Source organism: Lactuca sativa, chromosome 6 (genome assembly GCF_002870075.4).
Source record: "Lactuca sativa cultivar Salinas chromosome 6, Lsat_Salinas_v11, whole genome shotgun sequence".
Classification (NCBI taxonomy): Eukaryota; Viridiplantae; Streptophyta; class Magnoliopsida; order Asterales; family Asteraceae; genus Lactuca; species Lactuca sativa.
In genome coordinates, this window is record NC_056628.2 from 52,054,977 (window position 1) to 52,127,065 (window position 72,089).

The following is a 72,089-nucleotide window of genomic DNA, read 5'->3' on the forward strand; positions in this document are numbered from 1 at the left end:
GTTGCATAAAATAAATTGGTAAAAGTAGACATGTGAATTATGCATCTGTTATCTCAAATCTTACATTTATTTTTATTTCTGTTATTGTTTTTTCCAGGTTTTAGGTGTTGGTGTCAAGCTTGTTGGCAATACAGTGTGGAGTACTCTCTTTCATCAATTCTTAATAGTGATGTCACGTGAGAAATCATTTTTCTTTTTGTTAAACAAGTCTTTATTATCATGTATTAGGTCATACCATGGGTAAAAACAGCCTTGCCCCTGGTTCCGGGGTTGTCACAAAATACTTGACTTTTAACTTTGTTTGTGGTTTCATTTAGTAATAATCCTTCTGAGGGGGTGTTTGTTGGGCTGCTTCTTTCAATGTCATTAACAACAGTGGTAAGTAAAATCTTACTACTATGAACCTCTTTTGCTTAAACCTACCTTATTGACCTGTAGCTGATTAAACATTAAATTAATTATGCAGGTTTTGAAGTTTTTGATGGAAAAGAATAGTGTTAATGCTCTTCATAGAAAAGTATGTTGGTATTTTAGGAAATTTGGCTAATAATTTAGTTAATTATATAAAAAATGTTGAAATCTTACATTTTTCTACTATTGGAATGATTATTTGTAGTATTACATTTGTCTACTATTCGAATGATTATTTGTATAACATTAACTTTTGTGCAATGCATTGTATTATTTGTATATGGTATTTTATTTTCCATTATGTGACATAAAATGCAAATTTAATATGAAAATAAGTAAATCCATAAATAATTTTTTTTTTAAATTTAAAACTACGATACGCAAAAATGTGTGTCATCTTCATTTATGACATGGCCTTTCTTGACAGGGGCTTTCTTGATACGCATTGCGTGTCATTAACACGCGCGTCGTAAGGTTACGACACGCGAATGCGTGTCGTCTTCCTTTATGACAGGGCCTTCCTTGATACGCATTGCGTGTCGTAACCGCGCGTCGTAAATGCGCGTCGTCTATAGACGACGCGCAAAAGCGCGTCGTCTCTCTTTATGACAGGGCCTTCCTTGACACGCATTTGCGCGTCGTCTGAGCGTTTTACGACGCGCAATGAGCATCGTAAAAGGCCTTTTTTCTTGTAGTGAATTGCTTTTCAATTAACTAAATTATTTTATAAGCGGAAACAATTTGATAACAAAATAAGAAAAACGGATGCTTATTTTTAAAATAATTAAAAAAATAGAAATATTAGTGGATCAACACATGATAGAAACTTAAGTGTAGAAGACAATCAAAATTTCACAACGAATTTTTATTTTTACTAAAACCAACACACTATTGTTTTAAACAATCAACAACATATTCTCAGATTTCAACATTAGATCATTACCGAACCGACTATTCTCCAAATAAAAACTAATCACCGCCATTAGAACTAATCGTCACTACAAATTAATTTTTGAAAAAGTTATTGATACTCATCGCTTAGCGTGGGTAAACGGCTAGTGTGTGTGTGTGTGTATATATATATATATATATATATATATATATATATATATATAGATCTTTACATAAAGATCTTCTTCTAAACTGAGTATCTCATGTATATTCTCTTAAATCTTCTTAAGTACTTTTAGAATATCTTTATAGTCATCCAATGACTTAACCATGTGTCAGAACCCGATATTTCAAGTCAATGTAATGACCTAAAAGTCAAGAATTTGTAATCTACTTTTGATATAAAAAAATAGCGTCAAAAATAAAATGTTCAAAAGTCGCAATTGGGTTGCATAATGTAATAGATGTCGTAACAATATTTTCAGAAATGTAAAGAACACAAAAATCCAAATTATAACGAAGAAGTTATGACCAATCGAAAATCCACAGCAAAACCGGTAAAACACTATTAAGTGTAAAACGTGAAATTTCAATAAAATACTTTTTAGCCTGAGGTATCTAAACAAATGTCGTAGATATCATTAAACCCTGAACGTACATAAAAAGAACATCCAAATCTGACTTCTTATGAGGAAGTTATGATTTTTCTAAGTTTCGAAGTAACGGTAGACAATTAAAAACTCAAAATAGAGATCGAGCGATATTTAGCCGACACAACCTAAACGAGAATTGAAGATCTCGACAATAGTAGTACAAAGGTAAAAAGACAGATGAAAACAGACATCAGATGAAGAATTTATGAATTTTTAACGGTCTTTTCCTTTCCCGGCCTATTAAAAATATATAATTAAAAATAAAATCAAAGTTTGCCAATGAAGTCTAAATGAAAGTTGTAGAGTATGTTCTCACCTACGTGTGGATATAAAGAACATAAAAACGGAGCTCGTATGCGAAAGTTACGCATTTTAGAAGATTGGAGCACACAAACCGAGGGGAGTACACTATAGCGTACGAGGGTAGGCCCAGCGTACTCAATGCACGGCCTCAGATCGACCACGTCCCCTGCTACCCTCTAGCCTGTCCCATCTGAAGTCCGGAGTCCGAAGATGGCGTCATGCATGACGTACACCTAACGTACGAGGGCCAGTTCCACCCTATATAAAGGGTGCGAGGCTTCCGACTTCTTTTGCTAATTCACGACATTTCTCCCATATTTTCTCACTCTCGAGCCTCCCGAAACTATCCCGATGCCCCAGTTATGTATCCAAGCTACAAAGAAGGTCCGAAGGTCCGAAACTCCCGAGAAAATTTCCACTTTCCGTTCGAAGTGCTGCCCGAGAAAAGTCTCGTTTTCTTCAATTCATCCCACTTACCAGGTGAGTTCATACCCTTATATTTTCACGTTTTTACTATATTTTAGGGGGGAAAATACAAGTGAAACGCAAGAAGAACTTATGTTAAAATGCAAATTGTTACATACAGTTTCTAATGCTTTATTTACATTTTGTGTATAAATGTTAAATAAGTAAAATAACGTTATTACAAATGTTATACTTTACATGCAAAGTTGGTAATACACTAAGGTTTGTGATTCAAATGAAACACACTTTTGAAAAACTATAATAGGTATAGTTTACGAGATATTCATGATATTTTACACTCTATGAACAATATAGAAAGGAAATACTCACATTTACAAGAAAAATGGACTTTTCATGCGTAAACCTATTTGATACAAACCTTTGTGAGACATTTGACTTCACATACTTTCAAGTACGCATTTTAAGTCCTGTATTATAAACCATAATCTCTTGTAGGGAGATCATGATACTTGTGTATAGATCTATATGGGATTGACAAACACGCACCTAAACTGTTAGCTACAGTTAGACCGATAGGTTTGGGGTGACAAACGTCATACCATTCCAACGCCTGAAGAACGTTGTTATAGGCAGTCTGGGTCAATAGTACGGTTATAAAACTCACATGAAGTAATAAAACATTTGATTTACGTGGCTATCAAACGCCTTAGTGGTTATATATACATATATATATATATATATATATATATATATATATATATATATATATATATATATATATATATATATATATACTTACACTATTTTAGGTATTGAAAATACTTATGCATTCTGGTTTTTGGAACTTTTAAAACTACTATTCATTTATGGAAAATATTGGATTTTCTAGAAACAAACTCAGTTACTTTATATAAAAAGGCATATAGTTCTTATACAAAAACGCTTATGAACTCACTAACTTAATTGTTGACACTTTTTCAAAATTACTTGTATTTCTCAGGGATTGAGTAATACAAGTAAACAACAGCTTTTAGGAAGGGACGCTAAGGCGTCAATTTCAAACTTATTATATCATCATAATGTAATTTCTTTTGAAACATGTATTACAATCAACAATGTAACTTTTTAAATTATATTTATGATGGTTGTGTTTGCTTTCTTTACTATTTACTCAATTGTTATGATACTACATGAAGTCATCCGCCCTCAAATGATTCCACCTTTCTGGTTTGGGGGTGTGACACCATGTATCCAATTTGTATCTTATGATATGTTCGCGGCATAATCATATACCTAGTTTGTGCATAATATGGCATAAATGATGGATTCATTTGTCAAGCAAAGTGAATGTAAATCATTTTATCTAACTCAAACCTATGTGCTAGGTCCTTTTGATGGTAGCTCAGACTTAGTGCCGTGTGGCAATGCTAAGATTCCTCTAAAGGAATCTTGTATCTTGATCTATTTCAAGACATTTTCAATATATACATAATTTTTTTTAAAAAAAAATTTAACATTCATATTTATCTATCTTTATAGATTTTACATTCTAAGAATGTTTCTTTTCATTCCTAAGTCTTTCATCTTAGAAACACATTCCGAGTCAAGGCGAAAAATCCTGGCATGGTTAGAATGTATTTTGTCTTAATTAAGTATCTCTCATTCATATAAGATTAGAAATATCACCATACTCTCACTAGTTCTTAGTAAACATAGATGTCATCTTCATTTTGATATAAAAGTCACCTTGCTTTCATATATTTAAATGATGATTCCAACCTTAATATGCTTACTTTATATCCACAAGTGGATCTTAAGCTTTATACATTTTGTTAGGATAACTAGGATTAAGAAACCTCTAGGCTAAGCCATATAGATATATTTAAGTAGATGTCTATTAAGAGAGGTAGTTTTTTCTAAATCTATTTTCTATATATCATTATATGAATATGTAGTTATAGTAAATAATATCATTGGTGATCTAATCATAGATAAATGTGTAAAGGATTGATCATAGTTAATGTCATGAGTATGATAAAGATCATAGTCAATGTCATGGGTATGAAAAGAATCCTTTTATAACAAGTCTTGCTAAATGTGTACAGATGTCCACGTAATGTGTTCTTTCTAAAATAATTACTTACTCTTTCTATCCTTGCTATAAGAGGAATATTAATCAAGCTCATACTTGATTATTTGACATTAATTACATCTTAGTATTCATGACTCTTCGTCGTTAATCATATTTGAGATCTGATATAGAATTTTGGTAGTTGATGGATTTTCCAGAAACCGTTAAGAAGAACTCATCAATGAGAGAATCCACAACTAAAGTCAAATGATTTTTACCATTAATGCAAATAGTTTGTGTTTATGAATAGTTGGTATTCTTGTTCAACAATTCCTTTTTGAAACTAGTGTCAGTTGTTACTACATCAACTATGGTTGGTGAGTTTCTTCAAGTTCCATGTGCTTCCCACTTGCTTTTTCATTAGAAGCTTGCTTTCTGCTAACTCAACTTTTAGAGGAATAAAAAAACTTATTCTTGGTGGATTTGTATATAATAATCTAAACAACCTTATAGAATATTCTACAAATATGCAATTAGTAGATTTGGGATCTAGAAGTTTTAGTCTAACATATGCTTCAAATCCATAAAACATTAAGTAAGATAAGCATGGAGCCTTTCAATACTAAATCATGCAAAGTGTTTCATCTACTTATTAGTTGGTGTCTGTATGCAAATTATAATTGATAATGATTAAGGTATAATCCCAAAAACATAAAGGATGATAATTTCTACCGATTAGAAAGTAAAATTTATCCATTAAGGTTTAATACATCCTTTATTATCACTAAGGCTTTAGATGGTTCTACTGGTTTGTATCTTAAATTTATATTTGAAATCTTCAAAAAAAGGTTCCACAATTATGTTTTAACATGTAAATTATAATTACAACGACCATAGTTGTTTATAATGTTCATTTGGTATCTTGTGCTAAATCTTAGACATTTATTAGAAAGGAAGTCATACATCACAATGTATAGTTCTTAAATGTAACATTCAGATCCTTGAGGTATGAAAATGTGAAGTATAATGTGAATTTTGGGAGAGTCACGTCGTGAGGGAAGCAACGTCACATTGTGATATGGTCGCGTCAATTGGGATGGATCATTTGAGTGTCACGACATGAAACCTAATCAAATACAAAACCCTAATATCAGACTTGGACCTTATTTAAAAGAAGTGAGGGGCTAGGTTTTCTTGCACCCTCATCCACCATCAGCTCCAAACGCCCTTTTGGCCAAACCATGCCCTCTTGAGGTTATTTAGTGCACTTTTGCAGGTTTGTGGTGCTTTTGAAGGAAGGAGAAGAAGAATTGGTGTTTAATTCCTCCAAGCAACCCCTCATCATCCTTGTATATAGCTTCTAGACTTCTTGTAAGTCGTCAAACTCTCATCTTTGTGTTGTATGACTCTTAGATCTAGGTTTTATGCCATATTATACACCATTTGTGAAGATAGTATGAGTAGAAGAGATAATGTTTTCAACTTTATGATTTTTCTGAGTCTTAAGAGCGTTATATCACATAGATCTAGGATGTGGTTGTGATTAGTCATATTACATCTTTTAACCTTGATTTGGGAAAAGACATGCATGGGGTATGTATGTACATAAAGCTTGAATTTTTAGGGATCCTTAGGGTCCCTAAAATCCTTTTGGAAGTTTTGGATTGAAGACTTTAAGAATTAAGTGTTTAATGGTTAATTTCATGCGTTAAGTTGCCATTAAGGACCTAGGAATTGTGATCTTGGCTTAGAGGGATGTCTTAATGGATAAAGTTGAAAACTTTATCCATTAAGACCTTGGGAAGAATTAGATCCAAGATTTGGAGCTTGTGGAATCGAGGGAAAATGGCTTAATCCATTAAGTTGTTAAACCGATTTTCATGAGATAACGTTTTATCTGTCACGACGTGGGGATTGGGGAGGGGCACGCGACTATGTTGTTTGTATTATTCCATGACACGACTAATAGGAAGTCACAACGTGGTGGCTCTCCAAAGTTGACTTGGACAGTTGACTTTCACCACTGACTTTTGGTCAAAGTGTTAGCTCTAGGGTATAGACTAAGGTTGGACCTTGTTTGATTGATAGTTTTGTTGTAGCATCGGTTGTGTGGCAGTTAGCTCTGATTTATTTGACTTCGTGAGACAGGTGAGTCTTCTCACTATACTATGTAGGATGTTAGTTTTTCTTTGTGATACTTGCATGGATGACCCCTGGGGCTAGTCCAAGACATTTGTATGAAAGACCATGGGGTAGCATATGACACTCATATATAAGACCATGGGGTATCTATGGAAATACGAGGAAAGACCATGGGAGTTGCCCTTGAAATGATATGGAATACTATGGGAGTAGCTCATGGAACTTATATGCGAGACCATGGGGGTAGCCCATGGCAATGTATGTATGGTATGTGTTATTTTGGGGAACTCACTAAACTTTGTGCTTACGGTTTTGTGGTTTGAACTTTTTCAGGTATTTCTAGTTCCAAAGGGAAGGGCCCGTCTTGACTGCACATCATTCCTTTATGATGATTTTCCGCATTGATGATTGTTATTGTACTCTAATGATTATGATACATTTTTTTTCTATGATGAGTTTTTTGGACAAATACTATTTGATTTGACAAATTAAAAATGAAAATTTTTATGTCTACTTTTGGGATGTTACATTTAATAGTTATTTTCTCTACAGCATAGTGAAAATATGATTAGGATTCTTTATATATATATATATATATATATATATATATATATATATATATATATATATATATATATATATATAAAATTCACATATGTCAAATAAAATACATTATTTGCCTTCAAATATCCCTTTCTCGAAGTTGGAATATGTGTATATCATTTATATGATCAAGATAACAATGTCATGTACAATTTTGGTTTAAAAAAAGTTTGAGTAAAAAATATTTCCATATAGATGTTATTTATAGAACATTGATATATACATTATAATTCTTATTAAGTGATATATTCTTATAAACATAGTTTTAATCATTTCCTAATATGAAAGTGATTGTTATGAAAAAAACGATGGAAGTAAATAAACATTGGTTGGGATGCCACACATGGACGTTTAGGTGCATGACAACTTTGATGAAAATTGTATATATGACACTAGATTATTCAAACAACGGTTCTTGACGAGTAGACAACTATTTATATGGATAGTTAATTATTTAAATGATAATTACGAATTATTTCAATTAAGACGGGATGCTAGAGACATGTGTGGTTTTACACCATTACAAAAGTGTACAACCAGAATTCATCTTATTACATACGGTAGCACCAACAATGTAATGGATGAGTACTTGAAGATGTCATAGAGAACTGAATGAGAATGTACTTATAACTTTGGTGAAGGTATCATCAAACATTACAATAAAATATATTTTATAAACCTATGTATAGTGATATTGAACAATTGGATGCAAGGCATCAATTCGAACATGGCTTTACTAGGATGCTTGGAAGCATTGATTGTTTGCATTGGGGTGGGAAAACTACCCAAATGCATGGTGAGGTCAGTACACACGAAGTGATCATGGAGTTCTAAATAGCGCTAAAAGTAGTGACATTAATCAATATATTGTTTTTGAATTCATATCTTGGTGTTGTCGGATCCAACAATGACATTCGTCATATTATTTAGGGTAAATTACTCCAATCGTCCCTCGTGCATATGCCCATAAGCACGTTTAGTCCCTATTTTTAAAAATTAACTCGGACCGTCCCTAGGTTTGTTTTTTCTTGCATGCTTAGTCCCTCTGCACATAAAAAGACTTTTTTGCCCTTATTTATTTATTTTATATTTATTAATTATTCATTGATTTGTTTATTATAAAAAATAATTATTATTGCATTTAAAAAAGAAACGGGTCAGTACATTTGATAACTCATTTCCTCATCTCCTTCTTCTTCTTTAGACCACCCACATCGATGGACTTCGATGCTCCGACAACTCCTGGACATCGTCGGTTTCAAACAGAGGAGATTGATTCCAAGAAACCGACCAATTTCAATCTCTATTTTACCTCGTCTCATGTTTCCCCTCTTCGGTTTCAAACAGCGGACCACTACTTCAGATTTAGGTTTTCGAACAAAGGAAACCCTAGGCAGCGCACAGATGACGATGGCGACGGCAACACACATGTGACGATCTGTAAACGATGACGATGGTGAATCTGGATCTGAAACCCTATGCGGTGGTTTAAAACCTCAGGTGGCGAATCGAACGTAGCCACATATTCTCCACAGATTACATGGATCGATTGAGAACAAGTAACCTAATCAGGTGAATTAAACCAGCATCAGCAGCAACAATTTCAATGTTGCCTTCCTCCTTCTCCGCTTATCTTCTTCCCGTCTCACTCTCTCTTTCTCAATTTCTAAAACCATATGAGTTTCAAATTTCAGATTTAGAAACTGGAGATGAAAGGTGCAATTAGGGATGGCTGGAGATGATGATAGGAGTAGGATCAACAAAAGGAAGAGGGGAGCAGATCGAGTGGGGTTATGTAAGGGTGGTGGTGAGGGGTAGTGTGAGTGTAAAACAAAGATTGTTTTCGACAAACGTGGTGGCAGCAGGCTGGAGATGGTGATGAACGCAAAGAGAGGGTTCGTCGGAGAGATTATTCATCGACGATGACTTAAGAAAAAGTCATTTTAAGGTTTTCTCAAGAGTTAAGAAGAGGATGACGAAGAGAAATCTGGGAAGAGTGGGGTGGGATTGGGTTTGGGTATTAAGTGGGTCTATATATATTTTTTTTATAATTAATAATAATAATAATAATAATAATAAAACATTAAATTAATTGAAAAAGAAATATAAAAAGGGCATTATGGTCATTTTCAGATCTGACATGGACTAAAATCGAAACAAAATCGTATATCAGGGATGAAGCATGTAGGATTTAAACAAACGAGGGACGGTCCGAGTTAATTTTTAAAAATAGGGACTAAACGTGCATTTGTGCATATGCACGAGGGACGACCGGTGTAATTTACCCTATTATTTAAAGTAAATGAAGCATAAGAAAAGCATGTGCATTACCTTGATACTCAACAAAATCTATAATAGGAGAGCATATGAGTTTTCATTTGGCATAAATGAAGCATAATACAAACATGTGTATTACCTTGTTTATGTGATATATCCATATTATGCCACAATAGCAAAATCATGAGTTAGGGTAATTTGCGCGTTTGGTCCCTAACTTATTTTTTTAACTCGGAGGGTCCCTACTGTTTGTTTTTATTACGCGCTTGGTCCCTGTCTTACCTAAAAAACCTGTTTTGCCCTTGATTTTTAAATTTATTTAAATAAACACACCACCAACCTTATCCCCCTCACCTCACCTTACACACCCCACCATTCTTCCTTATTTAAATAATAGTTTTTTAGGTAAGATAGGGACCAAGCGCGTAACAAAAACAAACAGTAAGGATCAATGGTGTAACAAAAACAAACAGTAGGGACTTTCCGAGTTAAAAAATAAGTTAGGGACCAAATGCGTAAATTACCCCAAACTATAGGGACCATTCGTGTAATTTACTCTAAAATCATTTATGTGTATAAAAGATTAAAAATGAGAAATGTTCAAGGTGGGAAACGAGAGATACGGAGAAGGCATTTGGAATCATAAATAAATATCAACACATAATTCAAAATTTGTCATGAACATGTGATTTGATAAAAACAAGGGACGTAATATACTCTTGTATCATATTACATAATATAATACTAAAAGATAAACATCAAACCATTTGTATGCATAATATAAGGGAAATTGAGTAATCTAACCCTTATAAACAACAATTTTGATAAAAATAACCAACAATTTTTTTTTTTGGTAAAATGACCACATGCTCCAGAACATAGCATTCCGGAGTGGTGGTATATATTCCGAAGATCGTATTCAAGACACACATTTCGGACCTTGCATTTCGAATTAAAACCTCAATTTTTGTCTCCTACATATATATATATATATATATATATATATATGTGTGTGTGTGTGTGTGTGTGTGTGTGTGTGTGTGTGTGTGTGTGTGTGTGTGTGTTCGCATGTGCTTAGAACCTTACTCAAAGAGTGAACACGAAGAAATCTTTAACAACCTGCATGTTTACCTTCACAACCTTAGGCGAATCAACCTACTTACTTAGACTTACATCGAAATTAATTTGATGGATCTTTTCGAAGCTTGTTTTGTTGCTATTGGATGGGTGGTATATTTGTTTTTTTTTTTTTCACTTTTCTATTGTTTCTTTAAAATTGATAATGTTTCTACATCTAAACTAATTGGTTTGTGTTCTTAAAAAAATATAGGTTCATGCATTCATAGGTTGCTTCTTGCCTATCATCTTCGTAGATAGTTTCCATCTTGGAGGAGACTACCTAAAAACAATGTTTGTAGTGGATGCTATCAAAGGCAACAAGAAGACCTTCCAGATTGCATTTGGTTTGCCCATGGAAAATAATCTCTACTATTGTACATGGTTACTAATGAGGTTAAAAGAAGCTCTCATATAGGGTAGGAAGTATCGCTCAATATCAATATGGACGATATCGTTAGTTCTTGAATAGATCCTATATTCCCTGATTCTTATCGTGGGTACACTTCTAAAAGTGTGTTCAAGTATATGCGCATAAGAGGCGTATCTGGAAGAACATTAGAACCTTTGTTTTGGATGACATCCAACTGATATACTGTGCCTGATTTTGAAGAAAAAATTTGTCGACTAACCCTTGATGCTCGTGAAGTTCTTGCCAACATCGGTCATGCAAAATGGGCAAGGGTCTATTTCCCTAATATCCATCAGAATGTAGTAAACATTGATGTTTTGTAAATTTTTTGGTGGTATCGATAAATCAACGCAATATACTGATCATAACACTTACCGATGTAATTTATGATTACATTCAACAAACTTTCATTGAACGCAGTTTAATGGCTTGTAAAATATCAGGTACAATATTAAATCATTTAATTACTTGTATAAGAACCTTATTTGATCATATTTACTTTTTAGGGAGGTTGACTATCATACTCACCTCGTATGCTGAAATGGTGCTTCATAAAAGGATGTAAAAGTTTGTTCGGTGGCAAGCAACAATGATCCCGCCAGAGATCTCATCTCTGTTCTCGTATGACATTTATCGAGTGTTTGATTTTAAAAGAACTTGTGTTGTAGATTTGAACCGTTATACATGTTCATGTGGGAATGTAACATCCGTGTATTTATTAAATAAATAAATAAAGAAATAAAGGACTCGTAGCCCTAAAATAAATAATTATGTATAAAATGATGGTCTCGAAGACCTAATTGCCACCATTTTAGAAGTCGAGGGTTAAAAGTGTAATTTTCGGACTCAGTTTATAATTATTTATGAAGATAGGGGCTCTGTGGTAATTATTTGAATTTAATTTAAAAGGAAATGAGGTGGAAGGGTTGATTATGTCATAACTGAGAATTAGGCGTTAAAGAGATAAATTATGAATTGATTTTGAAAAGGATTTGTTGAGAGAGGGGTTGTTTAGTAAAATTTGGACTTAAATTGTAAAGGAATTGAAGGGCCAGGGTTTAAATGGAAATTTATAGACTCTTAATGAAAGGATTTATGGAGGAGGGGCCAGAACTGCCATTATGGAAAACTGAGAAGTGGGATCGGGTATAAAGCCTAGCATGTGTCGGTTACCACCAAAAAAACCTAACCCTAATATGAGGGCAGCCATCACCCACCCTTATACCTTCCTCCCGCCACCACCATTCACCTCCTTCGTCGGCGCCGCCGTTGTGTCGTCTCCGATCAGCATCCGACGACAACGCCTTCGGATCTTCATTCATCTCCTCCTTCTCCTTTCTTCAATCGCGACCACGTGAGGGTTCACCCGCCGCCAGCCACCTCGCAACCAGAGTGCCGCCACCATTTCCGATGTGCCAACGACGCCGCAGCTCCTCCTGTTCCGTCACCGGCGACACAACGATCCATGGTTGTCGCTATTGTCGTTCGTGGTTATGGAGAGCGAACCTCTCCCATTTTTCCCCTTCCTTTTCTGCTCCGATGAAGTGCGCTGCTGTAGCGCTGCTGCTCCGTTCAACGTTTGCCGCTCCGTGTTCGTGTAAGGAGGCTCCAGACGAGTTGGGGCGTGAAGAACCACCATGGCCGCCGGCCATGGTGGCTGCTGCCGCCTTCCTTTGGTGCTGTCGCCGCCCTTCACCGCCAGGTGGGTGGTTGATTTCTATTTCAGAGCAAAGGACGTGAAGATGCATGTGTTTCAGTGGTTGGGTGTGTGTGAGTTGGTCGGAGTCCTCAGAAAAAGGCATCACCACCACCATAGGGTGGTGGCTGCCGCCATGCACCACCCGGCCACCTCAAGGTGGTTTGTGTGTGTATGTTTAGCTTAGTTAGTGTGTGTGTTGCTTTGGTATTTTCATTGTAATTGTAACTCAAAAGCAAAATAATGGAAAGAAACTCGAAACCACCACCGTAGGGTGGTGGCTGCCGCCTCCTGCCGCCACCGGCCGCCGTGTCGGGTGGCAGTGTGCTTGCTTTGTGAGTTTGATTCGTTTAGGGTGCTTGAAACCCTAATGGGCCTTGTAAGCCCTAATGTACTCTAATGGACCTAATAAAACCCTAATGGGCTTAATAATATTCTAGTGGGCTTAATAGGCCCAATAAAGCCCTAATTGATCTAAAAGCCCAACAAATTAATTAATGGGCTAGTATTGGGTTGGAAACCCTAATTAGGGTTTGGAAAACCCTAATGCCATGAAACCCTAGTTTGGGGGAATTAATCGGGACACACGAAAATTATTTAATAACTTGAGATATTAAATAATAATCATTGGCAAAGATTAATCTAAGCGATGTTAGACTTAATGGATTAAGTCCTTAATGGGTTAAGTAGGAAACCTAACCCTAATTGTCATTTTATGTGAAACCCTAATCTCATTTGGGTTTATTAATGGGTCTTGATGATCGGGTTATTAATGGGTCATCCAAAGTCAAGCAATTAGACTAGAATAATTTAATGGGCCTAGGGTAAGGCCCATGTAAGGGGCTTGGGCCTAATTTGGAAAATTTGGCCATAGATGGCCATAGTTTAGGCCTTAATGATTATATGATGTTGGGCCTTAGAATGAGACCATGTATAGGCCTAGGACCAATTTGGAAAATTAGGCCATGTGTTGGGCTTTGATTTCTAATTGACTTTGGGCCTATGGATTGGGCCTTGGGCTTGAATAAGCCAAGCTAGGGGTAATGTAGTAATTACTCAAAGAATGTACTTATGGTTATGTAGTGGGACCCAATTATTAATTGGGTGTTATTTTGTTGTTGACAGTTCGGGAATCTGTCAGCCAGCAGCTGGGGTTGAGTCTGGGGGACTTCAGCACGGTGGGATTGTGTCTACGGGACTTCAGCAGTGTCAGGTGAGTTACCTTCCAGGAGCGGTGGGTCTACGGCCATAATGCCGGCCCACCAGTAGGAGTTGTTGTTAGATGATTGTCTTTGTGATATTTGTCTATGTTTGCTACTACCTGTTATGTTTATGTGCTAGCATGATATTATGTTATGTGATAGTGGTAGTAGGGGGGATGAAATAGTCCCCGGTTATCGGTCGATAGGGTCGAAGGGGTAGATTAGTACCCAACTATGCTAGACAGATTATGATATATGTGACATGATATTATGTGGTAGTAGTAGGGGGTGAAAAAGTCCCCACTTACCGGTCGACAGGACCGAAGGGGTAGGCCAACACCCAGATATGCTAGGCAGTATATGACTTATGTGTTTATGCTATGCTTTTATGTGGTAGTGTTAGGGGGTGAAATAGTCCCCGGTTACCGGTTGAAAGATACCAAAGGGGAGGCCAACACCCAGGTATGCTAGGCAGTATCCGGTCGAGAGGACCGAAGGGGAGGCTAGCACCCAGATATGCTAGGCAGTATCCGGTCGAGAGGACCGAAGGGGTAGGTCGGACACCCAGATATGCCTGACAGTATATGTATGTTATATGATCGTATGGTATGTGGTATGATGGGGGAACTCACTAAGCTTCGTGCTTACAGTTTTCAGTTTTGGTTTCAGGAACTTCGTTTTTGAAGGAAAGGAGTCGGCTTGATCGCAGCGCATCACACTATGGTTTTCCGCACACGAGATCTTTGGGATTACACTCTGATATTGTTTTATGATAACATGTTTTGATTATTTCTACTTGGGTTTTGACATGACATGATATTATGGATGTTTTCTTATACTGTTGGTTTTATAATAATGTATTTAAAAATGAAATTTTTGGCCTGTATTTTTGGGATGTTACAGGGAAATGGGGCAGTCTAGGTATAACGTTCGGTCATGCTATTGCGGCATCACGTCAGTCGAACATCCATGAATTACATGATGGTTCAGATGTATTACAGGGATGATGTGTTTCAGACTACCTACCAGACACAAGCTGTGTAACCTCTTCCCCCTCCATCAGAATAGAAAATATGAGACCCTTTGATGACTGTTTTATTGCCAATGTAATTGAAATTAATTATGTTTGTAATTGATTTGTACTGTACAATGGAAAATATTATTATTTCCATAATATTTGTTACATAATACAATGATAGAAAAAACATAATTTTCAAGTACCATGGTAATAATAACTTAGTTGATGAGCATAAAGCTTACAACTTGTAGACAACAATTCCAAAAAAGAAAATACAATTACACATTAACACTATCTTCAAGTGAAAATTTTGGGTTTCTAGTTTCTTCGTCGATCGAACTAAGTTACAGATTATCAACAAATTATTGTCTTTTTCTTTGTCAACCCAACAATAAACCCAGAAAATTTAATATCAGACACATGATGTATATTGTGTAAAATAATATTAATTCAAAGAAAAATAATGAAAGGATAACCCACATGCCTCTTTAGGACAAGCGTAAAATAGCCATCCATGGTTATTTCTAGTCATTGATGTCCTTATAATACCTTGAAAGCCATAATCGCAGTATGGCATTTCTTTGGATTATGAGAAATGAATTTTTAGTAGTAAATTTAACAAGGTAAAGAGTTTAGATGCTTGAATTCCTTTATAAAATGGCATTTACTACGATCGTAGATTCCTGACACCATTCCAGAAACACATTCCAAAATTGCTATTTCGGACCCTCGTTCTGTACATTGCTTTTGTACCCTAAAATACACCTAGCATGCATCCTTATAGGCTTTGACTTTATATTCATAGCCTGCACTATGTGTTGTCATTCAGAATAGTAATTGTCATAGATTCCTATCATATGTCTAGTCGTTGCGAACAATAAATGCCATAAATTCCTGAACATATGTGTAGTCATTCCGAACCGTAAATGTCATAAAATTCTTGACAATATTTCAGACCCTCATTCCGAAAACACATTCCAGAATTGCTATTTCGGACCCTTGTTCCAGACATTGTTTTCGTACCTTAAAATGCACCTAGCATGCATCCTCACAGACTTTGACCCTATATTCATAGCCTGCACTATGTGATGTCATTCAGAATAGTAATTTTCATAGATTCCTAACAGATGTGTAGTCATTCCAAACAGTAAGTATCATAGATTCCTAAAAGTTTGTGTAGTCATTACGAACTGTAAATGTCATAGATACCTTACACTATTTCAAACCCTCATTCTGGAGCCACATTCCGAAATTGCTATTTCGGCCCCTTATTCTGGACATTGATTTTGGACCTTAAAATGTACCTAGCACGCATCCTCAATCTAGAATTTTTTTTTGAATGAGTTCATCTCATAATGGTGTATGGCATTGTGAAGAAGAAGATTGTTATGTTTTTTTAAGACAATAACCCATTTCCGGAAGGCCCAAATTTCCCACTCCCGGATAAAATGCAAGATAACATTTCAAAGCTATGAAGGCCGCTGAAGAAGCAAACGAAAGGGACTCTGAAAGAAGTCGCACACTAAATCAATGTGCAAACATTCTACCAAAAAAAGTAAATGAAAAAAAGGTTGTTGAAGCTATGAAAGAAGTGGAACAAGCTAAGAAGTGGATTAAAGACGCAAATGCAGAGATTGATAAGCTTTGTGCAGAAAGGGACCGTCTAAAAAATGTTGTTAGCGATGGGTTTTAGCCATAAGAACTTTCCTATGTGCGCATGCAAAACCCTAATGCTTGGATCTAGGCTTTCTAATTAAACATGCTTTGAATCCAAGACTTCTAACAACTATTTAGGTATAATAACAATATTGAAACAGATCTAGAATCATACCTTTGAATTCCTTGTTGATCTTGTTGTCTTGGAGCTTCTAGAGTCACAATTGTCACTCCTCTAATGGCTTACAAACACCAAATAGCAAGGAGGATGATTTGGGAGAGAGGAGAGGGGAGGAAATCGGCCAGGGGTTCTCTACTTTAGATGAAGTACCAATTTCCTTATGCCATAGGGTCTATTTATACTTGTATACTCCTTAAGGGTTACAACCTAAACCCTAATTGGATAATCTTCTCTTAAGGCTATCCAAATCCATTCCTTAGATAACTCTTGGACGATTTGAAGCAATCCTTAGCTTCTAGAATCCGTCCAATCCATATCTATATGGATTTACAGTCTAAAGTTTTGTTGGATAAGGTGTCTAAGTCCATAACTATTTCGGGCTTGTACTTGACCCGACCCGGCATGGTCCATTTGGGTTGCATGGCACCATGCAATTGGATAGACTAAATGAGAGAAATAACACTTGGAGATTATTAATATATTATAAGTTCTAATATATTAATAATATTATTTGATTAGTTGATCAAAGAATTAATTTGGAATTAATTAAGTGATCAAAGGACAACTAATTAAATATATGGGTTGATTATGTAAATCATCCATATCTTGTATAGTGGGCTAAGAGGCTCCATGGATTATCAAGTTGGGCTCTACCCATAGGATACTCCATGGATGCTCCATGGGAGTTACAAACCCATGGGTCATGGAAATGAAGAGTCATGACACATTAGGGTTTACATGGTGTAACCCTAGATGTGTCAACACTATATAAGAAGCATATTCTCCACCAAAATCGGCACTACAAAGAAACTAGAGGGCTTGGCCGATTTTGAGAAGTGTGTGTTATCTCAAGAGTCTTTCCAAGAGCATTTGGTGTTGTGTGAAGCATTTGAGGCATCACACTTGGGGTGCTAGGCTCACAAGGTTTCAAGGAACACAAGCAACAACAAGGTAAGTTATTCTATCTATGATTCAAGTTAAAATTGTTCCCCATGTATGCTAGATAGGAATATAACCTTGGAATTCAACTTTGCATGATAATTAGACAAACATAGATCCAAGGTTATTAGGGTTGCATGTACACTTAGGAAGTGTTAGAATGCTCAAAACCCTTCAGTGGTATCAGAGCCTAGGCTTGTTTGTTTGTTATTTGTGCTTAAAAGTTGAAGAAAGTCGAAAATAATTATAAAAAAAAAAACCGGAATTTCGACTTCGTTGCTGGAAAATGGATTGGAAACATTATTCTAAACTGTTTTGGTACTTGAAAACTTGTTTTAGATGGAGTAATGTTTTTTGCTAATTCATTTACAACAACTAGTTATCAAAATTACAAAGTTTTATGTGATTTTGATTCTTGAAAGTGTTCATATTCATATTCTTGTTCTTATGATGTTTAGATGATCATAGGAATTATTTGTAACCTATGTGGTAATTTAATTCTTGATCATAATGTGTTTTAATGGAGTCCATAACTTGTCCTCAAGTTATGGAAAACCAAAAGTCTCTTGGATTAAAAACCATTAAAAGAACACAAGAGTTAGGAAAAATGAAAAGTCCTCATTTTATTACTCTATTAAACTCATAAGTTACAAGAAATGAAAAGTTTTGAAAGTTTACAAAACTTGCCCTCAAGTTTTGGAACAAGTAAAGTTAAGTTAAAACTTTAGTTCCAACCCCTAGAATTTTAAAAGTTAAAATTCAACCCTTATACTTATATTATTATGATTTAATAATTATATATATATGTATAAGAACAAAGTCGTCTTACCGCTAGTACGCCTTATTCACGAAGCCGGTCTATAAGGTGGGTATAAGGTTGTTGCCTATAAAATGGTGACTTAATGGGTGTCCACTCTCACCCACCGCTTGCTTGATCGGTGGAGGGTCGTTAGCCGAACGGGTAAGACAAGGACTTATTAATTCTCATTCAAAGTATGATGAATATTATAAAGTAACTAAATGTTTTATTAAATTCCCAATCTTAGTTACTTTAGGAAAAATGTGAATAAGGTGCTATTCCATGAAATTACACTTTACACTTTGACTAAGTCGTTGGTGGAGCGTGTGTGGTTAACCGGCACACTAACTTGGACTTAACAAGGTAGGTAAAGGGTGACTTAGGGTTTATTATAGTATCGATGGAGCGTGTGTGGTTAACCGGCACATCGATTGAGTGATAAACCTTAAGGGTACCAAGTGATTTGCATGGTTACTTCACACCTCGTTTTGTGGTCCTCGGCATCCCAGTCACAAAACTTGGAGGGCACACTCGAGATTGAAACATGCCTTTGAAAAGTTCATTGAATCTCAAAAGAATCTAGGAATTTCTAAGAACCAATCAAAAACCTAATATTTAATCATTTCGGTTTTCGTGGTGGAAATTGGTGAATCGTCATTCACCTACCTTTCAAATATGGTATAGATTAGATTACGGCATACCTCTTCTAAGTTATATTATATTGTGATTGGATCCTAGCCTTAATATTACATTTGGGTGTTTTATTAAGGACTCTCTTATATCTAAACTAATCTTGTTCTCTTCTCTTCAGATGTCTTCCAACAATGCTTCTGGCTCTAATCCTAATGGCTCCTTTACCCTTATGAACTTGTGTGGGAAAGTCACCTTTGATGGATCCAACTTCAATGAGTGGATCAGAAACATCAGGATGATTACCCGCTACGAGGACAAAGAATATGTCCTTGACAAGGAGCTTAAGGAGATTGATGAGTCCACTGCAACTCCTCAGGAGATCGCTGAATTTCGGGCACATGAAAGGGATGCTACGAAAGTGGCTTGCATCATGATGGCCACGATGACAGCGGAACTCCAAAAGTCTTATGAGGATTTCTACCCTTATGAAATGCACCAAGATTTGATGGAAAGATACCATCAAAGTGCAAGACAAGAGAGGTATGAAATCATCTGCTCCATGATAACAACCATGATGAAGGACGGGGAATCCGTCACGAGCCACATGCAGAAAATGCAAAGGTATGTGGATCGTTTGCTGAAGCTTAATGTGAACTTCCCGGAGGATCTTGCAATAGATATTATTTTTCATTCCTTACCATCGTGCTATGATCAATTCCGCATGACATATCACATGAACAAGGAAGAAGTCACCCTCAGCAAACTTCAGGGACTTCTCAAGACCGCAGAAACAGGTCTTAAGGGGAAGTCGGTTGCTATCACTCCTACTCAAAACTCTACTCCGGTTTTGGCAATCGGGAAAAGTAGAGGGAGGAAGAGAAAGAGCTCTTCTAAGGGTACCAAGGTTCGGACCCTTGATGGCTCTTCTTCAAGTGGAACCAAGAAAGGTTTCATTACTCCTTCTTCTGACCCAAAAGAGGCTGAATGCTTCTATTGCCATGAAAAAGCTCATTGGAAGCGGAACTGCCCAAAATACCAGCAAGATGTGAAGGATGGGAAAGTTAAACCCAACCATGCAGGTATTTACACTATCATTTCTAATAACTCACCCCATTCTAATTCTTGGGTCCTTGATACCGGTTGTGGTATTCACATTTGTTGTGACTTGCAGGGACTAAGAAGAAGTGAGGATGTGGAGCAAGGAAGGATAAACTTGATCATGGGGAATAGGAAAGCTATACCTGTTACCAAGATTGGAGTTTATACTTTATCGCTAAGTAGTGGGTTTAGTTTAGATTTGAATAAGTGTTGTTATTCGCCAGGAATGGCAAGAAATATTATTTCCTTTCATGCTTTGTACAAACAAGGGTTTACCTTTTCATTTAATAATGAAGTTGGTTCTATAGATGTTTTCTATAATAATGTCTTTTATTTTAAAGCATTACCTTGTGATGGTGTGTATGAAGCTGTATCTGTTGTAGATAACTTGGGAAATAATGTTTTGTGTATTGATTCTACTAATAATAACTTGGATAAAGCTTCTTTATGGCATTGTCGTCTTGGACATATAAGCAAGAAACGCATAGGCCAACTCCAAAAGGATGGAGTCTTGGAGTCGTTTGACCTAAAGTCAGATGATAGTTGCGAATCATGCTTACTTGGAAAAATGACAAAGTCACCCTTCACAGGATCGTGTGAAACGGGTGAAGGTTTGTTGGACCTTATACACACGGATGTGTGTGGACCATTCAAACATGCCACAAGGGATGCTAATCGTTATTATTTGACTTTTACTGATGATTATAGTAGATATGGATATGTCTACTTGATCAAGCATAAGTCAGAGACTTTCGAGAGGTTTAAGGAATTTAAACAGGAAGTCGAGAATCAATTGGGCAGGAACATTAAGATGCTTCGATCCGATCGTGGTGGTGAGTATCTTAGTTCAGAGTTCCTCGACTATCTAAGGGAATGTGGGATAGTCTCACAATTGACACCTCCCAGGACACCACAGTTGAATGGTGTGGCTGAGAGGCGTAATCGAACCTTGTTAGATATGGTTCGTTCCATGATGAGTCGAGCTACGCTACCAATCTCATTCTGGGGGTATGCCTTAGAGACTGCCGCCCATATTCTTAATCTAGTCCCTACAAAGAAAGTTGCCAAAACTCCTCACGAGATGTGGACTGGTAAAGTACCTAAACTAGACCACATCAAGATTTGGGGTTGCGAGGCTTTCGTGAGACGCGAGACTCATGATAAGCTCGAACCTCGAAGCGAGAGGTGTATTTTCATCGGTTACCCACAGCGATCCTTTGGTTACCTCTTCTACAGACCCAGTGACAATGTGGTCTTTGTAGCAAGAAGAGGAGTCTTTCGAGAAAGAGAGTTTATAAGCCAAGGAGACAGTGGGAGGCAAATTGATCTTGAAGAAATTCAAGAATCAAGCGGTGAAGGAACTTCAAACTCTAGCCCTCAACTTGAGGAGGAAACTCCTGTTGAGCCAATTGACAAATCTGTACCTCTGAGACGTTCCACGAGAGTTAGGAGTGCACCTGAGCATTACTATGGATTCCATATTACTGCAGAAGGTGAGACACTTATTAGTGATGAAACACTAGTAAGTCAAGATGACCCTAACAGCTACGAGGAAGCCATGGCAGGCCCCGAGTCTGCTAAATGGAAAGAGGCTATGGATAGCGAGATACAATCCATGTATGACAATCAAGTTTGGAACTTGGTTGAAAATGTACCAGGTCGTAAGACAGTAGGGTGCAAATGGGTCTTCAAGAAGAAGACTGACATGGATGGTAAAGTACACACTTATAAGGCTAGACTGGTTGCAAAGGGCTTCTCTCAAATTCCTGGAGTGGATTATGATGAGACCTTTTCTCCGGTAGCCAAGATTAAGTCTATTCGGGTTCTGTTAGCCATAGCTGCATTTCATGACTATGAAATATGGCAGATGGATGTCAAAACCGCTTTCCTTAATGGAAAGTTGGCTGAAGATGTTTACATGAGTCAGCCAGAGGGTTTTGTCAACAACGAGTACCCTAATAGAGTGTGTAAGCTTGAGAAATCCATTTATGGATTGAAGCAAGCACCTCGCAGATGGAATCTTTGCTTTGATGAAAAGGTCAAGGAATTTGGCTTTTCTAGGAGTGAAGATGAATCTTGTGTGTATGTCAAGGCTAGTGGGAGTATAGTTAGCTTTTTGGTATTGTATGTGGATGACATACTACTCATAGGAAACGACATTCCAACCCTGCAGGAAGTAAAGTCCTGGCTTGGGAAGTGTTTCGCTATGAAGGACCTTGGTGAAGTTGCCTATATTTTAGGGATAAGGATCTTGAGAGATCAGAGTAAAAGACTAATTGGACTTAGTCAGAGTACCTACTTGGATAAAGTGTTGAAGCGATTCAGCATGCAGGATTCCAAGAAAGGAGAGTTACCCATCCAGAGTAACACCAGATTGAGTAAGACACAAAGCCCTAGCACTGAGGCTGAGATAGCAGAAATGAGTCGAACACCTTACGCTTCGGCTATAGGATCGATCATGTATGCTATGACGTGTACTCGACCCGATGTAGCTTTTGCCTTGAGCATGGTTAGCAGGTATCAGGCGAACCCTGGCAAGGCACACTGGACTGCGGTAAAGAATATCCTCAAGTACCTACGGAGGACTAAGGACTGGGTTCTTACCCTCGGTGGGAGTGATAACTTGAGAGTTGTAGGGTATAGTGATGCTAGCTTCCAGACTGATAGGGATAATTTCCGCTCTCAGTCGGGCTGGGTCTTTACCCTAAACGGAGGAGCAATTTCTTGGAAGAGTTCCAAGCAAGAGACAGTGGCAGATTCTACTTGTGAATCAGAGTATATTGCAGCTAGCGAAGCAGCAAAGGAAGCGATATGGCTGAAGAACTTCATTGGAGACCTTGGAGTTGTACCAGCTATTAAAGAGCCAATGAAAATTTTCTGTGATAGTGAAAGTGCTGTTGCCTTAGCTAAGGAACCAAGGGATCACGGGAGATCCAGACACATCGACAGAAAATACCATTTCATCAGACATCGGATCGAAGAAGGACTCCTCGTGGCAAAGAGGGTATCATCGGATGAGAACCCAGCAGATCCCCTCACGAAGGGACTGAGTAGGGTTAAGCATCTTCAGCATGCTCGGAGCATAGGGCTGAAGGATGATATAAGTTTTAGTAGTTAGATAACCCAGAAATTTGTAAAGTGTAATTGACATTTGATGATGAATAAAAGGAGTTTTATTTATGAGTAAAGTGTTGCTATCTCTTGTCGATCGTTTACTATATTTCTTTTGCATGTTTTGACTTCCAGAATAATTTTGTTTGGTATAACATATTATTCAAACCTCCACAGTCGGTCATATGTTGGAAGTAGATATGAATCAAGACTGTCATGTTTGGTTGTAGAGGTCTTGGACAAGGCTACAACAATCATGAGTGCTCATAAGTTCTGAGCATTGGACTCAACCCACGCTCACTGGAATCACTTCATGGAATTCTATCTCGAGTGATCGTGAGACGGTAATATCATATAAGTCTTCAAACCTAGAGATATGATTTGTTACTTACGAGTTGGTTATGCATTGATCGTACGAAAACGCATTGGTAACTCGATGTTATAAAACGTACTTTTGTGTGTAATTCAATGAGTGGTAGAACAAACATATGAGTCGAAGTTTATCTGTTCCTTCTTGGATTAGAAGCTGATATCTGGGCCCCTCGATGATTTTGTTTTGACCCATGTACCGGGCCCGGTCAGAACTAAGTTGATGTGTTCAATTAAGTTCTATGTCAAACAAATCGGAAATCAGGAAACAAATGCTGGACAATAAGCAAGACTATGTTCCATGTATTTGTCCGCCTGATATCTAGAACGGAGGATTATATGATCACTTATCTTAAATGGCGTACTATCATCTTCTCAGTTCCGAGAAACCTTGAAAGAGCTACGATTGCCGGTCGGTTCCTGAAGTACTAGAGATATAGTTATTAGACTTATCCAAGTGGGAGACTGTTGGATAAGGTGTCTAAGTCGATAACTATTTCGGGCTTGTACTTGACCCGACCCGGCATGGTCCATTTGGGTTGCATGGCACCATGCAATTGGATAGACTAAATGAGAGAAATAACACTTGGAGATTATTAATATATTATAAGTTCTAATATATTAATAATATTATTTGATTAGTTGATCAAAGAATTAATTTGGAATTAATTAAGTGATCAAAGGATAACTAATTAAATATATGGGTTGATTATGTAAATCATCCATATCTTGTATAGTGGGCTAAGAGGCTCCATGGATTATCAAGTTGGGCTCTACCCATAGGATACTCCATGGATGCTCCATGGGAGTTACAAACCCATGGGTCATGGAAATGAAGAGTCATGACACATTAGGGTTTACATGGTGTAACCCTAGATGTGTCAACACTATATAAGAAGCATATTCTCCACCAAAATCGGCACTACAAAGAAACTAGAGGGCTTGGCCAATTTTGAGAAGTGTGTGTTATCTCAAGAGTCTTTCCAAGAGCATTTGGTGTTGTGTGAAGCATTTGAGGCATCACACTTGGGGTGCTAGGCTCACAAGGTTTCAAGGAACACAAGCAACAACAAGGTAAGTTATTCTATCTATGATTCAAGTTAAAATTGTTCCCCATGTATGCTAGATAGGAATATAACCTTGGAATTCAACTTTGCATGATAATTAGACAAACATAGATCCAAGGTTATTAGGGTTGCATGTACACTTAGGAAGTGTTAGAATGCTCAAAACCCTTCAAGTTTAACTATCAAACAATTGACTGTTTATACCTTCTTATTTAATTAATCTCTTTAAGTCACCAAATTAATTCCAATTAATTCTATGACTTATATTAATCAAATAACAATATATTATTCTTTATATTATTCTCATAATATACTAATAATATTTACTCTCTCTTAATAAATCATCCTATCAAGTTGCTATGGTGAAGGCAACCCAAAAGGACCATGCACAACCGGGTCAATTACTTGCCTAATATAGTTGCAGCCTTAGACACTATTCCAACAGTCTCCCACTTGGATAAGTCTAGTAACTATATGCACAAGTACAATTCGGTTTGCAATCGTAGCTCTCAAAGACGCTGTCAAACTCTGATCTAATCAATCTTGTCCTTTAGATAAGGGATCGTACAATCCTCTGTTAGATATCATGCTGGCAATTCTATGGAATGATTAGTCAAGCATTTAGGTTTCTCGATCTCTGATTTATTCGACATAGAACTTAATCGAACACATCAATTCAGTTTGACCGGGCCCCACACATAAGTCAAATCAAATCATCGAGCGGCCGAGATATCGCTTTTACCTTCTTAGATAAAAGTTACAGATAAACTTCGACTTATATGCATTTACTTATTCAATAATCAACTATACACAACAATGCATTTTATAACATTGAGTTACCAATGCGTTTTCGCATTATCAATGTACAATCAATTAGCAAATAATAAACCATATATCTAGGTTTTAAGACTATATGATATTATCGTCTTGCGATCATCCTTTTATATCATATTCCATAAGGTGATTCCAGCAAGCGCGGGTTTGTTCCAATGCTCAAAACCAGTTCATAAGCACTCATGAACGTCGCAGCAACCCTTTGCTATGTCTAATACCATTTAGACAATCTACGCACCGATTCATGACAATCTTCATTCATATCTACTTCCAACATATGAACGATTGTGGACAATTTGAACAATTCGATTATTCCTAATAAACTCAATTATTCTGGAAGTCAAAACATGCAAAGTGAAACAATAGCTAAACAATTAACATAAGATAGTAACATTACTCATAAATGAAACTCCTTTATTTAATCATCAAATGTTAATTACATTTATCAATTACACGTTTCTAATACTATCTAATCTATGCTAATATCATCCTTCACCCCAATACTCCTAGCATGCTGCAAGTGCTTAACCCTACTCAGTCCCTTCGTAAGCGGATCTGCTAGGTTATCTTCTGATGATATCCTCTTCACTACGAGTTGTCCTTCTTCTACACGATGTCTAATGAAGTGATATTTTCTGTCGATATGTCGTGATCTACCATGATCCCTCGGTTCCTTGGTCAAGGCAACCGCTCCTTCGTTATCACAGAAAATCTCCATGGGCTCCTTTATGGCAGGTACAACTCCTAGATCACCGATGAAGTTCTTCAACCATATTGCCTCCTTTGACGCTTCGCTCGCTGCAATGTACTCTGATTCACACGTTGAATCAGCTACGGTTTCCTGCTTGGAACTTTTCCATGTCACTGCTCCTCCATTTAGGGTAAAGACCCAGCCCGACTGCGAATGGTAGTTGTCCCTGTCGGTCTGAAAACTGGCGTCACTATACCCTCGCACCTTCAAGTCATCACTCCCTCCTAGGACTAAGAACCATTCCTTTGTCCTCCGAAGGTACTTAAGGATATTCTTCACCGCAATCCAATGGGCTCTGCCAGGGTTCCCTTGATATCTGCTAACCATGCTCAAAGCGAAGGCTACATCAGGGCGAGTACAAGTCATAGCGTACATGATTGAGCCAACTGCGGAAGCGTATGGAACTCGACTCATTTCTGCTATCTTAGCTTCGGTACTCGGACTTTGAGTCTTACTCAACTTGGCATTACTTTGTATCGGTAATTCTCCCTTCTTCGAGTTTTCCATACCAAAACATTTTAGTACCTTCTCCAAGTAAGTGTTCTGACTAAGTCCAATTAGTCTCTTACTTCTTTCTCTTACTATCCTTATTCCCAAAATGTAAGAAGCCTCTCCGAGGTCCTTCATAGCGAAGCACTTCTCGAGCCAGGATTTAACCTCCTGCAGAGTTAGGATGTCGTTTCCTATGAGTAATATGTCATCGACATATAGAACGAGGAAGCTTACTATACTCCCACTGGCTTTGACATATACACAAGATTCATCTTCGCTTTGTACAAATCCAAACTCTTTGAATTTCTCATCGAAGCAAAGATTCCATCTGCGAGACGCTTGCTTAAGTCCATAAATGGACTTCTCAAGCTTACACACTCTATTCGGATGCTTTGAATCCACAAACCCCTCTGGCTGAGCCATGTAAACATCCTCAGCCAACTTTCCGTTAAGGAAAGCGGTCTTGACATCCATTTGCCAAATCTCATAATCATGAAATGCGGCAATCGCTAGCATCACTCTAATAGATTTTATCTTCGCAACTGGTGAGAAGGTCTCATCATAGTCAACTCCGGGAGTTTGAGTAAAGCCCTTCGCAACCAATCGCGCTTTATATGTGTGTACGTTTCCATCCACGTCAGTCTTCTTCTTGAAGATCCATTTGCACCCAACGGTCTTACGTACGGGCACATAATCAACCAAATTCCAAACTTGGTTATCATACATGGATTGGATCTCGCTATCCATTGCCTCTTTCCATTTTGCAGACTCCGAGCCTGCCATGGCTTCCTTATAGCTATTAGGTTCATCAAGATTTATTAGTGTACCATCACTAATATACGTGTCCCCTTCGGTAGTAATATGAAAACCATAAAACTGGGATAGAACTCTAACTCTATCGGAACGTCTAAGAGGTAAGGATTCGTCAATCGGTTCAACCGTAGTTTCCTCCTCGGGTTGAGTGCCGTTGGTAGAGGTTCCTTCATCTATCGACTCTTGAATCTCTTCAAGCTCGATTTGCCTCCCACTGTCTCCTTGGCCTATGAGTTCTCGCTCTCGGAAAACTCCTCTCCTCGCAACAAAGACAACATTGTCCTTCGGTCTATAGAAGAGATATCCAAAGGATGTCTGTGGGTAGCCGACGAAAATACATCGCTCACTTCGAGGTTCGAGCTTGTCGTGAGTATCTCGTCTTACGAAAGCCTCGCAACCCCAAACCTTGATATGTGCCAAAAAGGGAGCTTTCCCTGTCCACATCTTGTGAGGTATTTTGGCAACCTTCTTAGTAGGGACTCGGTTAAGGATATGGGCGGCAGTCTCTAAGGCATACCCCCAAAAAGAGATTGATAGTGAAGCACGACTCATCATAGAGCGAACCATATCTAATAAGGTTCGATTACGCCTTTCTGCCACACCATTCAACTGCGGTGTCCTAGGAGGCGTCAATTGCGAAACTATTCCACACTCCTTGAGATAATCGTGGAATTCAAGACTTAGGTACTCTCCTCCTCGATCGGATCGAAGCATCTTGATTTTCCTGCCCAATTGATTCTCCACTTCATTCTTGAACTCTTTGAACTTTTCAAAAGTTTCTGACTTTTGCTTGATTAAATAGATATACCCATATCTACTATAATCATCGGTAAAAGTCACGTAGAAGCGGTTCCCATCCTTCGTGGTTGATCTAAATGGTCCACATACATCGGTATGTATTAGGTCCAATAGGCCCTCACCCCTTTCACACGTACTTGTGAAGGGTGATTTAGTCATCTTTCCAAGTAAACAAGACTCGCACGTGTCATCTTCCCTAAGGTCGAATGACTCCAACACTCCATCCTTTGGGAGTTGGGCTATGCGTTTCTTGTTGACATGTCCAAGACGACAATGCCACAAGGATGCTTTATCCATACTAGTGGACGAATCTATGTTCAAAACATCATTTCCTAAGTTATCAACAATCATAACAGTTTCATAAATTCCATTACATGGTATAGCTTCAAAGTAAAAAACACCATTTAGATAAGCCAAAATAGAACCATTCTCATTATTAAAAGAAAATCTAAAACCTTGTCTATATAAACCATGAAATGAAATGATGTTTCTAGCCATTTCTGGCGAATAGCAACAATTGTTCAAATCTAAACATAAATTATTCCTAAGCACTAAAGAATACACTCGAATCTTGGTCACAGGCGACAATCTTCTGTTCCCTATGATTAGATTGATTCTTCCTTGCTCCACATCCCTACTTCTTCTTAGTCCCTGCACATTAGAACAAATGTGGTAACCACAACCGGTATCAAGAACCCAAGAAATAGCATGATTAGAATCGTTAGATTTAATTGTATATATACCTGCGAAAGATGGCTTGATCTTTCCTTCCTTGATGGCTTGCAGGTATTCTGGGCAGCTTCTCTTCCAATGTCCTATCTTGTGGCAGTGGTGGCACTCTGCCTCCTTCGGGTTAGGGCATGGCTTAGCGGGATCAACTTTGGTCCCACTAGAAGAGGCACCATCTCGGGCTTTAACCTTGCGATAGTTCTTAGACGAAGCCTTCCTCTTCTTTCCCTTTCCTTGACCAATAGCCAAGACAGGAGCAGCGGGTGGATTGGGAGTTGGTGCGACAGACTTGTCTTTGAAGTTGCTCTCAGCGACCCTCAAGAGACCTTGGAGTTTGCTTAGGGTGACCTCCTCTTTGTTCATGTGGTAGGTCATCCTAAATTGATTGTACATCGGAGGCAAAGAGTGAAGCACCATGTCGATCGCCAAGTCTTCCCCAAAGTCAACATTTAACTTGCGAAGGCGGTCGACATACCTTTGCATCTTTTACAGGTGCACGGTAAGAGACTCTCCATGACCCATCTTAGCGGAAATCATGTTAGTGAAAATCTCATAACGCTCTTGTCTCGCGTTTTGGTGGTATCTCTCCAATAAGTCTTGATGCATCTCGTACGGGTACATATCCTCGTAGGACATTTGGAATTCAGAGTTCATGGTGGCTATCATGATACAATGTACCTTCGTTGCATCTCGCTCATGAGTTTCGAAAGCGGTAATTTCAGACGGAGTAGCAATTTCAGGGTTGATTTTCTCGAGCTTCTCATCGAGGACATACTCCTTATCCTCATAGCGAGCAATGGTGCGAATGTATCTTATACATTCGCTAAAGTTCGTTCCATCGAAGGTGACCTTTTGGCAAAGGCTCATCAACGTGAAAGAACTAGCAGCAGCGTTGTTGGCGTTCGACATCTACAAATAGAAATGACAAAGATAGATTAGAATATTAATCCCTAATTATCACCCAATAAGAAAAATTAGGGCTAGGATCCAACAACAACATTTACATATTAGAAAAGGGATGCCGTAAGCTAACATGCAAATAAATTGAAGGTAAGTGAATGACGATTCACTAATTCTCCACCATAAAACCTAACTATTAGTCCCAAATGTATTGAGAATTCCTAGGATCGGATGAGATTCATTGAAACTATTCAATGGCATGTTTAAATCTCGATATTCCCCTCCAGTTTGTGACTGGGATACCGAGGATCACAAAGCGGGTGTGAATTACCATGCAAATTCATATGGTGCCTTCATTGTAACGAACACCTATTCGATGTGCCGGTAAACCACACACGCTCCATCGAACTATGATAAACAATGAATCACCCTTTTCCGCCTTTGCTTAGAACCAATTAGTGTGCCGGTAAACCACACACGCTCCACTAACTTGTTAGCAAGGGTGCAAAGTGTAATTTCATGGGATTGCATCAATTCACTTTTCCTAAAGTAACTAAGATTGGGAAATTTTAAAATATGTGTAGTTACTTTGTATTTCCTATTATACTTTTAATGAGAGGATGAGGTTGCCCTATCCTACCTGTTCGGCTAACGACCCTCCACCGATCAAGAAAGCGGTGGGTGTGAGTGTACACCCATTAAGCGCCATTTTATAGGCCGCAACCTTATACCCACCTTATAGATCGGCTTCGTGAATGAGGCCTACTAACGGTAAGACTAGCATTTTAGTTATATATATATATATATATATATATATATATATATATATATATATATATATATATATATATATATATATTAATCTTGTAATATTATATTAGTATAGGGTTGTATTTTAAAACCTTTTAAAATCTAGGGTTTGAAATTTAAATTGTCTAAATTAAAACTTTTAATCACAAAATATAAATTTCAAAACTTGAGGACAAGTTTTAAACATTTAAAACATGAAGGATCAAATAACAAATAATTTTAATTAACAATTAATTTCCTAATTATCTATATTTGATTTATTCAAGATTTCTTTCAAGATAATTACCAAAATAATCAAAATAATTAATTAATTATCATATAAGGAAATTAAATATTTTATTAGTTGATAAATATCTTTAATTAGATCAAGATAATAGTCATATATATCAAAAAATCGGATTAGGGTTGATCTAATATGATTAAGGTAAGTTTCCATAAGATAATCATGAAGAAATCCCGAATCTGGCCATTCCTGACGCTTGGACTCGCCGAGTGCACCAAGGGACTCGCCGAGTCCACTATGGAACTCGCCGAGTCCATGACTCAGAAACACAAAAATCGAATTTTTCAGTTTAGGTTCAAACAAATAAGCATCAATTTTAATGAAAACCAAGCTAGTCTCTAATACCACTAATGGGTTTTAGCCATAAGAACTTTCCTATGTGCGCATGCTAAACCCTAATGCTTGGATCTAGGCTTTCTAATTAAACATGCTTTGAATCCAAGACTTCTAACAACTATTTAGGTGTAATAACAATATTGAAACAGATCTAGAATCATACCTTTGAATTCCTTGTTGATCTAGTTGTCTTGGAGCTTCTAGAGTCACAATTGTCACTCCTCTAATGGCTTACAAACACCAAATAGCAAGGAGGATGATTTGGGAGAGAGGAGAGGGGAGGAAATCGGCCAGGGGTTCTCTACTTTAGATGAAGTACCGTTTTCCTTATGCCATAGAGTCTATTTATACTTGTAGACTCCTTAAGGGTTACAACCTAAACCCTAATTGGATAATCTTCTCTTAAGGCTATCCAAATCCATTCCTTAGATAACTCTTGGATGATTTGAAGCAATCCTTAGCTTCTAGAATCCGTCCAATCCATATCTATATGGATTTACAGTCTAAAGTTTAACTATCAAACAATTGACAGTTTATACCCTCTTATTTAATTAATCTCTTTGAGTCACCAAATTAATTCCAATTAATTCTATGACTTATATTAATCAAATAACAATATATTATTCTTTATATTATTCTCATAATATACTAATAATATTTACTCTCTCTTAATAAATCATCCTATCAAGTTGCTATGGTGAAGGCAACCCAAAAGGACCATGCACAACCGGGTCAATTACTTGCCTAATATAGTTGCAGCCTTAGACACTATTCCAACAGTTAGAATTATAGGAGATTTTATTGATCGCGAACAAAATATGTATCCCTTACAATTTCCTAATTTGTCGAAACCAATGTAAGTATGTATGAGGATTTATAACGCTCTTTGCAATAATGATAATGAAAAAATTGTCATTTTAGATAATCATACTCTTCCTTTTACAAAATTCAGTTACAAAATACATTACAATATCTGTGTGTAAAATTAGATTACATTTCTGGCCGATAACTAGGAACTTGCATCCGATGCAAGCTAGCTGTGTCTACATGATTTTCAAACAATTCCATGTAGGTATCAATTTGTTTGACCCATTATCAGTCAATTCGACTCGATCTTCTATTGTTGGAGTTGTCCTACGTGTTTATTCGATGATCTCCATTGTGTTCACGAATTGTCGTATATCTTCAGACATGGTAATGAGGAACATTTGTGTTATGCAATATTACTTTTCTACGCTCCTCAGTCGTTAAAGACGGAATGGGATTTCCAGTATTACCATTTGTTGTTGAGCACATTGATAATCACGAATCATTTCTAATACGGTTGTATCAACAAGATGTCGTTGTTCGTCTTCAAGACGTGGTATAACATAATCAATAGACAACTCATCCTCATCGTTCGAGTCACTGGATGTTGGAGACTGAAAATAAAATATACCTAAAACATAGTGCATAAAAATATTTAATAATAATAAAACAAAGTTGTTGAAACATATCCATCATAAAAAAGAAACATAATTACAACCAGCCAATCATGACAAGTTTTTTTGCACTTGTTCCGGTCACATCTTTCAGATATCTATTTGCTTTCAATTTAAGTTTTAACACCCTTTCTGATTTATTTTTTAATTTATAGGTGTCTTTGCTGGTTTATTTTTTATTTTATTTTGTAACTCAACATCTTGGTTTTTTTATTTGCAAAAACAAAATTTCAAGAACAATTTAATACATTACCGTAAAAATAAATTGCAATTTTAAATTTTTGTTTTTTGATTTTACCTTTATCGGATGCAACTCCGAAAGCTCTGGTGAATTGAATACAACTTCGTCATCTGTAAAACCCACTTTTTTTAACAACATCCACGCAAACTCGTCTTTGGACTAACATGGTTTATAATTAAACAATATTTAGAAAAAAATGATAAGTATAGTTATTCTGGATCGATATTCTGCAACATCATTCTGGAATAGTTCATCGGGTTTCAGACCACGATCTTCGTGTTCTGGACTTACAATACGATTCTGAAATCCCTACAATACTTACTTCCGGACTACAAAAACCAATTCAAGACACAATACTAGGTACTTACATGAGATTCATACACATACAACGGAAAAATAAAAATAAAAAAGGATAATCCAAATTCACTCATACTGTTTTAGAGGCGTTTCTCATATTCCAGACCATTCTGAATCATTCTAGAATATGTAAATCATTTTATAAAATCAAATGCATACTAACTTGAAGAACAGAACTTACTTGGTTTGATGAATCTATTCTAAAGTTTAGGTCTGAAATGTAGGTAGATCGTCCTTCGGATTTGCAAAGTTCAAAACATGTATTCCGGATTTTTATATGTGGGACATATATATGTACCATTGGGCTATAATATCGGGCTTGGTCCAGTTTTTGGGTCTTAGGTCTGGAATGACCCATTCCGGACCAAGTGGTTAGTTTGCCAAAAAAAAAAGTTGGTTATTATCATTAAAATACCATTAAAAAGTCGTCAAATTACTTAATTTCCCATAATATAAAGAACCACTTCCACCACTTGAAGAACAAATACGGATCCCAATAGTACTTATCGAGAGTTTTAGAGAATTCAAATCCGAGATACGCATAACGACATTCACTATGATTTGCTGTAAAATATATACAACAATCAGCAAACCAATGACAACAACGACGATATATGTATTAAATTTATTTATTTATTTATTTAGTTTGAAATTTTCTAATTAATGTAATATTTTAAATATTAATTAAGCTTATATTTTTATTTATATTTATTTGATAATAATTTGTATAATGGAAAAATAATAATTTTGGAGTGATTAACATTGATTATCATACCCCTATAAAGTGCTAGAGAGAAAGAAAATGACATATTGATATAGAGTGATGTGATGCAACCAATCGACCATATCCAATAACCTAATAAAGAGTGTTTATATAATCTCTCGGTTTCTATTTACACACATATCGTCATACATGCGTACACACCGATATAAACTTTTTAAACGGCCTATGCACACACCTGTTTGGAGAATTGTGTCCGTAGCCACAACAAGTTGGTAATATTACTATAAATAGAAGTGTCTTTTGGGTTACATGCAAGAACAACTATTAGCAAAACTGAAAAAGAGAATTAATTACAGAGACTAGATTTGTAATTAATTAAATGAATCTAGAGATTTTGAAATGTTCTAGATAAAGGATTTAAATGTAAGGACAATTACAAAGTTAAAGACAAATATTCTGAGTCCTGATAGTTATTGTTAGGGCTTGAATCATCCCCTTATAAATAGAGATGTGTTAAACTGGAATTGAGAGTTAGAAAATCAGTCAACACCCTAAAAAAATCTACAGGTTTTCTCAGAGTCTCGAAAAACTCTAGAAGTTGTTTAGCGTATCGCGAAGAAGGAGTCTCTATGTCGCGGTTATTCGATTCCATATTCAAATATGTCCTATTTCGTGGTCTGTTTTTAGTTGGGTGATCTGGTTCTGCTGTTTGTGTCTTTGGGCAATCACAAGAGACAAATTCTATCTTGGATACTCCAAGTCCGATCAACTGCCGTAATCAAAGAAGCCGAAGAACACAAGTGTCTGTATTCTATCTTTCCATGTTTTGTTTATGTACTAGTTCCCTAGATCTAGTGAATAGAGGTCCTTATGATTTGATTATGTTTTATATATTGCTTTCGTTGTCCCTTAAGTTGTCTAAGGACTCTCACAACCCAACCATAGTATCATGGCCTACTTGTTCATATCTATGACACTTATAATTTCTAGTTTGTTGTGTTAGTTTAGTTTGCATGATCCAAATATGATGCGGTGGTTCTAATGCTTAAAGGCTTTGAAGTGTTTTAGAAATAGCCTATAAAATTTATAAGGGTTCTTAACTGTTTTAAAGCTTTTGCAGCACGGTTGGTCCCCCTCCATGATGTGGAGGGCTGAGATAGTGAACCTTAAAACTACCTTATGATTTCATGTCTTAACCTATTTGCGGCGCGGTAGATCCTCCTCCGAGGAGCGACATGTCTGCTTCCATAAAACTGTTTCTAGCCCCTTGCTTCTATTACTCGATTTTAGGCACATGAAAATTTGTCAATTTTACCTAATCTAGAAATCAGAATTCTAATTTGTATTATTATTTGATTAAAAATATTTAATTAAAAGTCAAAGATTGAATGCACATAAAATTAATTATTGACTTGTGTCTTCGCATGAGCAATTGAATAAAAAGACATAAAACTTAATAGTTTAAATTCAATATATATATATATATATATATATATATATATATATATATATATATATATATATATATATATATATATATATATATATATTCATATATATATCATAAAAGTAAAAACATCATGTTACCGCATGTTTTAGAACACATCTTCATTACAAAAAGGGTTTTATGGGACTACATGTCTAATTAAAAGTATCAACTTAAAAGTATAAAACAAAATCTCGTTTAAATAGGTAGAAATTGAATCTTATGCAAGCCCATGAAAAATACACATTTTCATATATTTTGTTGGCATTACATGTGTGGCTTATCAGCACGTCACAGTGAGAATATTAAGATAATAGGATATGATCGTGATTCTCAAGCGTTACTTGATCCGAATATCATCGTATTTTTGTATGGTTGATTTATCATTAGGATTCATGATCCTCGGCTAATCTAATCATCAGTGCTTAAAGAGCATAGAAGAAATTAACGTGCTATTGACATATGTCGCTAAATCTCGAAAGATCTAGCAGTTTCACAGAGACTAAAATTGGCAAATGTATGCCTAATTAAATAGCTTTATTATGTAATTTTTGCTAAACCAATTGCTTTAACATCAAAAAATCTATAAGGTAAAAAAAATTCGTTTTTAATTCAACCAAAAACACCAATTATCATTTTTCCAATCATTTAAAGTAATTTAGAATAAAAACCATTATCATAGTATAATCCCAAAATCATATAGTTTTGGAAACATGGGTGGATGCATTGTGATCAAGTCGTGCCCTTCCCTTTCAAACCGGAAGTACCTGAAAACCATAACCATAAAACTGTAAGCACAAAGCTTAGTGAGTTTCCTAAAATACCACACACTATACATATCATTGAGCCTAACCCTCACATTGGGCCCATCCCACCATAATGGGCTGAGCCCTTCCAAATCAATGGGCCCAGCCTGACATACACATGCGAGAGTCACAGAGACAACTAACACTCTACATAACATACAATGGGCCTACCCCTTCCCAATACATGGGCCTAGCCAAAAAATACAAATGGGTCTAGCCCAACATACCATGCAAGTGTCACAAAGACAACTAGCATAATATATCCTAGTGGGCCGACATTGGTGCCTTCGACCCAGGGGTATAGTGAGGAGACTCACCTCAATCAGTTGATAACTAACTATACTCATGAGCTGATGCTAAGAAAGCTCCACGCACACTAATCAAACCAAAACCATTATCCTAATTAATAATTAAGATAATACCCATTGAAATAGTCAATAACTCAACAGTTGTAGAAATAGGCAAAAAAGCATTCCCCCCCCCCCAATAAGTCTAAGCCACTCAACATTACACCAAAAGTCAATATGTCAACAAACATCAACGAAATTCAATAGCTGCTGAGTACACCTAATGTACTCAAACTCACGTACGGCGTACATGTGTTCAGTAGTATGCGCATCGAACTCTAGAGTATGCCCAAAGTACTGGTCAGTCCCCATTTCTTAATCCAAATGAATTAATCCATTAAGCCAACAATGAACAAACCTCAAATCCACTTCTAAATGAAGTCTTAATTCATAAAGTTGGCAACTTTACTCCTTTTCTTGCCTAGTTACGACCCAATACTCGTTTGTACCAATCTAAGTCCATAATATCGACACTAACTCTTTCATGGTTCATCAAAAACCATCAAGATGACATTTTTGTGCCCTAATAACATCAGAAATACTATGATCTAACATTATAAGCTTCCAAAGTAGTTCATGCTCACAAGGATGACTCAAGGGGCGATATAAAGATCAAAACAAGCCCTAAACTAGATCTAACACTTAGATTCATCAAGATAAGAGTTTTATACCCTCAAATACTAGCAAACCTAATCAAGACTGTTAGTCCCAAAACTGAGGATCCAATTTAGTAATCAATGAAGTTAATTGCAATTAAGGTGAGATGTAGAAGAAGAAGTAGAATCAAGCATGCACACATCTATTGCAAGTAAATGTCAAGTACATCTTGAGAAAGTACAACTACTGTAGAGTTCTGACTCAAGTAAAAAGTACAATCTGACACAACTCAGTTGCTATAAATAGTACCCCTCCTACCAGCACAAAAGTGTGCAGCCGTACACATGTGTGCGGCCGCACACATATGTGTGGCTGCACACATTACAAGCCCAATACAAGCACTGCTGTAATACACACTCATCCATACTGAATAGATCTATACAAAAATTTTGACTAGCTCAAACCACAAAATTATGGACTTTCAATCTCCCCCTTGGTTTGAGACTAGCATAGTCTTGAACTTCATTCGTTTGGCTTCTCAGTCGGCTTCTCAAACAACCTCAGATCCGATCTCCCCATCGATCCCATCCACAATCTTCCATTTATGATGGTAGCCACGATTGCAGTGAATTCTTTAGCAACAACTTCCATGACATCTTTTCTGTAAATGATTTGATGACGAGCCAGAGTTCGTATATCATTTTCTCTGAAACGAAGAAGATCTTTAGCATTAATCAATCTCAAAACATGTTCTCGATTCTTGAATTTGATAGCTGCAGTTTCCGTTTCGTCATCATAGGGCCAAAATTCCATATCATCCAGATATCCCTCATGAAAATGTTGAGGAATAGGAATTTCCTTTTGTTTCTTAGTTGCAGGCTAGTGTATGATCTTCATTAGTTTGCCTGATTCTGGATCAAGAACATCTTTGTCTTTTCTATATAGAGCTTTTGCAGTCTTCATTGATGGAAAGTTTTCTCTGACCTGTCTGTCGAGAAATCTTCTGAAATTTGAAGCACTGGGATTTTCGGAGGGATTATGGAATAGGGCCCTAGATAATTCGGTTAGACCAGTTTTGGTCCAAGAGTTGAAATCATGGGTGCTTTTGTAACATTCAGATGCTCCTGATTTTCGCTTTACAACCCACAAATTCGTCACTGGATCAAAGGCCCACATTCGGATACCTGTCCTGTCACCATATTCATCACCAAACTTTCTTTTCTTCAAATCCGTTACTGTCAAAACAGGGTCTTTTGCTTTGCGATTTTCATTGGAATTTTTCATGAATAAAAGACCTTCTTGTTGATTTGCAGTTATGATTCTGTTTCCCTGTTTGATTGTGATTTTGGCTCTACTTCCTTCTGGTTCTTTTTCAAACCTGTTGACAATTTTAGTTGTTCTCAGAGCAGGTGGGTTGACAGGGAGATCATCAGTTGCAAGAGGTGATTGAACAGAGGGAGGATCAACTACTCCATGAGGCTGTTGGAAGAGGCCTTTGACTTTTTCACCAAAAGCATCGTACAACACGTTCTTGAGATTGAAATAATTAGCTAGAACAGATCCAAGACTCGTTTGTAGATCATTGATTTTTTTGGTCTTTTCTTCATCCTTCGCCCTGAGCTCAAAGATGTATGCAAAAAGCTGATCCATCTGAATTGATTTTTCGATGAGCTCTTGACGGAGAATCCCAATCTCCTCTCGAAGATCCGGCGAAGAAGATTTGTCATCACCTGTCCGACCCTCCTTAAATGATATTCATTTTCCGCGTGAGGAAGTTGGACTAGATAGAGCCAGATGTTTTACTAATCTAATAGAAGCTTCATCAAGAGAAGGTCGAGTTGGAGAATATTCTGGAATGGATGAGGATCCACCAGTCTTAAATATGGTACTTGGACCTTCATCTGTTTGCTTTGGAGGAGAGTGAGCAGAGGTAGCAGTGATTGTTGAAAGGACTTGAGGTGCACATCTTACAGCAGGTACCATCAGACTTACAAGAGGTTGGCTTGTTTTTATGGAAGTTTGAGAAGTCTGAGGTTCAGTTGAATCAGAACTGACTGGAGCAGAAATTGAGATAAGTGGCACAGAGGGAGGAATCTCTGATGTCACATCTCCTTGGCTTGGTGCGTCCTCCTAGGGCTTCGAATTAGAGAGTAGAATTTTGAAAACATTTCCTTCATCTCTAGTCTTGGTTGCTAAATAAGCAACTTCATTGACTTTATTAACATGGCTGCTGGGAATCTCAAGAAAAGGATCAAAATCTTCACCAAGGTTAAACTTTATGTTTGTTGGAATGTCGTCATTGATTCCCGTAAAGTTGATTTCTTTTAAAAACTCCACATCTTCATAAAGATCATCGTCATCATCCTCTCGAGAAGACTTTGAATCATTTGCTTTCTGATTATCATGCTCATCAGCTACATAAGCTGTGGGAGAGTCATGAATCTCCTCCACTTCAGGCTCGGAGGGAGAGTGAGAAATATCTTCATTTTCCATCGGCATGGATTGTTCTTCTGATTCTTCTCTAACATCCTTTTTAAAAATTCCAAATTTTATTAATGGAAATTTTCCTTCAAATACGAACTTCCCGCCTCTCTTTTGTTTCATTAGTCCAAAGGCACTTGGACCAATGGATTTGAAATCCAAAGTATCATTTCCTCTCTGCAGCTCGGGGTGAGTTACGTTAAGGATGATTTGTAAAAATCTTGGATACATCCAAAATTTGTCTCTTTTGCTCCCTTCAAGGTTTAGTATCATTTCATTCATTATAAATTTTGAGAAATTGAACTCAAAACCTGCCGCCAACGTTGCAATGGCACCAGTGTTGGCCAGAGAAATCTCGTTTGCTCCTGATCTCCGGCCGAAAATGCAGCTCACGAACACATGAGCTTTCCAGCAAGGAGGAAGCAGCTTCTTAATTGTAGGAGGAAAATTTCCCTCGTATCCCATATGCTCTAATACTTCCTGAGTTTGCTGAACACCAATCTCCATGGGGTACTCAGGTTTGTCCTCAATTTGGAGAGATTCTCTAATGATGCTTTCTGTTACTTGGATTTTCTTGTCTTTGATTGTTGCTTCAACAAAATTTTCACCCTAACCATTCTTCTTTACAAAAGCATTCCTCCAGAATTCCTTAATCAAACTTTGGTAGATAGCAGGACTTGTAGTTAGGGCATGAACCAAGCAGGATTTCTTCAAACCATCCACAATGAATATCAAGTCATTGTGGACTGCAGGAGGATCTTCGAGAAAAATTGTAGAATTATGAGCTTTAGAAAACTCCATGTCTCCCATTTTAATCTGAAAGTCAGCACACAAAATTATTAGGGAAAAACTTATGAGAATGATGCAGCCGCACACGGAATTGTACACAGCCGCATACAAAATTGTACACAGCCGCACACGTGCAAGTGTGCAGCCGCAACCGCACATCCTAAAATAATACAGCCGCACACGGTTAGCAGCACACGCCCGTGTGCGGCCGCACACACCGTATGCGGTTACACTTGAAAACAAACAGATTTGATGAAGATTCAACAGCAAACAATGGAAATTTTTATGAAAATAATCGAAAAATGAGTTGAGTTCATAAGAATTACCGAGTAAAAGCTTTGATATCACGAGAAATTTTGGAATTAAGAATGAGTTTTAGAGAGAACAGATGAGCGTGTGCGGTTGACGGTGAAAAAGGCTCACCGCACACACGCTATATATATATGCACAGAATTTACAACTTCTCCCCCTTATCTTTTAATCATTAAAGCCGATGCCCCTTTCACTCACCATTTTCTCAAAATGAATTATTTTGAGGATTAATGTGAAATAAATTTCAAAGTTCCTAAAAAACTAAAACTTATTATTAAAATTAAAATTTGAAAATAAAATAAAAAAATAAAAATAAAAAATAAAATAAAAATAAAAAATAAAATAGAGTAGAATAAAAATTTGAAATATTATTAACGACAAGGAATAAACAATTCAATTTAAACCTATATAAATTGTTTTAACCTATTAAAATTTTGGGATCAAAGTTTTTAGACAGCCATTATCCGCTTGTCGGTACCTTTCATACTCACATCTTTGTCTGGTCGATTGTCGGTATTGTTGTCCACTTAAACATGAAAAATTGTGACAAAATTGGGACACACTATGAGTGACAAGACAATGTGATCGTAAATTCCTAGATATTATATTTAAACCTATGTTTCTAGATACTATATCTTAAGGACCATTCAGCTGACGACGACCAAGGATATTGTTGTCCACCTAAATTAAGCAGCGAGATCTATAGACAATCTGTATGTGTTCAATTTTAAGTGTACTAGAACGTGTTTCCCACTTCCTGATATGCCCCAACCATCAAGAACTTCAAGAGTACTCCTTACACCGGGTGAGCAGACAACCATTTAGAGAGAGGATAGATTCAGAATTCTATTACTTTTTACTTCAGAGGGGTTGAGAAGTAGAAGGTTGCATATGCTGTGTACCAGGTCGGATTAGAAGTCACGCAAAGGAGACAACATATGGCTAACAGATAAGAAGTATTTCACATATATAAATTGCAGAGAAATAGAGTCGCATATGTTGTGTACCAGGTCGGATTGGAATTCACGCAAAGGAGACAACATATGACTAATAGACGGAAAGAAAGAAAATGATATTCTACAGACCTAATTCATTGGAATTTACCAGTCGCCCCATCCAACCGGAATTAAGGACAAAATCCGCACATCGAGGAAAAGTTAAACCACGGTTCCAAGTACGGGTTCAATTTATGTGACGAGTAGATTCCCATATATATCTCCCTACTCAACCTATCCAAGCGTCGTATTGTCAGGCTAAACGGAACTATCTAGGTCAAGATTTTTCAAGTCATTTGATTTCCTAAGTTCAACTCTGCCTAGTCATGTCCATTTAGAATTTTTCGTGCCTATCGACACATCAAACCAGAGCATAGACCCTTCAACTTTGGGTACGTTACGCAGACTCAGGTTGCATGTTATCACATAATCATATCACTTCCCAAAACATCTCCTTTAAGCATAATAAATTTTTATTTTCTGATTTTCTAATATTTTGTTTTTGGATTTTCTGATTTTTTAATGTTTTTGGATTTTCTGATTTTCTAATGTTTTTGGATTTTCTAATTTTCTAATGTTTTTGGATTTTCTAATTTTTAATGTTTTTGGATTTTCTGATTTTCTCCCCCTAAATTTGTGCATAAAACAATAAAATAAAAAATAAAAATAAATGCGCAAATTTATCCTAAGAAGTACATAAAAAAATAATCCTCAAAACGAATCATTTTTAGAAAATTAACCAGCACATCGAATCGAGCTTTGTTAAATGGCTTGGTGAATAGATCTGCTACATTATTATCAGAGCGGACCTGTTCTAGCCGAATGAGCGAACGCTTATATCATTCTCTGATAAAGTGAATCTTGATGTCGATGTGCTTGGTTTTTGAGTGATGGATCGGGTTTTTGGCAATTTGGATCGCAGCCTCATTATCACAGAAAAGAGGGGTTTCTTGAAAATTTAAAATGTAGTCCAACAACTGATGTTGGATCCAGATGACTTGTGAACAACAAGCAGACGCAACGACATACTCCGCTTCTGCTGTTGAGGTGGAAACGGTATGTTGCTTCTTACACTACCATGAGACCAATCTATCACCCAGAAATTGGCATCCGCCTGAAGTCGATTTTCTATCAAGCTCACACCCGCCATAGTTGATGTTTGCAAAAGCGTAAAGATCAAATGCTGGATTTTTTCGGATACCAAAGACCCAGTTTTGGGCACCCTTTGAGTTACCGAAAAATCCGTTTAACAGCAAGTAAATGAGAGAGTTTAGGATTAGCCTGGTAGCAAGCACATTGACAGATCGCAAACATGATGTCTGGTCGACTGGCAGTTAGGTACATGAGTGATCCGATCATTGATCGATAATGCGTCTGATCTACAAATTCACCCTCGATATCAGGGGTCAGAAGGGGTCTGTCTGCCATGGGTGTAAGAGCAGGTTTCACGTCCCGGAACCCGAACTTCTCCAGTACATCATCCACATACTTTGCTTGGTGAATAAGGATTCCGGTTGAAGATTGTTGGACCTGAAGCCCCAGAAACATGGTCATTTCCCCAAGCGAACTCATCTCAAATCGTTTCTTCATCACTGCTTCGAACTCTTTGCAAAGCTGTTGGCTTGTCGATCCGAAAATAATGTCGTCAACATAGATTTGAACAAGAATTTGATCAGGACCGACATGTTTGAGGAATAAGGTTTGATCAATGGTGCCGCGGGAATAGCCGTGATTGAGCAAATGCTGAGTCAGGGTAGCATACCAAGCTCGAGGAGCCTGATGCAGTCCATACAAAGCTTTGTCTAAGTTGTAAACATGGTTGGGAAGTTTGGAGTTAACAAAACCGGGTGGTTGGTCAATGTAGATCTCCTCCTTGACCTTGCCATACAAGAAAGCCGTCTTGACATCCATTTGGTATACTGTCAAGTTCATATAGGAAGCATAAGCAAGGAAGATACGAATAGCCTCCAAACGAGCGACCAGAGCATAAACTTCCGTATAATCAAGACCCTCAATTTGCCGAAATCCTCGAACCACTAATCTCGCCTTGTTGCACACAATTACACCAGAATCGTCTTGTTTATTTCGAAAGACCCATCGGGTGTCAAGAGATTTCTTTCCCTTTGGCAGCTCTACCAACTTCCATACCCCGGGTTTTTCGAATTGATTCAATTCATCATGCATGGCTTCAACCCAGCTAGGCTCATTCAGAGCCATTTTGACAGATTTAGGCTCTATCTGAGAAATGAAGCAAGAGTAGAGACATGTGTTAACATTCCCACTTTGACTTCTCGTTTGAACGTCGTCGCCCAGCTGGCTAATGATGTTCTCAATTGGATGATCACGTTGAATGCGTGTAGGGATCTCGTAGCTGATATCATTGACAGAGACTGGAAGAGTATGGATGTTAACTGCTCCATCATTTTCTGAGAGATTCACAGAAGATGAACAAAGTTCGTTTGGAGAATCTGCTACAAACTCTTCAACAATACTTTCTGGCAAGAGAAGTTCCTTCAGATTTGAAGTTACAGCAGAAGTCTCGTGGTTCAAGAACTCTCTTTCCACCGGAGTTAGAGGAGTAGAAACAGCATCAGGAGAAGGTTGTTGAGGAGAAGACTCAGAAGATTCAGTGTGAACAGAGGGCACCAATTGAGGATCAGAAGAAATCAGTGGTGGTCGGTAGACGACTTCGTCTTCTTCATCTTCAATATTGTTCTTTGAATTTGATGTAGATCCTTCTTGATTATCAGATGACACATTGAATGATTTGAAAAGAGATGTGTAGTCAAATAGCCAATCAGGACCTACTCTAGCATTTGTCTCATTTTCTTCGAGCCAACGAACATCAAAAGATTCTACCATTTGTTTTGTCTTCTTGTTGTAAACCCTGTAAGCAGTTCGAGCAGCATATCCAACAAAGTAACAGTCGTCGGCTCTTGCATTGAATTTGGGGTTGGATTCCAAGTGAAGAAGGGTACAAGGACATCCAAATACTCGAAAATGGCTGACGGATGGCTTGTGTCCAAATAGAATTTCGTACGGTGTCTTCATTATGGCTTTGTTGATTAGCACACGATTCTGAACATAACACGCAATGTTAATAGCCTCTGCCCAGAAGAACATAGGAAGCTTGGAATCACAGAGCATCGTCCTTGCGGCGTCTTTTAGAGTTCGATTTCGACGTTCAGCAACCCCGTTTTGTTGAGGTGTTCGAGTTGAACTGAACTGAAGCACAATCCCTTTCTCAGCGCAAAAATGATCAAGAACAACATTCTTGAACTCTGTTCCATTATCAGTACGCAGTGCTTTCACTCGATTGTTGGTCTGATTTTCGATCATCACATTGAATCTTTTGATGAGGTCAGGGATCCCAACTTTGTTGGATAAGAAGAAAACCCAAGTGAAACGAGAGTAACCGTCTATCACAACGAGGTAGTATGAGTTGCGATTGATGCTGAGAACATTAACTGGACCAAATAAATCCATATGTGACAACTCAAGCACTTGACTTATGGAATTTATCTGCTTTGGAAAGTGGGGTTTCCGATGATGTTTTTCCTGAGCGCAGGAAACACATTTTTCAAAAGTAATGAAATCTTTGACAGGTAACCCTCGGACCAGTTCGTTTTTCGCAAGCCGATTCAAGTTCTTTGCATTCGCATGACCAAGACGACGATGCCACAACATTGCATTTTGTTCAGAAGCTTTGGAGAATAGACAAGTGATATCGTCAGGAAAATTGCTATTCATGTCTATAATGTAGGCATTTCCATCTCTCTTAGATCTTACAAGAATCCAATCTTCAGGGATAACAATGCCAGGCTTTAAGATCAGACATTCCTTATCTGTGAAATGAGTAGAGTAGCCCTTGTCGCATATCTGGGATACACTCAGCAAGCTATGCTTCAGTTCCGGAGCAAAGTTAACATTCTCAAAATTCAACACTCCATTAGAAACAGTTCCTCTTTGAGTAATTTTTCCGCCCTCTCCGCCCGCAAAAGAAACATATCCTCCATTAAAAATTTGAATGTCATGCAGTTGGGATATGTCTCCAGTCATGTGCCGGGAGCAGCCGTTGTCGACATACCAAGGTCTGGTGACATTCCTCCGCAACTATCCCGGCACAATGAGCGGAATCATTTAGTTTTGGGAACCCAGGTCATCATAATCCTGGGTTGACCCATTCCTTTCGCAGATTTTTCATTTGATTCTTTCTTTTCTTTTGATTTAGAGGTGAATGGTGATTGATCTAAAGTTGTTTTTAAAAGAGATTTAGGTATCCACTGAAAATTAGGTTTTGAACTTTTTTCTGGATTGTTTTGAGCCGGTGGATTTTCTACTTGAAGAGTTTGAAGATTCAATCCTGCTCTTTGGCAAATTCAGCTTAGGCTTATCCTGAGTTGATTTTAGCAAACTCTGGTTGTTTTTACGAAAAACCTGTTTATTCTTTTGAGCCTTTTTCATTTTCAAGTCACCATTCCGAGAACGAGTTTTGGGGGTTTTTCTAGTTAAAGATCGTCCTTGAAATTCGTTCTCTCCTCTTTTTGTTGTATGAGAAACAAACATCCGGTTCATACAATTTCTTGCAATGTGTCCAGCAGTGCCACAGTTAAAACAAATTTGTTTATTATCAATGGTTTTGGCACTACTGTTGACAAATTTATTCTTCTTATTTTCATTATTAACACTTCCACATTTGCAAGTTCCATCGCGGGATATTGATGCAGATGTGGAGGGTTTAGAAACATTCAAATCAGATTTATCAGTGTGAATAAAAACAACATCATCATTCACAGAATTAGTAGACTGAAATAAAACACCTCCAGACACAAAAACATTAGCATTTGTTTTTGACACATACTCATCATAATAATTAACACCAGCTTCAGCTTCATGCTCCCCCTGAACTATTGATATATATGCACTTAGAGTAGAAACGTTAGTATGCAAACTCTCATTATTAGACTGTATTGCCTGCTCAGAAGCTGACTTTCCGTAAACCATACTAGGTTCTCTGTCAATTTCTTCTTGAGACAGAGGAATAGCAGTATAATTATGATTAAAGGGAGGAGGGACACTCTCAAATCCTAATCCAACTTTTATTTTATTTCCATGAGTGATATCTCTCCAATGTGATTGTCCTTCAATTAATTTTGCAATCTTTTCACTTGACCCATCGTATTTCTTGAAATTAAATTCAGCTTTTTCAAAACAGTCTTTTAATGTGTCAAGTTCCGCAGTTACAGTAGCAAATTTTCTTTTGAGATGATCATAATTCTCACATTTGTTGCTGTAATCTTCTTGCAATTTTTTAAAATCTTTTGTTTTATTTTCTAATTGATTTTTTAAGGGCTTTTGATTTTTTCTAAGAGTATATCCCTCATATTTCAAGTCCTCGTTCTCTCTTCTGATTATCTCAATTTGATCTCTTAAAAACTTAACAGTTTTGATACAGGATGGAGAGTAACCGAATTCACTAACCTCAGATTTGACCGGTTCAGGAGTGGTCTGCACCATGAATGCAAATTGCAAATTCATCATTTCCTTTTCTAGATCTTCTTTCAATTTTTCATCTTCTTCTTTGACTTGAGCAAGATTTGCATTTTCAGGTCCTGTAATGTTTAGAGCCTAAACTTGATCTTCCCAGTTAAACGATTGGGCCACCATTGCCATGTTTGCAGACTGATTTGTTGAAGATGATCCTTTGTTGTTGTTGTGAACATAAGTTACTGGCACCATGGTTCTTTCAGAGTTCTCTCGTTGATCGGGTTTTGGGCATTCCTTTGCAAAGTGACCTGGTTCACGACAGTTGTAACATCGTAACTTTCCTTTACTAAATCCCATCTTCTTGTCAGAATTTACGCTCCAATTATTCTTTCCAGTCTTCTTTGAGAATTGTTTAGCCCTGAATACTACCATTGCCATTTGCCAAGTAATATCCATCTCTTCCACATCTTCAGGGTGAATTTGGTCAAGATCAACGAATGAAAGTTGTGGAGAGAGCTCTCCGGCAACGAAGGCATTGTAACAATTTACTAATCTAGTAGCTAGAGCCAAATTTTCTTCTTTTTCACTTACAGATGAACTTTGGGAACCAATTCCTTGAGATTGAACTGAGACACTTATGGAAGAAACAACACTCGAATCGACTTGAGACATGTTTTGAGATTTAGGGACTTGAGTTTGTTGCATTGGAGATATGTTGAATGGTGTGGTTTGATGAATTGCATAAGTTTGAACTTGGGGAATATGAACTTGAGAATTTGGATGAGTGGTAAAGCTTGAAAAAGCAGTGTTGTTGTTTTGAATTCCAAGATTAGTTGTGGAGTACGAGTTAACATGGTTGATTTCTCTTTGTTTATCATCAAGATCGCAAGCTTTGATGATTGCCATTGTTTCAGATAAACTCAAACGGTTCAGGTCTTTTGTCTTTTTAATCACTGAGACATTTATGTCCCATGATTTTGGAAGAGAATTTAATAGCTTCTTGTTAATTTCAGGCGTAGTAATCATTACGCTTGCGGAGCTCATTTTAGTAGTTAGTGTGATAAATCTTTGCAGTTGATTTTCCAGTGATTCTCCCAATACGTAATTGAACATGTTGAATTTTTGTCGGAGCATGTCTTGTCGGCTTTGCTTCATGTCTTCATTTCCTTCGTAGACTTCTATGAGCGCTTCCCACACTGCTTTTGCTGACGTGTATTCACGAAACCCTTGTGCTATCTCAGGAGACAATGCCATGGTGAGTGTAGCGAGTGCCTTTTCTTGTTAGTGTAGTTTTCAATCTGTTTGTCAATTACTGTGCCATCGTCTAAAGTGGATGTAATCCAAATCGGTCCTCTTAAAATACTTCTCCAAATTTTGAAATCCTTCATTTTGATGTATTTTTCAATTCGATATTTCCATTCAGGAAATCCTTTAGCTAATAGTAATCTGGGAATACGAGTAGTGGTTCCCATAATTGCATCCAAATCTTGATGAGCAATCATGCTTTGAGATTCTATACTTGACTTCAACCATACATCCAACAACAGAATAATATTGACAACAAATACGTTTCAGCCGCACACATTGATTCAGCCGCACACTCTGACAGAAATCAAAATACAGCCGTACACACAATATAACCGCACACTCAGCCGTATACTTCTCAACAGCAAAAACTAACCGCACACTCTTCAAAATACGCTCTACCGCACACACTTTTAAAAATACGCTCCACCGCACACACTATGGCAGCAAACCTTCAACAGTTGGCAGCAAACCTTCAACAGTTGGCAGCAAACCTTATTTCAATCTTTTTGCAAACAAGAGTCAAACAACAGTTCTTCGATCAAAATACTTAAAAACAGTGAAATTTTTGCACTCTCACACTCAAAAACAACTTCAAATGATACCAAATTGGCTCTGATACCAATTGTTAGTCCCAAAACTGAGGATCCAATTCAGTAATCAATGAAGTTAATTGCAATTAAGGTGAGATGTAGAAGAAGAAGAAGTAGAATCAAGCATGCACACATCTATTGCAAGTAAATGTCAAGTACATCTTGAGAAAGTACAACTACTGTAGACTTCTGACTCAAGTAAAAAGTACAATCGGACACAACTCACTTGCTATAAATAGTACCCCTCTTACCAGCACAAAAGTGTGCAGCCGTACACATGTGTGCGGCCGCACACACATGTGTGGCTGCACACATTACAAGCCCAATACAAGCACTGCTGCAATACAGACTCAGACATCCTGAATAGATCTATACAAAAATTATGACTGGCTCAAACCACAAAATTATGGACTTTCAATGACTCTGGATCTTTAAGCTCTAATCCAACCAAAGCTTCACCACCAAGATCTTCTTTCTTTAAAGAGTACCAAAATGCCAAAATATTACTACCAAGGTTCAAGAACACAAGAACATGCTAGGGTTTTGTGGGGAGTCTTTAAAGGGAAGGAGACTGATGATAAAAAGGTCCAAGAGAAAGATAAAGTGTTTAAATACGGTCCAAAACCTAAAAATTAGGGTTTGTCCAAGGAGTCCGTACGCCCAACATACGCCATGTATGCCTAGCATACATGGTCTCCTTCCGCGATCAAACTTGAGCCCAGTACGCCCATAATACTCCATGTATGCCCAACGTAGTCGGCTAAGCCCAAAATCCTCATAACTTTAAACGGTCATAAATTCGTCGTCCCAACTCCATTTTCGATGAATATTATATCCACAGAAAGGTAATGAGAAGTTCTATAATCCTATCAACTCTCCTTTTCCTTGAAACTCTCCAAACATAAATTCAAAATTAATAAAAGGCCCGAACTATCACTTTACGGTTATACCCTTGGGCTCCAAAACACAAACTGAGCTCTTAGATCACCTAATCTAAATTATCCATATCCAAAGGGGTCTAAATCTCTCTTTCTCTAAGGCCCAAATTCTTATAATAACTAATCTTTAGGTCATGACCCCAGATTATGAAACCATTTGAAACAGGGTGTTACAACTCTCCCGCACTTCAATTATATTTCATCCTTAAAACCACACCCGACCAACTCTTCGAGATCCCTGATGAAAGTCGACCCTAGTATTTGATGGCCTTGCAATAATCGATCCCATTCTTAGCAAAACTCGCATACTAACGACGAACGAATGCCTACCCCCACTAACCTTAATCAATAAAGGACAACCATCATTACCAAGCTCAAATCCAAGAACCCGATACCTTATCCGACTTCCTAACATGAAAAAGTGTTCTGAAATATTATCAATAGGACCGATATCTGCAATCCAAAGTGAAAAAAATCCTTTTCTGTCCTAAATCATCTAGCTGACACTTTTGGCAGACATAATCCTTGATGGGTTTTGAGCATTCTAACACTCCTATGGTGTACATGCAACCCTAGAAACCTTGGATCTATGTTTGACTAAGGTACATGCAAATAATTATTTTTCCAAGGTTCTTATCCTATCAAGCATGGCATGGGGAACTTGAATCAAATAAAGCTAATAGAATTACTTACCTTGTAGTTGTAGTTGATTGCTTGGTGTTTTAGAGCCTAGCACCAATAGTGTGGATGCCTGAAATGGAAATCACAAATCACCACAAACTTGGAACGTTGAGAGAATAGTAACCCTTTTTGAACTCAGCCCTTACTTTAGTCACTACAACTAGTGTGATTTCAAGAACCAATGCCTCCTTTATATAGTGTGGTGGATTAGGGTTACATCCATGTAAAACCTAATACCCATGTCTTTTCATTTCCATGATATCCATGGGTTAAAGCTCCATGGAGTATCCATGGACTTTCCATGTAAGCCTAGCCCATTCCAAATAAGCATTAGCCCACACTATATAAATACAAGAGCCCATATTTAATTAGTCATACTTTTGATCTCTAAATTAATTCTAGATTAATTATAGATCAATACTAATTAAATAATATGATTTTATATTAATATATTAGAACATATAATATATTAATAAATCATAACTTATACTATTCTCAAAAGATTATCCATAAATTGTTCGGGTGAAGTGCAAACCAAATGGACCATGCCGGGCCGCAGTTGGAGAAGGAGTAGGAGTAGTAACAACCGACTTACCCTTTAGACCACTTTCGGCGGTCTTCAAGAGTCCTTGAAGTTTGCTAAGGGTGACTTCTTCCTTGTTCATGTGATATGTCATGCGGAATTGATCATAACACGATGGAAAGGAGTGCAAAATGATGTCTGTTGCTAACTCCTCGGGGAAGTTCACATTTAGCTTCAGTAAACGGTCCACATTCCTTTCCATTTTCTACATGTGGCCTGTGATGGGTTCACCATCCTTCATTCGGGTTGTTATCATCGAGGAGATTATTTCATATCGCTCTTGACGAGCACTTTGATGGTAACGGTCCATCAAGTCCTGGTGCATCTTAAAAGGATAATAGCCCTCATAGGACTTTTGGAGCTCGGCTGTCATGGTGGCCATCAAGATGCATGCCACTTTTGTAGCATTTATTTCATGTACCTCATATTCAGCAAGCTCTTCAGGATTAGCAGTTGGCTCGGGTACCTTCAGCTCCTTGTCGAGAACATATTCTTTATTCTCATACCGAGTGACCATCCTGATGTTTCTGATCCAATCAATAAAGTTGGACCCATCAAAGATGACTCTCCCACAAAGATTCATGAGAGAGAAGGAGTTAGTAGGGTTTGAGCCAGAAGCATTGTTATTGGAAGACATCTGAAAAGAAGAGGGAATAGATTAGATTAGATATAGAGATAGTCCTTAATAAAACACCCAAATGTAATATTAAGGCTAGGACCCAACACAATATTTTATAACTTAGAAGAAGGATGTAGTAGTCTAATCTATAAGATATTTGAAGGTAGGTGAATGACGATTCACCAATTTCCACCATGAAAAACGAAATATTTAATTAGGTTTTAATTGGTTTGGAAAGCCCTAAATTCTTTGAGATTCATTGAACTTTTTTCAATGGCATGTTTCAATCTCGAGTGTGCCCTTCAAGTTTTGTGACTGGGATGCCGAGAATCACAAAACAAGGTGTGAAGTAACCATGCAAATTATTTGGTACCCTTAATGAATTACCCCTCAATCGATGTGCCGGTTAACCACACACGCTCCATCGATAATATGATAAACATTAAGTCACCCTTTACTTACCTTGTTAAGTTCAAGTTAGTGTGTCGGTTAACCACACACGCTCCACTAACGACTTAAACAAAGTGTAAAGTGTAATTTCATGGATTAGCACCTTATTCACATTTACCTAAAACAACTAAGATTGGGAATTTTATAAAGTTTAGTTACTTTAGTATTATCATTATACTTTTAATGAGAATTTATAAGTCCTTGTCCTACCCGTTCGGCTAACGACCCTCCACCGATCAAGGAAGCGGTGGGTGAGAGTGGACACCCATTAAGTTGCCATTTTATAGGCAACAAGCTTATACCCCCCTTATAGACCGACTTCGTGAATGAGGCGTACTAGAAGTAAGTCAACTTGATCTTATATATATATATATATATATATATATATTATTAACTTATAATATTATAAAGTATAAGGGTTGAATTTTAACTTTTAAAATTCTAAGGGTTGGAACTAAAGTTTTAATCATGACTTTACTTGTTCCAAAACTTGAGCGCAAGTTTTGTAAACTGTCAAAACTTTACATTTCTTATAACTTATGAATTTAATTGAGTATTAAAATGAAGACTCTTCATTTTTTCTAACTCTTGTGTTCTTTTAATGGATTTTATTAAAGTGTGACCTTTGGATTTACATATATTGAGGATAAGTTATGGACTCCATTAAAACACATAATGATCAAGAATTAAACTACCAAGTAGGTTAAAAACAATTCCTATGATCATCTAATCTTCATAAGTTCAAGAACATGAATATGAACATTCCAAGAATCATAAATTACTCATAAAACTTGTAATTTTTGATAGTAGCCATTGTAAATGGATTAGCATTAACATTACACCATCTAAAACAATTTTTATAACACCAAAACAATTTAGGGTAATGTTTCTAGTCCATTTCAAGCAGCAAAACTCGAAAAATTGGACACTGCAGCCTCTACTCGTCGAGTGCATGAACAGAATCGACGAGTAGCATGCATTTCTTCATGCACTCGTCGAGTCCCCCATGGACTCGGTGAGTTCATATGGCTGTGAACAAAAAAAAATCGATTTTTAAGGTATTTGCATCAAGTATCAAGTAAACAAGCCTAGGCTCTGATACCACTGATGGGTTTTGAGCATTCTAACACTCCTATGGTGTACATGCAACCCTAGAAACCTTGGATCTATGTTTGACTAAGATACATGCAAATAATTATTTTTCCAAGGTTCTTATCCTATCTAGCATGGCATGGGGAACTTGAATCAAATAAAGCTAGTAGAATTACTTACCTTGTAGTTGTAGTTGATTGCATGGAGTTTTAGAGCCTAGCACCAATAGTGTGGATGCCTCAAATGAAAATCACAAATCACCATAAACTTGGAACTTTGAGAGAATAGTAACCCTTCTTGAAATCGGCCCTCTTACTTTACTCACTACAACTAGTGTGATTTCAAGAACCAAAGCCTCCTTTATATAGTGTGGTGGTTTAGGGTTATATCCATGTAAACCCTAATACCCATGTGTTTTCATTTCCATGATATCCATGGGTTAACGTTCCATGGAGTATCCATGGACTTTCCATGCAAGCCTATCCCAGTCCAAATAAGCATTAGCCCACACTATATAAATACAAGAGTCCATATTTAATTAGGCATACTTTTGATCTCTAAATTAATTCTAGATTAATTATAGATCAATACTAATTAAATAATATGATTTTATATTAACATATTAGAACTTATAATATATTAACAAACCATAACTTATACTATTCTCAAAAGATTATCCATAAATTGTTCGGGTGAAGTGCAACCCAAATGGACCATGTCGGGTCGGGTCAAGTACATACCAAATATAGTTATGGACTTAGACACTATATCAAACAATCCTACCATACCTTTCTATTGAAATGATATTTCATATAAACAAAGGCAATTGCCAACGCGAGTCTCAACCCCTTGTGTCAAGTGGGAACATAAGCTACATGTCGAATCCCAAATCTTTCGTTCTATCCAAAATATTCTGATTCCATAGAGACCTCCCATCAAACCGAGATATAAAATCCCCAATCTATTGTGGAGACTGATAGTCACACACCTGGTCCCATCACAAGGCTCCGGCTAAGAGTCTAACTAATAAGAGCTACCCTAGCCTAACCGACACATGGTTACCAACCAGAAACCATAGAGTCATCGCACCCTAAATGTGGTCCAATACCTTGCTCAAGCATATTTCCACCGGTATCACCCACTCTATCACAACAAACGGGCCTCGCCCAACCGTCTCACCAAATCTGCACAATCGAACAGTCCTCGCCCATCGAGTGCTATACAGGTCCCATATTGCCTCAGATCCAACAATCCTAATACTAATCAAGGAGTGGTTCTACATCAATACTATCTATCTCAACCCAGGCATGTGCTAATCCTCCTTCAGCCCAACGACCACTCCTACAATGTCTTACCACATTCTGGTAAATGCTATGACTACATCACAGACTTATAACACTTCCCCGATAGCCTATTATCCTTGTGAATTCTACGGCTACCCTATAGTCTTAAAAAACTTCCACAACTGCCATGGACGCGCCCCATGGTCTTACTGTCTATCAACCAAGCCAACCATGGTCATCATAAGTTGAACCCGCATCCAATTATACCCCATTCAGGTGTTCAGGTCATGCTTTGAACCCAAAAGCCTTCATTAGACATGAACGGACAGGAAGGCTCTAATACAACCTCCAACCTTGCGTGAACTCTATCCCAACAGGTATTTGAACTAGCTTCCTCCTCGACTAGGATCTGGAACTTTCCTTGGTTCCACACCCAATTTTATTCTCAAACGTCCAAATGGTTCTCCTCAACTTTGATACGACTACACCTTGACAACCTTACTAAAATAATGAACTAGATATCCCCTTGTCGGAACCGAGGATCACCAATCCAACATCCTACTTACCAAAGGATACATGCATTCTAACCCTCTTCAGCCAATACAATTTCGAAATTCCTTTGACACCTCCAATGTCTAAACAAGCTCACGCAAACACCATCATCATCCTCTTGCTACCGCTCCTTCCCTAGAAACGGTAACATTCAAACCCAAAAGTCCTTCCATCAACGATCACCATCTCCACTGAGAGACGCAAAACTTCTAAACTCTTACTTATTTGTTGAATAAACCATGCTAATCCATCTACTAATCTTCCAAGCGATACCCTTGAATTTTATCCACTAATGACCCACCACAAACTACCTGACCATCTTAACCCAGCTCAACAAGATGTATCCCACTCATAACTCTCGGCATGAAAAATGGAATACAACAATCCTTGCTTTACACATACAAACACATGATCCTAAAGCACACACACACACACACACACACACACACACACACATATATATATATATATATATATATATATATATAGTAAGGCATGAAGAAAATAAAAGATACCATATTGCCTCCCCTGACTGAAATTATTGCCTCCCCTGACTGAAGATGCAATGCTAGACTACTCCCCATTGGGGCTTCTGTCCTTCCCTCATGACCGTCAGTGAACCTCAAAGTAACTGGAGCAGGTGCACTCACTACTCCAACCATCAACCTCAGATAGTTAGCTTTCTTGTGGCGCACCTGATTGTAGTGAAAACACATCGAAACTGATCCACGAGGGCAATCACTACTAAAATGACCCATATGACCACAACTAAAACATCCCCAAGCTATCTCCTGATAGCCTCCCTCATGAGTCCTCCTACACTTGGCACGATGGTCTCGGCCCTCACGGCCTCCTGAACATGAATCTTGATTCTTGGGCCTCTTCATTTGGCCCACTGTGATCTGAATTTGCTTTAGCTTCCTCTTCCCGAGGTGCTCCAAATCAATCTCCCGCTCTCGGACTCCTGAAATCATATCCTCCAAAGTCTGAGAAGCTTAAAATGTTACAAACTCCCCGATATTGTCTCACAGCATATCATGGTACCTTATCTTCTTCATCTCATCCTCTACGACATATTGTGGAACAAAAAGAGCCCTCTCCCTAAACTTGGCGATGATGTCCGCCAGTCTAAGTCGTCTGGAGAAGGTCCTGAAACTCCCTCGCCAACTTCTACACCTCAATAGCTAGTGCAAACTCTGCCCTAAACGGTGTCACAAACTCATCCCATGTCATCGTCTCAATGGCTTTGCCTCCTAAAGTGAAGTGAACATCCTCTCACTAATCTCAAGCTCTGTCTTTCAGAAGACAGGAAGAAAATCTGACCTTCAACCACTCAGGGCAAAAACTCGTCCGGAAAGCATTCACCATATCTGCTAACCAACTCCTACTAGCAATGGGTTCCTTCTCCCCAAAGAACTCAGGAGCTCCACAAGCACGAAACTCGTGGAAGGAAAGAGTGTGAGTTCCCACAATAGCCATAATCTATGTGCAGAACGTGCCCAGACAATCATCCAAAATCTTCATGATACCCTCCTTGATCGTACCGAAGATCACAAGAGTCTGCTCAAGAATACTATAGGTAATCTTTGATGAAATGAACTTCCACATCTGATCATCGATATGTCCGGCCCCAAAGCCCGAACCCTAACCATCACTGGCACCAGAACCACTAACAAAACTTCCTCAACTGACCACCATACTGAAACTAAAACATACAAATGATCAGAACATACACAAGAATCCCCAATCCATAGGCTTCCTATATTCTCCATGACTCTCCTTGATTCGAATATGAATCCAGTTCTTTCAGTAGTACGGGCCCAATACTAACTTTCACATCTATCCATACATTCATTAAGAATTATCCTGAATCCTCCAAGTCACCTCCTTAAATCAGTACTCCAACTACCTGCTAAATAGCGCAACCAAGCCCACTAATGCATTTCCTAGGCACTCGTAGCTCTCGACCTCACCCTGCCATCACCTACTGAAAAACTCCCAATAATGTTAGTTAACTACTTCATGAATACAATTACATGCAAGAAATTTTTGATAATCTTTTGAGTAAAAGATTCAACCCCACAACGGTTGGACTTAGACAAGAGTTGCATAATAGGGTCACATCTATAACGATGAGATTATTTCACTTATACAACATGTGACTCAACGTATTAACTTAGTAGTTAACTCACATCAATAAGGGTTCCACAAAGCATAAAGCAAGAAACATTCGTGCAATAGAAATCAAATCCATAGAACAAACAAAGGCCATGCCAAGCTCATTTACTACAACAAATGCTAGAAACTTTCGCTCTCATTGTCAGTTGCCTTATGCATGCAAATTATACACAATACAAGATTAAATAGACTGTGAAATGAAAGACTCTACCCTAGGTACAATTAGACAAGGAACAAGAAATAAGGCAAAATTAGTTATTCTAGGACAATATGATCCTAACCATATTCAATTTTTAAAGCATAGATTTAGCAATTACTGATACCAATATATATATTCCCAATCTAGTGTAGCATCCAATGCTTCCTAGGCTACAAGGCATCACATATCAAGCCAAAATATCATGTAACTTCTGAAAGTATCCGTAGCCTTATCCTAGTATGTAAACATTAATATAATATAGCATATCAATATGTATGTAACTTCTGAAAGTATCCCTTTTTCTACACAAAAGTCTTTTTAGAAAGTTGTTTTCTTTTAAAAGATTATCAGTTCATCAGTTTGGGTTCAGTCATACTCGAGAGTGTGCCCGAATCCCTCAAACCAAGGCTCGGATACCATCTTGTAACATCCAAAAAAATATAAGGTAAAAAAATCATTTTTAATTCAACCAGAAACACCAATTATCCTTTTTCCAATCATTCAAAAGTAATTCAGAATAAAAATAGTTATCAGAGTACAATCCCAAAATCATATAGTTGCGGAAACATGGGTGGATACGCTGCGATCAAGCCGAGCCCTTCCTTTTCGAATCGGAAGTAAATGAAACCATAACCATAAAACTATAAGCACAAAGCATACAGAGTTCCCCAAAATACCACATACCATACATATCATTAGGCCTAACCCTCACATGGGGCCCAACCCACCATAATGGGCCTAGTCCTTCCAAACGAATGGGCCCAATCCGACATGAAAATGCAAGAGTCACAGAGACAACTAGAACCCTACATAGCATACAATGGGCCTAGCCCTTCCTGATCCATGGGCCTAGCCCAACCTATAAATCGGCCTAGCCTTTCATAGAATGGGACTAGCCCAGCATACCATGCAAGAGTCACAATTACAACTAGCATAATATATCATAGTGGTCCGACGTTGGTGCTTTCGACCCACTGGTACACTAAGGAGACTCACCTCAATCAGTCGATAACCAACTATGCTCACGAGTTGATGCTAAGAAAGCTACACGCACACTAATCAAACCAAAACCATTATCCTAATTAATAATTAAGATAATATCCATTGAATGAGTCAACAACTCAACAATTCTAGAAATAAGCAAAAGACCATCCCCCCACCCCCAATAAGTCAAAGCCACTCAACAGTTGACCTAAAGTCAAAAGGTCCACAAAAGGTCCACAAAAGTCAACAAAGACTACAGCTGCGAAGTACGCCCCGCGTACTCAAACTTACTCCCGGTGTGTAAGTGTTTAAACCAATACATGTAGCGTACTTTGGTATGCCAACGTAATGGTCAGCCCCCATTTCTGAATCCAAATGAGTTAATCATTAAGCCTACAATAACCAAACATCAGATCTACTGCTAAATGAAGTCTTAATTGTAAATTTGGCAACTTTACACCTTTACATGCCTTATTGGGACCCAATACTTGTTTGTATCCATCTAAGTCCATAATATGGACACCAACTCTTGCATGGTTCATCAAAACTGATCAAGATGGCATTTTTATACCGTAATAACATCATAAATGCTAAGATCTAGCATTCTTAGCTTCCAAGAGTATCTCATACTCACATGGATGACTCAAGGGATAATATAAAGCTCAACAACATCCCTAAACTAGATCTAACACTTAGATTCATCAACATAAGAGCGTTATACCTTCAAATACCAGCAAACCTGATGAAGACTCTAGATCTTTAAGCTCTAATCCAACCAAAGCTTCGCCACTAAGATCTTCCTTCTTCAAAGAGTAAAAAAATGCCAAAAGATTACAACCAAGGCTCAAAAACTCACAAGAACAAGCTAGGATTTCGTGGGGAGTCTTTAGAAGGAAGGAGGCTGATGATAAGAAGGTCCAAGAGAAAGATAAACTCTTTAAATAGGATCTAAAACCTAAAAATTAGGGTTTATCGTAAGAGTCTATACACCCGGCGTACGCCACGTATGCGCAGCGTACGTGGTTGCCTTCCTCGATCAAAGTTCAGCATAGTATGCCCAATGTACTCCCTGTACACCTAGCATACTGGGCTTAGCCCAAAATCCTCTTACCTTCGAATAGTCATAACTTCTTCATCCGAAATCCGTTTTTGATGATCTTTATATCCACGAAAAGGTAATGATAAGCTCTATAATTGTATCAAATCTTCTTTGCCATAAAACTCTCCAAACTTAAATCCAAAATTAATAAAAGGCCCAAACTATCACTTTACGGTTTTATCTTTGGGCTCCAAAACAGAAACCGAACTCTCGGATCACCTAATGTACATTATCCACATCTAAAGGGGTTTAAATCTCTCTTTTCCCAAGGCCTAAAGCCTTATGATAACTGATCTTCGGGTTACGGTCCCGAATTATAAAACGATTTGAAGCATGGTGTTACAATTGAATTTTGAAGTGAAATATCGATCCTAGCCTTTTAATAAATAATTTGATAACTATGCAATTATTTTTAAATGATTCTGATCAAATTAATAACAAAACTTTGTCTAATATTGTAGATGTATGGTGATGGTGCACCTACTCATCCTCCTATAACCTCATCATCAAATTTCTCATTGCTCCAACTCCTCTTGCAAGATAAGCTCAATCGTCCAAATTATCTGGATTGGATTCATTCTCTAAAGGTAAGCCTTAGTCCCTCAGATATGAAAAGAAAGAGAATGTCCTAGACAAGTATCTGCCTGAGGAGCCTTTGAAGATGTTACATTAGAAAATTTTCCGATTACACAAGACATAATATTCACTTAATAGAGGTCACATGTCTCACGTTGGCGATATGGTTCCCAAGCTCCAAAAGATATGTGAAAACCTTGGGGAATATGAAGCATATGAAATGAATGAGCAACTCAAGGATATACTCCAAGAGCAGGCTTGTCATGAGCGATTCAAAGTTGTGAAGGCTATTCATTGCTGGAAGCTTTAAGAGGATTGTTCTATAAATACCTACGTTTTGAAAATGAAAGGGTACTTTGACAGACTTGAGTGATTAGGATTTGCATTCCTTCAACAGTTGGTCTTTGAACTAATGATTAACTTGTTGAGTAGTTTATATCTTCAATTTATTTTAAATTTGAATATGAACAACATGGAAAACCATGGAGTATTGAGTTTTAAACTTCTAATTTTTTGATGTAAATAAATTTAATTATCATTGTACAACAAGTGAGATGGCAAACGGGCAACAAGTTGCGCCGCTATGCCTTTTTGTATAGCAAAGCTCAATCTTTTAAAGACTACATTCATAGAACTAGGGGATATACCATTGCAATGCATGATCCGTTGTACTCTATTAAGAAGCTCTACCGCATCCGGTGCGAGGAAACCAAACGCAAATGGTATGAACACGTGTTGATTTTCCATGCACGATTTCTCATGTTTGTTGACTTTGCCTGTAGTAGCTTTTAAAGCAGCCAGTCCTGCCGTGAAATCCCCCGCCCTCAAGCCCACGAGAGGGGATACCCCTGTATGGTCCACACATGCATGTTTCCCTCCGACCCATCCAAAAATCAAAATGTCAGCCGGTCTAAGGGTTGAGCTTCCTTCTATCGGGTCAGTCAAGAAATTCACATGGAAAAGTCCTTAATAGATCTACATGACATGTTAAAGACTGTTAAGGGAAGTACATGTAAACCTCGTAGCACAAGATCAACCACTTAAATTCTGGCCATTAGGGAATGTGGTCTCAATAGAATGAAAAAATCTTATCCCAGAGGAAAGGGGAAGACAAAAGTTGGAGGGTCCAACCCAAACCCGAAGAAGGACAATTCTGACATAGCAACACTTAGTGATCCTAAGGAGGCCATTTGTACTACCTGTTTTCGTGTATTATGAATTAATCTATGATTATGCTTCAGTAGAGATATATTATGTTTGATTGCTCAAAAATTGAGTATTAATGTATAAAAGTTTAGATATTATAACATTATGATTATTATGAATTGTGTGTAATGCACCTGAGTGAAAAAAAAAATATGATGAACGATTCTTACGACGTGACAATTGTTAGATTAGTGTCTAAGCTCGTAACTACATTTGGTAAGTACTTGACCCGGTTGTGCATGATCCTTTTGGGTTGCCTTCACCAAAGCAACATGATAGGATGATTTATAAATAAAAAGGTTATTATGATTTATTAATATATTATATGATTAATATATTAAAGGAGAAATCATATAGTTTAATTAGTATTAGACAAGAATTAATTAAGAATTAAATTTGTGGCTAAAAGAGATTAATTAAATGAAGGGGACTAGAACTGTCAATTGTGTGATAGTTGGTTGTTGTATTGTGGATGCTTATGGATCATAGGGTGGACGAAATTAAGGTGTATGGACTCCTTGAATTCGTCCAAGCCTTATTCTACAAGCATCCTTGGTCTGCTTAAGGCCTAAGTTATCCAATTAGGGTTTTAAGTTGTAACCCTAGCAGCTCAAGTATTTAAAGACCACAAGGGCTATAGAAATCGGCTACCAGAAACCCTAAGTAGTTCCTAGAGCCGATTTTGTGCCTACAACCTCTCTCCAAATCATCCTCTTGCTCTTGGTGTTTATAAGCCATTAGAGGAGTGACATTTGTGACTCTAAGCTCCAAGGATAACAAGATTCAAGCTTTCAAGAAGAGGTAATCATCTAGATCTATTTTATTATGTCAATTTCAAATTGTTTACTCTAGATCTAGGGTTTACAAGTCTTGGATAAAAGCATGTTCATTAGAGAAACCTAGATCCAAGCATTAGGGTTTTCATGTGCACATAGGAATGTTCTTATGGCTCAAACCCATCAGTGGTATCGGAGCCTTGATTGGCTTCTCTTGAATTTGATGCTTTTGGTTAATTCTTGCTTTAAAAAACCGTTTTTTTGCTCACTGCCTGATGAAGTCGGCGAGTCCCATTGTGGACTCGACGAGTAGCATGAACTCAACGAGTCCATGAGGGGACTTGCGAGTCGGAGGGTCAGACAGAGGGAATTTCAGGATTTCTTGTTGTTTTGCTTAAGGATATTTACCTAAATCGTTTTAGTTTAATAAAATCCGAATTTTAATACCTTTTTGTCAATATCCTCATCAAAACAAAAGATAATTACCAATTGTTTGAATAATAAATTCCTTATTTGATAACACTTGATTATTTAAATTAATTATTGAATTATCTTGCAAGTAATATTGACTAGGACAAATTTAGATAATTATTAAATTAAATGTTTAATTGAAAATTATTTGCTATTTAATCTTCATGTTTTGAAAAAGTTCAAAACTTGTCCTCAAGTTTTGAAATTTAAGTTTTATGATTAAAATGTTTAATTTGAACTATTTAAATTTCAAACCTTAGAATTTTACAAGTTTAAAATTCAACCTTATACTTTATAATATTGTACGATATATATATATATATATATATATATATATATATATATATATATATATATATATATATATATATATATATATATATATATATAACTTAAAATGCTAGTCTTACCGTTAGTAGGCCTCATTCACGAAGCCGGTCTATAACGGGGGTATAAGGTTATGGCCTATAAAATGGCCGTTTAATGGGTGTCCACTCTCACCCATTGCTTCGTTGATTGGTGGAGAGTCGTTAGCCGAACGGGTAGGATAGGGCAAACCTTTCCTCATTAAAAGTATAATGAATCTATATAAAGTAACTAAATGTTTTTTATAAAATTCCCAATCTTAGTTACTTTAGGCAAAGTGAATTGATGCAATCCCATGAAATTTCACTTTGTACCCTTGCTAACAAGTTAGTGGAGCTTGTGTGGTTAACCGGCACACTAATTGGTTTCTAAGAAAAGGTGGCAAAGGGTGACTCATTGTTTGTCATAGTTCGATGGAGCATGCATGGTTAACCGGAACATCGAATAGGTGACTGTAACAATGAGGGCACCAAGTACATTTGCATGGTTTTTCACACCCGCTTTGTGATCCTCAGCATCCCAGTCACAAACTTGAGGGGCATATCGAGATTTAAACATTTCATTGAAAGGTTCAAAGAATCTCAAAATAATCTAGGAGTTTTCAATACATTTAAAACTTAATCTTCTTTTCGTTTTTTATGGTGGAGAATTAGTGAATCATCATTCACTTACCTTCAAGTTATTTGCATATTAGATTACGACATCCCTTTTCTAATATGTAAATAAGGTTGTTAGATCCTAGCCCTAATTTCTCATTTTGGGTGTTTAATTAGGGATTCATTTCTAATCAAACTTTGTTCTTTTCCTTTTCAGATGTCGAACATGAACAACAACAACGCTTCTGGCTCGAGTTACTCCGACTCTTTCTCACTCATGAATTTGTGTGGGAGGGTGATATTCGACGGAAAAAATTTCAACGATTGGATCCTCAACATTATAATGGTCACCTGTTATGAGGACAAAGAGTATGTCCTAGATAAGGAGCTAAAGGGGATCGACATGAACACTGCTACTCCTAAAGAGATCGATGCCTTTGATGCCCAGGAGCGTGATGCCACGAAAGTCCATTACATCATGCTGGCGACAATGACTTTCGAACTCCAAAATTCCTATGAGGACATGTATCCCTATGAGATGCATCAAGACTTGCTGGACCGGTACCATCAAAGTGCGAGGCAAGAGAGGTATGAGATCATCACCTCGATGAACACTACCCGAATGGGTAGTGGAGAGTCCCTTACAACTCATCTGCAAATGATGCAGAGATATGTTGACCGTCTTCTTAAGTTGAATGTTAACTTTGATGAAGAGCTGGCGATTTACATTATCCTTCACTCCCTGCCTCCCTGCTACAACCAGTTCCGCATGACCTACCACATGAATAAGGAAGAGGTCACCTTGAGCAAGCTTCAAGGCTTGCTTAGGACCGCTGAGAGCAATCTCAAGGATAAGTCCATTGCATCAACTCCCACTCCAACCGCTACCCCTGTTTTGGCAATTGGGCAAGGGAGGGGTAAGAAGAGGAAGTCTCCCTCAAAGAGCAACCACAAGGGTAAAACCCAAGATGGTACCTCTTTTAGTGGAACTAAAGTTGGTTCTGCTAAACCCAACTCTAACCCGAAGGAGTCAGAGTGCCACCACTGCCACAAAATAGGGCATTGGAAGAGAAGCTGCCCAGAATATTTGCAGGCCCTCAAGGATGGAAAGATCAAGCCATCTTACGTAGGTATTTACACAATTAAATCTAATGATTCATTACATTCCATTTCTTGGGTACTTGATACAGGATGTTGTTTTCACATTTGTTCTAATTTGCAGGGCCTAAGAAGAGATAGGGATGTGGAGCATGGGAAGATAAATTTGATCATGGGGAACAGAATATTGTCGCCTGTCACCAAGATCGGAATTTACTATTTAATGCTTAATAGTGGATTAGGATTAGATTTAGACAATTGTTGCTATTCGCCAGATATGGAAAGAAACATCATTTCATTTCATGGTTTATATAGACAAGGTTTTAGATATTCATTTGGTAATGAAAAGGGTTCTATTAATGCTTATGTTAATGGTGTATTTTATTTTGAAGCATTGCCTTGTAATGGAATAGATGAAATTATGATGGTTGTAGATAACTTAGGTAATGATGTGTTGTGTGTTGATCCATCTAATGGTTTGGATAAAGCATGCTTGTGGCATTGTCGTCTTCGACATGTCAACAAGAAACGCATAGCCCAACTCCAAAAGGATGGAGTGTTGGAGTCATTTGAACTTAGGGACGATGACGTGTGCAAGTCTTGTTTACTTGGAAAGATGACCAAGTCACCCTTCACTGGCACTTGTGAGAGGGGTGAGGGTCTATTGGATCTCATACACACAGATGTGTGTGGGCCCTTTAGATCAACCACAAGGGATGCGAGCCGCTTCTACATGATTTTTACAGACAATTATAGCAGATATGGATATATCTACTTAATCAAGCACAAGTCGGAAACCTTTGAAAAGTTCAAAGAGTTCAAACAAGAAGTGAAGAATCAGTTGGGCAGGAAAATCAAGATGCTTCGATCCGATCGAGGAGGAGAGTACCTAAGTCTTGAATTTCACGACTATCTTAAGGAATGCGGAAGCGTTTCGCAATTGACACCACCTAGGACACCACAGTTGAACGGTGTGGCTGAGAAGCGTAATCGAACCTTGTTGGACATGGTTCATTCCATGATAAGTCGTGCTTTACTACCTATCTCATTTTGGGGGTGCGCCTTACAGACTGCCTCCCATATCCTTAACTTAGTCCCTACGAAAAAGGTTGCCAAAACACCTCACGAGATGTCGATAGGGAAGGCTCCTTCGTTGGCACATATAAAGGTTTGGGGTTGCGAGGCTTTCGTAAGACGAGAGACTCATGACAAGATTGAACCTTGTAGTGAGAGGTGTATTTTCATCGGCTACCCACAGAAATCCTTTGGGTATCTTTTCTGTAGACCGAGTGACAATGTTGTCTTCGTTGTAAGGAGAGGGGTTTTCCGAGTGCGAGAACTCATAAGCCAAGGGGACAGTGAGAGGCAAATCGATCTTGAAGAGATTCAAGTGTCGAGCGATGAAGGAACCTCTAACGCTGGCACTCAACTAGAGGAGGAAACTCCGGTTGAACCGATTGACGAGTCATTACCTCTTAGACGTTCTGAAAGAGTTAGATTTCAACCCCAGTTATATGGTTTTCATATTACTACAGAAGGGGACACGTATATTAGTGATAGTACACTAATAAATTTGGACTAACCTAACAGCTATAAGGAAGCCATGGTAGGCCCGGAGTCTGCGAAATGGAAAGAGGCGATGGACAGTGAGATTCAGTCCATGTACGACAACCAAGTTTGGAATTTGGTTGACCATGTGCCCGGATGTAAGACGGTCAGGTGCAATTGAATCTTCAAGAAGAAGACCGACATGGATGGGAATGTGCACACATATAAGGCACGATTGGTTGCGAAGGGTTTCACTCAAACTCTCGGAGTTGACTATGATGAAACCTTCTCACCGGTTGCCAAGATAAAATCTATTAGGGTGATGTTGGCCATTGCTGCATTTCATGATTATGAAATATGGAAAATGGATGTAAAAACCGCTTTCCTTAATGGGAAGTTGGTTGAGGATGTTTACATGGCTCAGCCAGAGGGTTTTGTCAATGCGAAGCATCCCAATAGGGTGTGCAAGCTTGAGAAGTCCATTTATGGACTTAAGCAAGCGTCTCGCAGATGGAATCTTTGCTTCGATGAGAAAGTCAAAGAGTTTGGGTTTCAACGAAGCGAGGATGAATCATGTGTATATGTCAAAGCCAGTGGGAGTATAGTTATCTTTCTCGTATTGTATGTCGATGACATATTACTCATAGGAAATGACATCCCGACACTGCAGGAGGTTAAGTCCTGGCCCGGGAAGTGCTTTGCTATGAAGGACCTCGGATAGGCTTCCTATATTTTGGGAATAAGGATAGTGAGAGACAGAATTAAGAGACTAATAGGAATTAGTCAGAATACTTACTTGGACAAGGTACAAAAACACTTTAGTATGAAGAATTCAAAAAAGGGAGAGTTACTGATCCAAAGTAATGGCAAGTTGAGTAAGACTCAATACCCGAGTACCGAAGTTGAGATAGTAGAAATGAGCCGATTACCATACGCTTCCGCAGTTGGCTTGATTATGTATGCTATGACTTGTACTCGCCCTGATGTGGCCTTCGCTTTGAGCATGGTCACCAGATATCAAGGGAAACCTGGAAAAGCGCATTGGACCGCAATCAAAAACATTCTTAAGTACCTTCGGTGGACCAAGGAATGGTTTCTAGTCCTCGGATGGAGTGATGACTTAAAAGTGCGAGGGTACAGTGATGCCAGTTTTCAGGCCAACAGAGACAACTACCGTTCGCAATCGGGCTGGGTCTTTACCCTTAATGGAAGAGCAGTGACTTGGAAAAGTTCCAAGCAAGAGATAGTAGCTGATTCAACGTGCGAATCAGAGTACATTGTAGGGAGCGAAGCGCCAAAGGAGGTGATATGGTTGAAGAACTTCATTGGAGACCTTGGAGTTGTGCCAGCCATAAAGGAACCCATGGAAATTTTCTGTGATAATGAAAGGGCGGTTGCCTTGACCAAGGAACCAAGGGATCACGGCAAATCTCGACATATCGACCGAAAATATCATTTTATTCGACATCGGGTGTAAGAAGTACTCCTCGTAGTAAAGAGGGTATTGTTTGAGGATAACCCAACAGATCCACTTACAAAGGGACTGAGTAGGGTTAAGCACTTGCAGTATGCTAGGAGCATTGTGTTGAAGGATGATATTAGTTTAGATTAGATTGTTTAGAAACATGTAATAGATAAAATGTAATTAACATTTGATGATTAAATAAAAGTGTATTATTTATTACTAATGTTACTGCCCTATGTTAATTGTTTACCTATTGTTTCAATTTTTTCATGTTTTGACTTCCAGAATAATATGGATTATTCGAACCGTCCATAGTCGTTCATATGTTGGAAGTAAGTATGAATGAAGACTGCCATAATTTGGTGTGTAGATTGTCTTAAACGTATTAGACATAGCAAAAGTTTGCTACAATGTTCATGAGTGCTTATGAGTTTGATTTGAGCATTGGAATAAACCCTCGCTTGCTAGAATCACTTCATGGAATTTATCTCAAGTGATAGCAAGACGATAATATCATATGGTCTTAAATCCTAGATATATGGTTTATTGTTTGGTAATTGGTTATGCATTGATAATGCGAAAATGCAGCAGTAACTTCATGTTATAAAACGCATTGTTGTGTATGATTTGGTTAGTGAATAATAAATGCATATAAGTTGAAATTTATTTGTTCCTTTTATCCTAAGAGGGTAAAAGTGATATCAAGGCCCCTCGATGATTTGGTTTGACTTATGTGTCGGGCCCGGTCAGCACTGAATTGATGTGTTCAATTAAGCTCTATGTCAAACGAATCAGAGATCGAGAAACAAACTGCTAGACAATAAGTATTACTATGTTCCATGTAATTGTCCGCTTGATATCTAGAACAGAGGACTATATGGTCCCTTATCTAAAGGACATGTTACTGATAAGATCAGAGTTCAACAACATCTTTGAGAGCCTCGATTGCTAATCGGATTGTGATTACATTTATAGTTACTAGACTTATCCAAGTGGGAGACTATTGGATTAATGTCTAATCCCGTAACTACATTTCGTAAGTACTTGACCCAGTTGTGCATGGTCCTTTTGGGTTGCCTTCACCAAAGCAACATGATAGGATGATTTATAAATAAAAAGGTTATTATGATTTATTAATATATTATATGATTAATATTAAAGGAGAAATAATATAGTTTAATTAGTATTAGACAAGAATTAATTAAGAAATAATTTTGTGGCTAAAAGAGATTAATTAAATAAAGCGGACTAGAACTGTCAATTGTGTGATAATTGGTTGTTGGGCTGTGGATCCTTATGGATCATAGGGTGGACGAAATTAAGGTGTATGGACTCCTTGAATTCGTCCAAGCCTTATTCTACAAGCATCCTTGGTCTGCTTAAGGCCAAAGTTATCCAATTAGGGTTTTAAGCTGTAACCCTAGCAGCTCATGTATTTAAAGACCCCAAGGGCTACAAAAATCGGCTACCAGAAACCCTAAGGAGTTCCTAGAGCCGATTTTGTGCCTACAACCTCTCTCCAAATCATCCTCTTGCTTCTTGGTGTTTGTAAGCCATTAGAGAAGTGACATTTGTGACTCTAAGCTCCAAGGATAAAAAGATTCAAGCATTCAAGAAGAGTTAATCATCTAGATCTATTTTATTATGTCAATTTTGAATTGTTTACTCAAGATCTAGGGTTTGCAAGTCTTGGATAAACGCATGTTCATTAGAGAAACCTAGATCCAAGCATTAGGGTTTGCATGTGCACATAGGAATGTTCTTATGGCTCAAACCCATGAACAATAAGATGTCATGACGTGAGCGAGAACGGTAGTGAAAGTTATATAAGTGAAAAGTAACATTAATATACTTTGAATATGGACTGACGTGGGAGGAAATAATCACAACATGTAACGACGTAAATTTTCAAACAAATTTTTAGTTATAAAATCATATCAATTTCATAACGCATTTCACAAAATCTCATTTGTTTAGTTTACAAAACATATCTCCATAATTGTTTGATTAATAATCCAGGATCCTCAAAACATAACTCCTTCTATGATGTGTACAATTGAGCCGGTGCCTTCCCGCCATCCTGAGAAAACCTGAGACACATAACACATAACACGGTAAGCACGAAGCTTAGTGAGTTCCTCAAAATACTACACACATATAATTAGCCACTCGAGGCTCTAGCTCTGTAAGACCCTCCGGTCAATTTGTCTCAGTGGGACCTTCCAGTCCCACAACTCGTTGGACCATGTGGTTCGGTCTAAGTGAGGACCCTCCGGTCTCACTGCTCGTTGGATCCTCTGGTCCAGTGTGTAAAGGTCCGCATAGCATAAATCACAAAAACATAATGCATAGCATACAACATAGGGCAGGATAACATAAAACTCAATGTAAGCACATAAGACCCTCCGGTTACACATAATTACCACTCTAGATAAAGTATAGTGAGAAGACTCACCTCGGATGACGAACAACTCCTATAGACACTGCTATTGCGCACCGGCTACTAACTCTGTGCCAAACCCACAATTATCCCAATTAGGAACTAAGTCCAAACTCTCACTCATCAGGTCTAAAGGTAGTTCACTAACCAGCCCATCAATGACCTAAAACCCATTGTGCCCACCAAGGCCCAGTAATACATGGGCTCTCCCAAGGCCCAATTCTAAGTCTAAATGGCAAGCTCAACTCAAGGGCCCAAAGCATAATATAATATTTCTTTGCTCAAAGTCACTAATACACAAGCCCAAAGATCCAGGCCCAACCCTTAAGGCCCAATAATAAATTTAACCCAAAAGCTCACATAGAGGTTACGCAGGGCGTACTTCCGTTGGTACACTCAACGTACACTAGCATGCACAAATCTGATCGGGGACACCAACCCAGTACGTGAGGCGTACGTCCAGTTTTGCTTAGTCCATTCTCTTGGTCTTAACCCGTTAAGACCTTGGCTCATTTCTCAGATCTGGACTCCCTAATAGCTCTTACTCCATAAATTTAGTGACTTTAAGCCTTTGCATGGCTGATAAGGTCACAAACACACAAAACTCTTAATCTTTACTCAAAATGCTCATAACTCATGCATGGGCTGATTCTTACGTTCAAGACCTCATTTTTATGGATCTTGTCCACTAGAAACACTTAAAAGGACAAATATTCAGCTCTGGAGTGCAACAACTCATAAAGTCTCAAGCTTTGGGACTGAAACCCTAAAATAGACCTGTAACACCGTAAATTTCAAAACAATTTTTTGCATTTTATAAAAACATAATCCATTCATTATTCTTGAAAACATCATTGTTTAACACTCAATTCATAACATATGTCAATCCCAAGATCTCGTAACATAAAAATCCCGTATGTGTACTGATCATGCCGGCACCTTCCCGCGTACATCACTGGTACCTGAAACACACCACACAACAACTGTAAGCATAAATGCTTAGTGAGTTCCCCAAAATACTTCTTACGCACATACGCCTTTCCAGGCCATGACCTTCCGGTCCATGTG